We start from the raw sequence: 56,169 nt of genomic DNA on the forward strand, positions 1-56,169 counted from the left end.
TAGCAACGCACTTGGCAACGGGTAACATTAAAAAATATTACATGCGCGAAAATTATGCGCGTACGGTTCGCTGTAGAATTCACGTTATTCCTATATAAAAGCAGTAAAATTTTCTTAAAAATTTTAAAAAAAGACATTCAGTATAACAAAATAAATAGTGCCTGTTTGGGAGGATAACAGTTGAAATTGACACCCCTCGAAAACCATTGTCAACCTCCGCTTCGCGTCGGTTGACAATGGTTTTCTCGGGGTGTCAATTTCAACTGTTACCCTCCCAAACAGGCACTATTTATATAATGTCACATTTACATGCTTCATTAAAGACTAATATCAACATCAAACTTTGCAAAAACTGAATTAGCACAAAACAAAACATGATGCAGTCAATGCTGCCATTAGAATTTATGTTTTCTTTTTTAAATATTTGTTAACTTGAAAGAAAGTTATAGCCGCTGTCCCGATTCCGATTCCGATACCAGTGCCTACTGATTTTAGCTTTGAAAGTGAACTGTTTGCTTCTTGCTCGGCTGCAGCAGCTCTTCTTGCTTTCTGTTGTAATACCAAGTTTTGTATTTGCTCTATCAATATTTTCCTCCATTTTGTGTACTCTTCTTCGATTAGGATATCAAGGTTCCGCACGCATTCGCATTCATGCTCCAATATAAGCAATTTAGAGGTCCTTTTCAATTTGTCTCTCGCTGCGATTCTGCATCTTTTGTGATAAGTTTCAAAATCGTTCATGGATATATGTTCTCCAGAATAAAGAAACTGCAAAATTGAATTGCAAACCTCAAAAACAAATTGCACAGAAATAATTATAGTTTTTAAGACTATGTCATAAGCAATTTTAATCAACTGAAAATCTTAACTTGAGAACATTATCAGAGTAACGAAAAAAAGTTTACCCTACCTCATCCATTTGGTCTTTATAGAATTCAAAGGCTCTCTTGATTGCTTCGCCTCTTCCAACTTCCGCTGTCGCCTTAATATACATTAAACAATTAAAACCGTATGAAGAATACTATTGTGTTCCGATTGTAAAAGTGTAATTATAGCGTATTAAGAACAACGCGCTAAAGTGAAGTGACAAATGCGGTAGTGCGAAGTGTCAAACGCGCTAGTGTAAAATGATAACAACACACTAGCGTGATTACAAGATTTTACAACACAACTTTACACAACACAACTTTGGCCCAACACACAATCTGTCGTTGCGCTAACATTATAAACGCCGTTGCGTCCACACAATTTTACACAAGATGCCGTCAAGCTAACACCGAACACGACGTCATGTTAGTGCAACTTTACACTATACTGTTATGTAAAGTTGTGTTGGCCCAAATCTGTTTTAATTGTTAGTGTGAATTGTTAATAACACTTTAGAGCGTTGTAATCATCGCAGATGCGCGTTGTCACTTCGCACTAGCACTGTCAATAACAGGCTTGCTTACAACACTTATAAAATGTTTTATTAAAGTGATAGAAGTTGTAGATTTGTAATCATTTACATATTTTCAACATAAATACAATATAAAGCAACCACCCATTCTATCGAGCCTTAACGTCTCTTTTCTATAAAACAACACAGTTGATAATGTTTTCACTCTCTTATGATAATGTCAATTTTCTCCACATATTTGAACATACATTTGATGCCAATATATATATATATATATATATATATATATATATATATATATATATATATAATTTTTTATTAATCAGGTAAATTTAGATAAGAAGAAGTTGTAAGTAATTAGATTCATGGTAATGATAGTTATCTAACTAAAGTAACTTCAATATAAACATTTCAAGGAGTTTGGTTTAAAAGACCTCAATCAGCTTTGGTATTACCATTTTTTTTGCTCACAATACAAAACGTTCCATAAACCGATGAATAAAAAATAAAACTTATTTAGATAATTTTCATTGATATAGAAATATATTATGTTTATTATTCAATATTGATTAAGACTATCAATAATTTTCTTATTATCATTTTTTGGGGCAATAATTATTATTTACACGTTTATAATTTTATATTTTATTTTTCAGATAACAAAATAATAAAACAAAATTTATAACGTAATACTATGTGATATAAAGAAATGCAAAGTGATATGTAGAAATGCAAAACAAAAGTGTTCAACGCGAAAGCTTTTAAATTTCATTAAAAATAAAAAAAAGTTTAAATTACTAGCAAAACTAGGTGCATTTCTTGAACTGATTAAACAGTAACCAATTAAAACATTTGATTTCTTTGTCAAGTTTATCTTAAAAGAGACTGGACTCAACAAATTATTCACAAGATCTGTCGTTTACTTTCAAGTATAAATATTTACATTTAGTGAAAATAATAACATCGTGTCTATCCATACCCCACTTATTGATATGGTTCATTGTTTTAGTTCTGCACATGGATGAAAATATAATTCCATCAAATTTACGATAAGAATTTAAAGCTGAATTGGTTTGCCTAAAATTACAATTTATATGTTAAAGAACTCTTAATGTTTCATGTTGATCCATTACATTGTACAAATGTGATACATAAGTCGGACGATTATCTTAAGGGAAAAGCCGCTTAAATATGAATAAGAAACGGGATATAATACGGTGATTGAGTGTAGAGTAAACTAAAGTTTGGAGCCATTTAGATTTGTATGCACATATAGTGATGCTATCCTGAAAGGTGACAAGGATAGGATAGAGGATGCAGGATACATGATAGGAATACTGAAGTCAAACTCTATCCTATTCTATCCTATTCTGCATCCAATAGCCAATCAGATTCGAATATAAATTTCAGAATGGTTTTGCGAAATGAAAATTAATTTAGAAATACAAGGTAAAACATTAAAAAAAAAATTATGTTATATATTTACAAAGCGGTAAAGAAAATTGATGCGTGCTATATATTTGTCAATTCTGAAACGGCGTAAGGATAGAGTTACTGTAAACTTACTACATAAATAACGTTTATTGATTTATCTAAAGACTTCAACAGAATGATAATAAACGTATTCAGTCTAGGAACAGTTTGACATACAAGAAGACAAATATCTTAACAAGAAACGAACGTTGTTCGTGTGTAATTATCACGTTTCATTTAATTTCTTCGATTTTCGATCACAACGACGTATAAGGTTCGGTAATATACTGAACATATCAAATTAAGAAATATTCGCAATAATTCATATTTTAACAATAAATTTAAATAATATAGCAACAAATGCGATATTTTTTTTATTTATTCATAAAGTAAAGCTTTCCCGATTCGTGTTTTCATTTATTGGCGACCGAACCAGCCGATTACCGATATTCTCCGTGCATAATATCATATTACATGTATAAGGAAATAAATTAGTTTAAACTGTTTGTTTCAGCTAAATTAAAGATCTTTATCATTATTATACATATATACGTAATAAAAACAAATCGCTTACCTGTTTGTTTACGTAAATAAGTACTCTCCGTGTACGATTTAATACCACCGATGTACAGGTAAATACGTTACCTCGTTCTTAAGATTTTCTAAGATTTCATTTTATTTACATGTAACTCTTATTCCTAAATTTGGATGGTATTGGATAGGATAGGATAGGGTACGATAGAGCCATTTTGCAGAATAGGATGCAGGATGCAGGATAGGATAGGATTGTTTTGTCAGCTTAGCAACGATAGCAGCATTGTACATATCGTATTTGCACGTAATACTGCTCAAATATCATTCTAACATACATTCACAATATATATTCATTTCTCATCTTGTCATGAACACAACAGAAAAATCAAATATGTGATAAAAATCGTAGGATAAAACGAAAAACAAATATAATAGCCAATACAAAGACTGCGAGGTATGAGTAAATCGTATCATTTACAAAAGAACAAAACAGTTTTTTAACTGGTACCTTTTAATGAATGGTTTACATACCTGAAAAGCTGTCTGTGGGCTAGGGTACTCTCCTTTTTTCAGCAAATCGACATAAGCCTTGAATAAAAAGAACGAGAGGCATTAACTATCACCTGAGTACCATAGCCCTTAGTTGGACATGTCATAATCTCATGTTTGCATTAAAAGCTTTATATTGAAGTCTAAACCCAAATCTGAGAATCCTCTGAATGTTACCCAATTTTTGTTATTTGATGTTTAAAAAACAGTCATGAAAATGTGGTCGGGGGTAGAAGGAATCTCGGATTAACTTACTCTTAGCTTAAGGGGTCAGAAATTTCAAACTTTTGGTAATGAACTAATGACCTTGTTTTTACAAGTACGCACAGCATATTGAAGAGATTTCTTAAGAATAGAACGCATTCTTAATTCAATATTGCTGAGTGACAATTTGCTATGTTGTTTTCAAGATGGATTTAAAATTGTTATGGATGAAAAACAGCCTTAAGTAAACAAACATAATCACAGATTTTAAAGCATACCGAGACAAGGCACCACCTTAATGAGACAACCTTTATCATATTATATGAAAATCATAGTTAACGATCTTTAAAATTCATGGTCACTGTAGTGTGGTTTAACACAATATCGTATATAATATTGTATCATGTTATATAAAAATTGTTTGATAAGCATATGTTAATTTTATATGGTATTTTAAAATACAATATTAATCAATACTAACAGTAATATAACATACGATACTGAATCCTATAATACTTTACAATATTCTGTCATATGAAATACCATGTCATACAATATAATACTGTATAACATGATGAAACAATATGATATTGTTTCATAAGACAATATATTAAGATTTGATATTGTATCTTAAACTATGATGCGGTAAACTATTGTTGTATGAATCATGTATTTGATCACATACACACGTAATACATTACATAACATAATAAAGTATTATATAATACAACCCAATAATAAAATAATACATCACATTATTGTAACATATGATATTATATTGTATGATGGATGTTTGATATCAGGTATAAATAATGATATTATTTAATATGATATTGTTTCACATACATTGTATGTTACATAATATGATTTTGTATCGTGCAACACAATATAATTGATACAACGTTGTATTATATCAAATGATACAATTATTATCATGTGATAAATTATAAATTATATAATAAAATATTACATTATACAATATTATAACATATGATACAATATTATATTTTACATTACTATAAAATAAAATTTCATCTGATACAATATTATATTTTATAATTCTATATCATATTATACCATAATCCATCATATTATTTGATACAATAGTACATATAATACAATATTAAGCCATATGATATATTGTATTTTTTTTGAATATCAAGTGTCACAGCACTACATTATATCATAAAATATCGTATTATGATATACAATATTATATATAACACTAATATATGATACAATATCATATCATACATGTTATATACAAAAAGTTTGATGCAATATCATATTGTATCATATAATTTTTTTTTATCAAAATTATAGTATATGATAATACATAGTATCATATAAAACAAAAGTGTATCATATCATACAACATGCTTCATTATTTAAAATTTAATAAAGACTGGACAAAAAAAACCCTTAAATTTGTCTTTCAAAGAGTACTTGCTCTAAAAACTTAAACCAGCTAAAAGAAAACATTAACCTCGTTCAGCATCCAAAACCTACGGTTCAGATTCATCATCCGAGCCTGTCAAATGAATACTATTATAAGACGCACCATTCATGCAAGTTTCGTGAAGTTAGAACTACACGTGTAGTAATAACTAAGATATAATCATCAGAAGACACCTGCTCCAAAAACTTTAACCAGCTCAAGAAACCTTCACCTCATTCAGCATCCGAAACCTATAGCTCAGATTCAGCATTTGAGCCCGTCAAATGAATATCATAGGATGCACCATCCATGCAAATTTAGCACCAGTAGTACATTACAAAAGGTTATAGAAGGCACCTACAACAAAACTTTTAACTGCTACAAAAACCTTAACCTCATTCAGCATCTACAATTCATGGCCCAGATTCAGCATCCAAGTTTTTTAAAGTCTATAAGTAGGTCCAGATGCATCATCATGTAAGTTTGGTGAAGAAAGGACAAGTAATAACTTAGATAGAGGACCTGCAACAAAAACATTAACGAGGCCCGGACGCCTACGCCGGGGGTATAGCATAAGCTCCTACCGTCTTCGTCTCGGTGAGCTAAAAATACAAGTTAAATTTAGTCATTCCCCCCTATGGCGCCCTGGCCATGGTGTGGTAGATCTAGCCATGAATTTCACAATTTAGATTCCTCTTACTAAAGAAATTCTTCACAACGAAAATAGTAACGATTGGCATATTTAGCCAAAATGAAGTTAAAAATGTAAAATTGATAACACATTACGGACAACGGACGACGCACGACGACGGACGAAGACCACACTATAACACGTCAGCTGAGTGACTCGGGTGACCTAAAAACGAAAATATATTTTAACTTACTTTAATGTATTTTACTATGTCCTCCCCGGTCAGAGTTTTATTGTGTATCCGTTTTGCTATTAGCATTTCCTTGGATAGTAAATGAACGACGAACGACTTTACATTTTCCACAAAATCATCATCCATATCTTTTAAAATATAAAAACCATAGGAAACCATTATAAGAATTCATAATCAATATAGATATTCGCCCTTCTGACTTTGCCGATAAATTTGATATATAAAAATTTAAAAACAAAATCAAACTTGAGCAATATCATAAAAAACACAAAAAGGCAAACAATTTGAACGAAAATGATGTAGCCTATGTTCTTTTCTACTAAAAGCACAAACACTGTTTTCGTCTAAAACATTAAATAAATTCACTCACTACACGTATCAAGATATTTCCCAAATATCGCCATTTAACTCCCTATCTTATGGCCTTCCCCCTTTCAATGCACAACAAATGATTTTTTTTTAACTTATTTCATTTTTAAAAGTATTTACTGTTTATATGCCTATCTGGTGTGTTTGATGTCCACGGTTTCTACCATTATGTGCTACAGTGCCAGTATTGTTAAATCTGTCCATTGACGTCGTTTGCGTCACGTTTTTAAGTCTTGTTTAATGATTGTTTTGTCTTTTTGTGAATGTGTCAGATCAAATATAAATATGTAATGTCATAATTTGGGCTAAATAATTTCAAATCAAAAAAATTCTACGATTTATGCTAATAAATGCATGTATCAATTGAGTGGTTTAAGATCCATTTTATCTATAGTTACATTATTTAGCACATGCATATTGTTATTTAGAGATGCATGGTCACGATTTTGGTCAAAAATTATTTTTCCAATTTAATGTGAGGCATTCTGAATAGGCAACCAAAATTTGAGTGTCATTTGTTGAGATATAAGGGAGTTACAGAGTTTACAATTCCTTGCCATGTAAACAAAGCTTTTGTTTACATTTTGAATGTTGAAGTCAATATTCCAATTCTAGACCTAAAAATGAATGTGTTAAACGTGAGGAACTGTTTCATCTACACTTAAAATGAATAAGAATATAGAAAAAAGAGTTTGAAAAAGATTTATTATTGGTATATTGAACCTATGTAAACAAAGACAGGGCACGAGCCTTGTTTACATGACACAGATTTGTGAGCTCCGTATCTTGCAAAAAACTTATAGACTGACTCTCAAATTTTATTTCATCATTAGAAATGCATTTTTAAAGCATTGTAAATAACAAAAACAGAAAAATAGAATTTGACCAAAATCGAGACCATGTCCCTTTAACATAACATGCTCATTAAAAAGGGGAAACACTAAAATATTAAAAAACTAATAAGAATTCACTATCAAAATGACATCAATTTGCAAAAAATTCAAATTTAACGTAAAGCAGTTGATGTGTTGACGTCAATCTTATTGCATGAGAGTGTAACATAGGAAGTTTATTTGAGTTTTCAAATTGAATTTTGAATTAAAAAATGATTCGATTAATATTTTACCCATCAAAGTTGGTGATAAAACTGTAATTATATAACACAACGTTGAAAAACTATGGCAAAAACATCATAGAAAAATAAAAATATATATAAACTGAAAAAAAAATGTTTGATTACCGTTATATGTCTACCTAAGTTGTAGACATACGAACAAAATAGTACATGTATATCGAAAATAGTTACATCATAGTTGTGAAATAAATATTTTTACCATGTAAATCTATGAAATATCCCCCCAAAAATGTAGACATGCATTTGTATATGTTATACAAAGGGACGAATGATAACAAAATCTTCAAAAATTGATTGTAAAAAACGTTCTCATTATTTATAAAATCAAAAATATGATTTATGATGATTTGGTCAGTTTATGCTTTGTCTAAATTGGTTTTGATGCTTTTTCTACGTATTAAAATCATGGTTTTAAATTGTACAGCATCATACTTGTAGAAGACGACATACTGCCAATTTTTTACCTTTCACTTTTCCATCAAATGCTTTTTTCGTCACAACGGCCTTACCAGGGTGAGGTAAGAGAAACCCTCCGATGTTTGGAAAATATTTACCAAGCTTTTTTCGAAGTTCCCTCAATTCCTCGTGTTGATTTAAGTTTATCTTTAAAGAATATTTTAAAAAAAAATATTATATACTTTATTTTGATTCTTCTGAATAATAACTATTACAGTATGTATATACACTCAATTCATACTTTCATGATAAATGAAATCTACCTCTAGTTGCTTTTTAATGTAACGGTTTCCACCATCTTTTCCGTAGGAATACTCGTAAGGATATCCCCAGTCTCGTATCAAATAGATGAATTTCTTTAAAAAAAAATTAGGCAACTTTAAAATGGCTAAGTAGGACCTATTGTCAATTTGTGTCAAATATATTCTCATCCAATGCACATCTACATGTATATACTTATCCATGTCTACTAATTACTTGTTTTTATAGTTCATTATATATAAAAACAAATTTAGTGCATAACCTTGTTAAAGGCGAGCATACATACTGCATTGTTGATATCGGTTTCGTCGGATTCCCCTGCGACAAGTTTGCCAAATGCAGTGAAAAACTAAATGGATGGTAAAGATAAAATAAGTTTTCGTATAAACAAAATATGGTAAGTCAGAAAAAAATTCCAAAACAGAAGAAACACACCATTTATTGTAATTGAATCAGGCTTATGCAGACTTTACTTTTTCAATTACCTTTCAAAATTTAGTCTGTCAAGTTTTTTATTTTGAATTTTAATATCTTTTCTTAGATTATGAAGGACATTTTATTCGTTGACATGGTGTTTAACGGATATTGTATTTTTTTTTAATTTTTAAACTTGCATATATATTAATTGTTTAAATATCAATTTTAACTCTCCTGTCACCATCTTCTTCCAGAATATATATATATATATATATATATATATATATATATATATATATATATATATATATATATAGTGTTGTCTTTTTTACTTATCTTCACTACTTCTTAAAATATATTTATTAATTTCCTAAACATAAAAATGCATGCAAGAGCATTCTCTACATAATTGTTTTGTGAACAATCGCCACAAGTAATGATTTTATTGTCTTCAAATATGAAGTACTTTAGGATATTAAAATTGTTGCAATATATGTACATGTATAAATATATCTTAAGGACGTTGTTTACTCAGGGTTGGAGTTCTCAAATTCGGATTGTTATAAAGTTCAATGGCATGAGTAAAATTTGTTTTAAACACTAAAAGTATTCATGAAATGAATTATTATTGACAAACCATTCAATATTTTTACTATATTATGGAATTAGGTTCAAACAAAGTTAGACTTTTAGCAAAACAGAGGAAATTCGGACTAAAATTTTCAGATTTTGTTTTTCACTGAAATACTTTGGGTGGTAATGTAATATTCAAAGTTAAGATTTTATTTGTTAGTCAGCATAATTTTGCATATTTTCTGCTGGTTTTATCTCACTTTTTCGTTTAGATATTCGAATGGCACACACTACAAAAATATTGAAAAATGCTTAAAAACGATAAAAGAGATCATATCTCAAAATTTTGATCATTTACCTCATATAACTTTTATGCCTGCTGAGTCAGGTCAATAGACCTAGTTTAATGCTATAAATGTTTTAGTATTATCGTCATTTAGTTTTTTGTAAAATTAAATCAAAAAAGGGTAGGAATTTGAAAACTGATAGAGGAAATTCGGACTGGAATATTCATAAAAATTGTGAATGAAAACTTGATGCTTTGTGTCTGTTTAGTGTCACTGCCATTCATAAACTGTATTTCATTTTTAAAACAGTTAAGCAATTTGTTTTTTTTTTCACAATTAAGAAAATGTCAATCATACTGTAAAATTTTTAGGGACTTTTCTTAAATTTTCGGGAAATATTCAATGGCCATTATCTCAAAAAGTAGGTCATTGACCTACTTTTTTGAAAGTGAAAAATAGCACTTCCATGATAGGTCTTTAACACACAAAAAATGGTTTTCCATTATCATCAGTGGAATTTTTTTTCATTCTGAGTAAATGTATACCTTAATCTATGTAACACCAAAAACATTTTTCAGTACTGAGTAAAGGGTAAATGTTACTGAATAAATGTATCAAAAAGAAAAATCAAACAGCCAAATATATTGCATCTTCGCTAGTTTTCTGTCCACTCCGCTCTCCATAAACCCTTGGCAGATCTCATTACGAGAATTCGGTGATGCTGTGGCGCTATCTATCAAGCAACGTGAGTATTCCCTTGCATATTTACATTTTAATAGAATAATACAACGGGTAATAAACACACAACATATTTGGCATAAAATGTCATCAATCACACATTCTTTCCAAAGAACAAATTGCATCTACTTTGCAGTACTTCTCTCACAATTGTACCATTCCTATTATAATAGATATTCTGGAAAATCACACGCAACAGTTTTTGCTTGGCAGGATTTTTACGTGGCCCGGTTAATTGCTTTTACATGTAGTAAGTTTATACTTTTTCCATCTATATCTTGAATTCAAAGAGCAACTGTGCATTTATGAAAGAAAATTGAATATACAATGTACAAAATGCACAGTTCTGCTTAAAAAAGAGAAGGTGCCAGGGCCAAAAAAAATTTACATTTTACATTGCTAGCGGTTTGACCTACTCAGCTATCCAGAACTATTCTCTTCGGTGTAAATATAGACCACTATGATAGACAATACCATTTTACTAAGAAATTGCTGCTTTTGCCAACTTTGAGGATTAATAATAAGATAGCAAGATCAATATGATAGGTTCAATCTGCATATTCGAAAAATTTAGAAATATGGACGATAGAAACTAACAAAAAATCTTTTATTTTCAATAGTGATTTTTTTTCCGGAAAATCCATCTTATCTATATGTCAATTCATTTGTTATTCGTTAAAGATCCTTTAGAATAAAAAATTTCAAAATTTGAAGTGTTGATTTAGCAATATTACCGTTCAACTATAATACTGCTATTTCAAAAAATACACTGCAACGTCTTGATCCCCCTAAAATCCAAACAGGGGATCAGATCAGATATGCTGGATCTGAATATTTTCAAAAGACTGGCGTATAATCTATCCCAAGTAACCGTTTTCATAACATTTGAACGAATTTAAACAAAAGGACGCAAAAGTACCCGTCAAAGAAGTACAATTGAATTTAATGTAAATGAAAAAATACAAGAAATTTTAAATGACAAGTTATCTCTTTTTTACCTAAAGAAGTTGACAGCTTTCTTACAAATGACAAAATCAGACATCGTTTTGATCCAGGTATTTTAAGTCGCTTGCAATGCAAACTAGAGGTACTGTGAGCAAGCTCACAATTGATACCCCCCGCTAAGAAAAAAATCATAACGCGTGTATTTTTGCTATTATAGAAAATATTGGATGAATCTATTTCACTGTCCATTTTCTATAAAAAACAACTGCTTTATTTTTGAAAACTGTTAATTTTTAGCTTCTAATATTTCCATTAATACAAGACATGACACAGACAGAATTTAGCTTTTTTGAAACAATGACCTTGAACTTTCTCAATTGACCTTGGGTCAAGGTCATGACACACCCTTTAATCATAAGCAATCTTTGTGTAAAGTAAGAACTTCCAATGTTTCCCCATAAGAAAGATATGGACCGGACACAAATTTTGCATTTTTTCTACCAGTGACCTTGACCTTGCCCAAATGACCTTGGGTCAAGGTCATGACACACCCATAGGTCATAAGCAATATTTGTGTGAAGTAAGAACTTCCAATGTTTCCCCATAAGAAAGATATGGACCGGACACGAATTTTGCACTTTTTCTGCCAGTGACCTTGACCTTGCCCAAATGACCTTGGATTAACGTCATGACACACCCTTAGGTCATAAGCAATCTTTGTGTGAAGTAAGAACTTCCAATGTTTCTCCATAAGAAAGATATGGACCGGACACGAATTTTGCACTTTTTCTGCCAGTGACCTTGACCTTGCCCGAATGACCTTGGGTCAAGGTCATGACACACCCTTAGGTCATAGGCAATCTTTGTGTGAAGTAAGAACTTCCAATGTTTCTCCATAAGAAAGATATGGACCGGACACGAATTTTGCACTTTTTCTGCCAGTGACCTTGACCTTGCCCAAATGACCTTGGGTCAAGGTCATGACACACCCTTAGGTCATAAGCAATCTTTATGTGAAGTAAGAACTTCCAATGTTTCTCCATAAGAAAGATATAGACCGGACACGATTGCACAGACAGACGGACAGACAGACAGACGGACAGACGGACGGACGGACAAGGTGATTCCTATATACCCCCCCAAACTTTGTTTGCGGGGGGTATAATAACCTGTGAAGCCTTAAGTTTAATCTGTGTATTAAAATGTGACCAGCTAGAGGGTGTTGGGGTCAAATTAAAATCTTGGAATTCTTTCACAGTATTGATTGGCTATTGTATCGCCTCTAAGGTATTGATTTATAATTAATGCATCAAATAGTTGTATAAACTGTGTTGAAAAAATAATATTATGACAAATATCATAGGCAATGGAAACAATTATAAAAGACAAAACACATTTTTAATAATATAAAACTTTTGTTTAAATTAATTAAACCAAGCCTATACTCAATTTAAATGCTCAATAAAATTTAACAAAATAGGACAGTTAAAAACTGAAATTTTACCTCCAAATGATGCAAATCATCCTCTTGTAGCTGTTGCATCAGATTGTAGATCTAAAATGGTCTTAAAAATATCGCCTTTATTAAAAACAATGGTATTTTTTCAATATATTATCGAGGATTCAAATACTTGTAGTATATTCACCAAAATACCAAAAAAATACTGTTTCAACAAACCTGAACCGAGCTTATCAAATTGGTAAGAGCAAATAGGCTAACATTATCTTTTACAGTAGATTTATTGTCAAAGACTCCTTGTGTGTCCATTAGAAGCACAGCAACCTGGTGAAAGATGAAAACACTAACTTGACAACAAATTCTTGAGTATTCTGAATATTATTTTGTTTAAGAACTAGTTTATTGCTTATTAGCAAAAGAAACTTACCTTATAAGGTGTAGTTTTATTTTACAAGCATTAAATGGGGATTACCAAGATTTTAGGTAAAGAAAAAATTTCCCTTTTTAAATGTACATGCTTCAATATAACAATTATTAAAGTCAACTAAACTTTGAGTGTCAGTCGTCGAGTTTTAAGGGAGATGCAGAAATGCAGTTTTCACAATTTCAAAGTTCAAAAGAAAATTCTAGGTTTAGACTTAAAATTAATGTGAGGATCTGTTTATTTATGTTCAAAACGAATAGCAGATGAAAATAAATTCAGCTTCAAAAAGAACTTTTACAGGTATTATGAACCAATATTAATGTAAACAAAAACATGACACGGGCCTTGTTTACATAATGCTCAAAGAATAATATTGTAAGCTCTCTATCTTATTTTAAAATCTACGACTGACACTTAAATTCTGATTGATCATAGGATATGCATTAATAAAGTATCGTAACAGTAAAAATAGATAAAAATTGATCAAAACCATGGAAATGCCTTTTTAAGAGGGATGTATGATCGTGGCCATTTTAATGCAATATTAATCTCATAAAGAAGAAGAAGAAAAAGAAGAAGAAGAGGTTACTTTAAAAAGTTTGTTAATTGCCCCGACTTCTCAAATTCTAACTAACCTTTTCTCCATCTTTATTTTTACATATGAATGGTTTGCTCCAGATGTGTATTCCAGACGTGACTCTTTCGGTTCCTCCGCGCCATTCAAATCCTTTTATTTTATCATCTTTCCTCAACCAATCGCCCTTCATTTTATGACATTAAACAACGTTACAGAAAGAGGTCATAACATACAGAAATGAGACATAATAAATTGATCAATGATTACCTGTGTCTGTGATTCCAAGTATTTCAAAAAAAATCCTAGGAGAAACGATTTGCCTTTCCTAAAGGATCCAGCAATCGATATTATCACAACAGGATATGCTTTGACATCTGGATGAAACATGATCTTTTCCAAGTTTTCAATTTTCAGTTCTAATCCATGGGAATTTTTGCCATCCTTGACCTCATGTGTAATACGAATTATCTGCAGAGGTTCACCATTATCTGTAATTGTTATAATACTACTTACTGTAATAACAGTGGGTGTGATTAAAGTAAGAAATAAAGGAAAAGGAATCGACTGTTATTAACATGATCCTATTTGGTTTTTATATAAATTAAACCTAACACTTAAAGATACGAAATTACAAAGCCCTCTTCACGTTTTCAAACTGACTCTACAAATAATATGTTTAAGATAGTAATCGGCGTCAATACAAAATAAGCAAGTTTCTCCCCCATTGAGCACAATTAACTATAGGTTATAAAAACAATAAATGCCAATTCAGTCCATAATTCTTCATCCTATTGATTGAATAAATGGAGTTTAATGAATTCTCTTATGCACCTACTCTGACCAAACATTGTTTGGAATTAAGGTACCTCACTACACCTAGACTTATTCTTTTTAAGACACTACGTCCAAGATGGCGATTTAAATGTTTTCTTAAAGCTGCTTGTTCCGATTTTATATCAAATTTTATGCACGCTTTTAAACGATGGTTATGCTGAGTAAATGTATATAATAGACATTGCAGTAGTTTTTTTCTGTTAATTAAGACAAATTTCAACAAGTGAAAAGCTGTCAATGTGACAGCAAACCGGGTTTTCTTTTATGTAAACTGTATCCATAATCCATGTCAACCCTTATCCAGTGAAATGGAGTACCCTACATGTATATGCAACATTTTGCCAAAAAATGACTAAGTTCAAAAGCTGGTATGTTTTTGATAAATTATCGGAAATCAAAATCCTAGCAATATGCACACCTCTGATATATGTACAATTGATCTGCAAAAGACCAACTTACTATCTTGAGAACTGTAGGAGGAGTTATCCGTACAATGAGGGTTCTCTATATGCAATATTTTGCCAAAAAATGACTAAGTTCAAAAGCTGGTATTTTTTCGATAAATTATTGGAAATCAAAATCCTAGCAATATGCATACCTCTAATATATGTACAATTGATCTGCAAAAGAACAACTTCCTATCTTGAAAACTGTAGGAGGAGTTGTCCGTACAATGAGGGTACCCTTTTGGCAGCCGCCCGCCCGCCATTTTCACCATTTTAATAACCGGATTTTTCCGTTGGAAAACCCGGTTAATAAAGAAAAATATATAATTATATATAATTTGCTAACATACAAACAAAGGACATAAAAGGGTACCGCGTTATTTCGCCTCATGTTAAATTTTACCCCTGACGACGAGACGGGTATGGTTGTATTAAGACTTTGTTTTCGCATTAAATAAAGGACAAAATAATCAGACAAATTATAAATAAACATGTGTTCGTTTTTTTCGCTAATATTTCTTAAGTTTGCTTTCTTTACAAACGATTTATAGCATGCGGGTTGAATAATCCCAATCATTCGGGGGACGGAACCAAACGGTTTCCTTTTCTAAGAATTCCCGTGATGCACGTTGGTTTGTTTCTCGTTTGCCCCCCCCCCCCCCCCCCCCCCCCCAAATTTTTTTTCATTCCCATTGAATATTTCTAACTTTGAAAGGAGACTGATTCTGCTCGTGTAAATAGGAGAAAAACCATAACTTTCTAAAATAAATGGTTTGTATGGAAAAATTGTTGATACTGTAATAACAAAAAAATCGGACCAAGCAGGTTTAAACTGTTTATATCGTTTGATTGGGTTATTTATCGTCGTAGGTCAGTGGTTTAAGTATTGGGCTTCAAAAAGCTGATCATAAGTTCGAATCCGCCTTGAGCTTTTGTTTATGTTTACTGAATCAAATTTTCGAAAATTTAATTTGTCATCCAAAATTGCACATTCTTTTGCCTACTTGTCTTAAATACTTCTTATCCATTATGATATCTATCACAATCAAGTAATTTTCTACTGATTTGAGAAAATATTTCAAGGTCTAGTGAGCCACCTTAAGCAACAATCATGTATGGAAAACCATCACTGCTGACAACACACATACATAGTACTTGAAAATAACCTATAAATTGGAAGTAATATAATCAGAACTATTTTTTTTAAAGGACACTTAATTATCAATATCCTGAAAATAATAAGATTTTAAATGATACAAATAATTTAGACACTTTTTGTAGTCAAATAATTCGATATTGAGTTCGATAAGCTGGTCACCGCATAGGTCTTGCCAAGCTTCGATTACACCTTTCAGCGCCTCATGTTCAAGATGCTCGTACAAACTGAAACGATTGGCAAATGTAATAAGCTTGATATTCAAAATTAACTAGATGCTGTCATTAGACAGTAATACCCGCACCATGTGTTTGCCCCTAAATAACACTGTTTTGTACCAGTTTAATTAAAAATGAAGACTATATGCAAGCTCTGGTAATACAATTAAAATTTATAATTTTCATAACTAAAGGATGAGATCCCTTCCCATATGATAATACACATCGTGACATGAGCAGCACTTTATGTGCAATTTGGGGTAGAACTGTTTGCAGTGAATTTTCAGTTAATCAATAATCTTAACATTTTATGTCATAGAAAGTATAATGGTCTATATAATTATTACAAACAAAATTAAAAATTAAATTATGCCCCCTCCCCGTGGGGGTTTCCGGTTTTAGATTTGCTTCTGTGTGCCTACATGAACATCATCGTGTGCACAGATTTAGAGAAGGGGTGGGAGTGAGGGGTCCAGACCCCCCCCCCCCCCTCCACATGAAAATTCATTTATATCAATTGTAAAATTACCAAAATACACCTTGGATCCCAATGCTCTCACAGACATGTAAACGCTACCCATTGCGCTTCAATGTTAGGTAACATTATTTGGGGGGTAAATAATTAATCAATATTTAATATACTTTATTGTTTATCTCAATAGAAAGTATACACGTACACCACAATATGCAGGTGTTCTGCACCACCTTAAAGCTGTTATTTACCTAATAAAATAGTGCAAGTGGATTTGAAGAATAGGTCATAAAAATACGTGCATGTTACAAATGAATGATCTTTGTCTGAAGTTACGTAGACAACACAGGTCTGCATGTCTCATTAGCGGGTACTAGTTTTACCCAGCTATTCGATTAGATGGGTTCACGTGTATACATACATGGGTGTTGCTAAAACGCGGAACGGAAAACGGAACGGAAAGCGGAACGGAAGGGAAAACGGAAAATCTTATCTAATGTTATTTACCTCATAGATTTGTTAATCATGCTAAAACGATATACTTTATGTACCTTTTTAATTTGTTTTGAAAGATTAGCAATATCAGATTATTTATTCAAGAATATTTATTTCCTCAAAATTAACAGTACATGCATTGACCACTATATTCTGTCCCAAAATATCCTCGAATCACTTTTTGCTGTATATTTATATATACCTCAGGGTTCACGCGATTCTCTTTTAGAAGTATTAAACATACTCATTATTCTTTCTTTAAAACGTCCTCTCTATCTTACCAGCTGGTATAAATACACGGCTAAAAATAAAGAAGTCTACGGGGTTTTGCATTTCAACAGACCCGGATGATAGTGTTGAAAAATTGTGCAAGGTCTTCTGAGTGACTTCCAAATGGAGAAAAGATGTCATCATTTTCGATTATAAATCGTCCAAATGTGCTGCAGGAATATTTTGGAATCGACAGACTATAGGCCAAATATATAATCGGAAAATCAAACCAGGCAACGTCGGATCATATGTATATAGCTGCTGGAATAAACATCTGCTCAGTAATGCAAACGTAAACAAAATTGCATTGCTAAAAATACTAGTTTCACAAATTACTAGTTTCACAAATTACCGGGTATTTTAATGTTTACTGTATTTTAATTTTTAATGTCGTCAGTCCTACGGTTTTTTTTCTTCCATCTCAATGATACTGTATCGTCTGTATGATAAAAGATCGTCTAGAACACCGAAAATTCAATTTTGATGTAAGTATATACATGTACATCATATTTGAAATATAAAAATACTCAAAACACGTATAAAACGCTTTCACTAACTGCGTACGTTACGCTGATATGCTAGCAATACCATATAAGAAAAATAAGTAAGAAGTTATAGCTAATTTGCTAATCATGATAATGTTTCACAATTCGTATATATACATTTGATTTTTCCGTTTCGTACTCAACTAAAGCCGAATGAATACAATGCTATAATTGATAGACATTCATATGAATATTATTAAGATAACAACATGTTGTTAATCATTCATTAGATATAAATAAAAGATACAAAGTAAATCGTTTCTGGCCAGTCTATACCCTTTTTAAGCGATAAACGTGATGATATTTTCCATTCCGTTCCGCTTTCCGTTCCGTTTTCCGTGCCGCGTTTTAGCAACACCCATACAAACATGTCTGTGTTTTCCGTATGCAGAAAAGGATTAATATATTAGTTAAGATCAGCTTAAGGAATTCATTATTGTGTTTTAATTGGATTATCATTATGATGCTGACCAATATAGGTAAGCATAATACATGTAGTAGCAGTAGCACAATATAATGAGATGCCAGCATACATAAGTTCTACTTTCACTTTCTAAATGTGATCTCCCTTTGACAGCATACTGTATCATCATCTTTTAATATTTAAGCTTATCATCGTTACCTATCCTATCGCATTTGTAAAGTTTCTGTCATTTTAGTTGCAAAAGTTATTTTTTTCATTTGTCAGACTGCATGTATACGTACTATTGAGTTGACCTCATATTGACCCTGTATAAACAATTTCTTATTAAATTTGTGTATTACATGTAGGTAGGTGTAGACACTTATCATTTTTATATGAGTTATAATGGGAAATAAGGAGTATTTCTTTCTTAATGCATTATAATGCATCAAATACAATGTAGGTCATGACCTTATGGGACTGTTCTAGCTGACCCCATGAAACAGGAAAATACAAAATATCTTCTAATGTCATTATGATGCATCAAATGGTGTACAGTACATTAATTAATGACCACCAGGTGTTGTTTTTAACCCCCCCCCCCCCTTTATGAAATAGGAAATGTTATGATACACTGTATAACTTCTGAGATCCTCATCCCTAAACCATATAATTTATTTTTGCTCTTTGTGTCATTGTGCGTAAAATTGTATATAGATTATGCCCCCTTGGAGACACCCTGACATTTTAGAACTAGAAATAATGATGTATTTTATCGTAATTCATATGTTATACAGTAGTGTTTGATCCATGTGCATGGGTAATTCGATCCTAGCCTAATGATGTCACTGCTTTGTTTAGGAGACTTTACAATTGCCCCATATAGGCGAATACACATGGAAGTGATGCATATAACATTTTGTTTATGAATCTTAAAAATTGAATTAAGCAATTTCCAAAATGTTAATGTGAATCACGAGAGAAAAAGCAATCAAGAAATGTCATTTAAAATTTGCTACTGTACACATGTATGAATGTATTAAGAAGACTGACTCTTTATAACCAGGTTAGATAATTTGGGGGGGGGGGGGGTGAATGTGGAGTATAAACATTTATAATTTGAATCATTTATTGTTATTAATTTTAACTTGTCAATGAATACTACTTATTGATCCCAAGGTAGAAATATGACCTCTGATCATATCTCAATAGATCATTTGTCAATTATGCAAGGTTTAATATAAATTTTTTTAAGAATAACATGTTTTACCAGTTTATAAAAGTTTTTAGACACCCAAATTATATTTTGATTTTAATAGATCATTCGACAAGGGAGGGGGGAGAGAACAGTTTATATTTGAGTTTGTTTGGGAGTGGGGGTTCCAAGTCATATATTTGACAATTTTTTAATGTAATTTAAAATAAGACTAAGCCATACTACAGTCATGAACATGAATAGTATAGAACAAAACACAAACTAATACATTTACAAGTATATATACATACTAGGAAGTATTACAAAACAGATGATTGATCTATATCAGGCCGGGTTCTTAAATTGAATCATATATCATGTACATATTATATTATTGTTTCTTTGTTCAAGGCATTTAAGATGGTATGTAGGTCAGGATCCCAAGTGCTCTTCCTGGAATTTTTAAATATCATAAAAACCATTGAGATCCCCACCTTAATCCAAAGATATTATTCCTCCTTAGGTCATGCAGGCGCATTAGATCATTATGGCATGTAAGTCATCCTGACCCCGTTAGAATCAGAAATTGTCAATTATCTTTAAATTATTGATGTTTGATGATCCTATCTATATTTAATCTTTATTATTAAGGTACCTCACTACACCTAGAGTTATACTTTTTAAGACACTACGTCACAAGATGGCGATTTGAATGTTTTGTTAAACTGTTTATATCGTTCGATTAGGTTGTATATCGTTGTAGGTCAGTGGGTAAAGTATTGGGCATCTGAACCGCAGATCATGAGTTCGAATCCGCCTGGAGCTTTTGTTAATGTTTACTGAATTAAATTTTTGAAAATGTAATTTTTTACCCAAAATTGCACATTTTTTGCCTATTTGACTTAAATTCTTCTTATCCATTATGATATCTATCACAATCAAGTAATTTTCTGCTGATTTGAGAAAATATTTCAAGGTGTAGTGAGCCACCTTAAGTCGCCCGAATGAAATTTGGAGACTTATTGTTTTTGTAAGGTTCTTAATACATGTATTATTATTCTTCATCTTCTTTTTCTTCTTTCCTGCTCTGAACTTGTTTCTCAGAGATGGCTGAACAGAATTGTACAAAACTCTAGGATATGATAGGCCTGCATAACTAGTTGTGCACCCTGGTTTGATTTTTCTCATTTTGGGTTAGACAATCACTTTTCGGGGGAGGGGGGGAGGGGGTGTCAAAAGGGTGTGGGGTCTAACATTGAACCTTGTACAGTGGTAGCAACGTTATTGTTGACAAACGACACGGACGATTCTGATACACGAACGATCACGCACGATACACGAACGATCACGCACGATACACGGACGATCACTAACTTACTGAATCTTCACGATACACGAACAAAAACGATAAAACACGCAACCGAACGATTCTACACCATTAAACACGCAAAATCAAAATTAATTTTTAAGATTTGAATTAAGGAAACGTATTACTTTAATTTGTATTGCTTTATGTTTGTGTGTTATTGAAGAGCGGCATGTACTTTAGACATGCACTGTTTTGTATTTTACGAGTTAACACTTTTACACATCCATACACAAATATAAAGGATTCACACACAAATTAATTTTTTGTCTCCATAACGAATATTAACTTCTATCATAAGTTAAAGAAAATCACGTGTAATAGAAATGAAGATAATGCGTAAACCACACGAAATTATTGACATATATGTACGAGTTGAGTGTTTATGTAATTTAATTCTCTTACGTACGATTTAATTATGTGGGATACAAGTAAATTTGTTACCTTGTTCCATAGAATTTCGATATTTCACATCCAATATTGTCATATTTTACTGTACATAATTGATTTATTTCTATTTATTCTAAATTCTGAAGCGTTTAAACAAATTTGTATACAATTTACTAAATAATAATGCGTATTGTATTCTCATTTGAAAAAAAAACACGATGGGAATAATCGTTTAGTTTAAAACGGAGAATGGGTAAGCTTGGCCGCTTTCATTCAACGTGTCGCTTTTGCTAATATGATTGAAATTATTTGTCAAGACACAATTGATGCTTGATATAGGCTGATTATAAAATTAAGCAAAACTAACTCGACCGAACAAAGGATTGAATGAGCTATGGAAACAAAAAATGTATTTAACGAAGAAAAAGAGAATGAATGTTAACAACTGTCAATGTACTTATATAAAAAAGTTTTAAATTCACATTGTCTTTGAATTAAGAATAAATCCTGGCATTCCGTAAAGAAAGTTACAAAACGAAAAAAACGCACGATCACGCACGAACACGCACGGTAAAAAACGCAAACCATTTTTCCTGATACACGCACGATCCCGCACGTTACACGAACGATCACCCACGTTACACGAACGATTTAACACGATTGGCTTGTCAACAATAACGTTGTTACCACTGTAGGAAGAATCGTAGACTCTATTGTAAATGGTAACTTGAAAACGGACAAAGATAATAATATAGCGTTTTCATAATCATATATTGGCTGTTACTGGCAATATATAGGGTTTATTAATTCTGACCCCTGGGGTCATCCCCACCCCCAAGGAATTTGAAATTACCATATATCTCAGAAACTGTTATAATCACGACCCCTAAACCTTATATATTCATGTTTCTGATGTCAAGGGGCATCAAATGTTATGTAGGTCAGGGGCCCTGTGGGTGGTCCTGACCCCCTCAAATAGCAATTCCCTTAATATCTTCAAAACAGTTGAGATCCCCACCCTTAAACCATATATATTCTTGTTCCTTGTGTCAAGGGGCATCAAACGGTATGTAGGTCATGGGCCCCGGGGGTGGTCATGACCCCCCTTGAACAGGAAGTGCACGAATATCTCGAAAATGGTTGAGATCCCCACCCCTTAACCATATATATTCTTGATCCTTAAAGGGCATCAAAAGGTATGTACCAGTAGGTAGTGGGCCTCAGGGTTAAATTTAATTTTTCAAAACCGTAATGCACATCTATGGAACAGTTCCTATCATATCCCAAGATATGATGTGTCTATCCATTAAATCATAAAAGGAGTTCTAGGATCTATGTTTTTTTGAAGTGATAAAACGTCAATTTTCTGCTACTTTTTGACTCCCTGGATGAAATTTAAATTTTTAAAACCTTACTGCACATCTATAGAACAGTCCCTATCATATCCCAGGATATGATTGTCTATCCTTTAAATCATAAGAGGAGCTCTTGGATCAATGTTTTTTTTTTAGTGATAAACGTCAATTTTCTGCTACTATTTGACTCCCTGGATGAAATTTAAATTTTTAAAACCTTATTGCACATCTATAGGACAGCCCCAATTATATCCCAAGAGATGACGTAGCTACTCCAAAAGTTGTAAGAGGAGTTCTGGGAACCATATTTTTTTTGCAAGAAAACGTCATTCTTTGTTGCCCACTGATCCCTTTAATAAAAAAAAAAAATTCTGGAACCTGATCACGCCTCAATATGACACCCCCAATCATATTCTAGAAGATCATTTGGCTACTGCCAAAAAAAAAAATGACGTTTTTGAAACCAGTTTTTTATGTAGAAAAACGTCATTTTTCAGCCATTAAATCTGTAGTATACATTTTCATTTTAAAGCTACTTTGACAACTGTATTGCAGAGTTACAAGATTAAAATCTGATCGCCTGATCTAGTTTTACAGATGTTTGAAAGTGTTGAAATAGCAGTTTTTGCACGCTCCCCATCTATCGTTGATTTTATGCAAATCAGCACCAATGCTATCTCCTAATGATATTTTTAAACTTTCCCACAAAGTAACTGCACGTTAATATTCTCCTTTCTTTCAGGCTGATTGTGCAAGCAAATTAAACCAACAATACAAAGTGCTTGCCCTGTTTGTTTTGATCATATAACAGACTAATTTTTCCGGCGTTGACATAGCTTGAGTAGCACGACATCTCGGGAGAAAATGTATGCTGGTTCTTCGACAATGATTTCAACCCTAATCTAATATCAACAAGCTTATTTTTTAATAAGATTGGCGAGCTAGCGCCGTAGCCATCATAAAACAAAGACGCAGATTTATAAAACATTGGTTTAAATTTCTGAATCGATTAATTATCAATAGGAAGGCACAGTCACAGTGATGTACTGGAATTGTGCTGGAGTGGGGTCTCGATTTAGAATTGTGAATCTAGAGTGGGCTTCACGTCGGCAATGACATAGCTCGTGGAATGTTCCTTAATCGTTGCTCTCGAGCTCTAGCAACTACGTTAGTCTTTTTTACTGGAGTTCGAACTCCATAGTAGGGGATTCTGGGAATACTGTACTACTGTAGATAAAATGTACCATTTAAACTTTGTTTTATCATCTTCACATGAAGTTTTGTATCTTATTGTAAATGTCAAAGGTAACAGTAGCTTAGGTCTTATAATGCAAGTGAATATAAATATTATAAAAATAGCTAGCTCTACCTTCAAGCTCGGAAAACAACTTCAGATATGTTTTCTGAGTTTGTCGGAAAGACCCGAGAAGATACGATTGCTACAAAAACAGTACCAATTATTCTTGAAAATGCTTAACTCGAAATTGAAATTGCAGTAGATACATAATGATTAAGGTACAGTCAATGAGCTATGCCATTGCCAATATGTGAAGACTATTCTAGATTCACAGTTCTAAATTCAGATTTAAAAAGATAAGCTTGTTATATATCTACTGTTATCTAATTTTTCAAGAACCAATGGTACTGTTTTGTAGCTATCGTATCTTCTCGGGCCTTTCCGGCAAGCTCGGAAAACATATCCGATCTTGAAGGAATTTAAAATAAAGCTAGCTATTAATTATAATATTTAGAATAACTTTGCATTATATAAGACCTAAGCTTATACTGTTACTTTTTGACATTTACAATAAAACCCAACCTTATGTGAAATTCAAATGGTACAGTTTATCTACAGTAGTACAATATTCCCAGAATCCCCTACTATGGAGTAGAGCATGCGTATTCCAGTGAAAAAGACTAACGAAGCTGGTTCGCTGTCATTAATTATTAAGGGACCCCTTATACAGCGGAAGCTTTTGGCATCAAGGGCAAACTATCAAATCTAAAGATAGAACTAGTAGTGGCCTAGATCGACTTGAATAAATCAATTATCTGCATATATGTAACCATTTTTTTTTTACTTTAGGTAAAATTGCTTACAGAAGAATTTAATCTTTTAACATGCAATGATTTTATTTTCAATCCAACCAAAAAAAAATTTGATTACTGATACAAAATGCATCGTACGATAGAGTTTGATGACGTTTGTTTTTATTTTTAAAGTCGTTTAGGACATTTCCGTCTATTATTTGGGATTCTTTCAGAAAAGCCCGAGAAATCAAGAAGGCTATTAATTTTTAAACAAACACTTAACTTCCTGGCTAATTCCCCCATCATTTTAATCTTCGAATTAAATGTCATTGCCATAAAAAACACATGCAGTTAATAGAAGATATATGTACATTACAGCCATTTCACATCTTTTACAATTTAATGCTATGCTATGGTATGCGATTTTAATGATATGCTATGAGATTTGTATGCTATGCTATGAGATTTGTATGCTATGCTCGGCTGCGAGAGATAGAAATGAAGGGCTTCATGATATGGTATGCTATGCTTTGCTATGGTATGCTATGAGATTGGAACAAAAACGCCTCCATACACAGAAGAGTTCCACACATTTCGAAGTAAAATAATAAGAAGCCTAAGTTTACCAAAAATCTATCATGTAAACATTTATTTTTTCAAATAAAAACATTTAAAACAGAGTTAAAATAATGTTGTATATGCTATGCTATGGTATGCTATGGTATGATATGATGAATGCGATTCTATGAGATTGTATGCTATGGTATGAGCTAGATTCCAATGCTATGCTATGAGATTTCAATGCTATGCTATGAGATTTCAATGCTATATGCTATGCTATGGTGTATGTTGTAAAAGATATGCTTGAACTGACTGTATAAGAAAAAATATTACGATTTTGATCTAAAAACAGATTTTGAAACATTTCTTCCGAGTGAACCTTTGATGAATGATATTGCAATTTTGCCAGTTTACATTAAAGAGAAAAATCCAAATTGGCATGAAACTGTGTTACTGGTATATCACCATTGTGCATAACAAAACGCTTTTATTATTTTCCTAGCTTTTTTAAGGACCTAGTTTAGATAACATTGCACTGTAAAACTGAGACGATAAATAGACATTTGATAATGTTTTATAACGTGTAAAAAGTTCTTCGATGATGGGGTCAGATATTAGTACAATCATGCAATAGAATAATTCTTGAAAAATGTAAAATATTAAAAAAAAAAAAAAAAACTACAAGGAAGTGTTAAGTTTACCTTTTCCTCTTCCTGGTATTTTTAAAAGGGTATCCCCTGCTGTTTTTGTCATTATTTTGATGATTAGAAAGGCAAGAACTATAATTACAACGCCCACAATAAATGATTGTGTGTTTGTTTCGTCCATGGTATAACTAACTCCAGGATTAGAAATGTTGGCAGTCTGTAAAAAATAAAGATAGTTTACGCAATATGGTATAAAGAATCAACGTTTTTGTATTTATAATGATATATTTTCATTTGCTTCCTTTTAAGAACGTTTAATTCTGTATATTTACATTCCACGTATTGTCTGCATGCAAAGTGTGCTAAAAAACAACGACAGTCAAACACTGCAACACATGATACTGAAAGGTTGAATAATGAGTTTTATAATGACGTCACAAAAGCTGAACACTGTTAATTAAAGTATATGTAACATCACAAGCAAATGTCGAGGTTCACGCTTGTGATGTTACAATGGCTCTTCCTTTAATTTGAACTTATCCTTAAGATTACACTGTATTATTGGGGTAAAAATAACAAAGAAAAGACAAATTGAATACTGCACATTTAAGCACATGGTCATGTTAATAGTTCTGAACAATTCCATGTTGTTTTCAAGATGAAATTAAAGGTTAATGAATGATAAACAGGAATAACCTTATCAAGTAAAACTACATGTTCAATATATGGTCATTATATGGTCATATGGTCATTTATCAACCAACAACCCCCTCCTCCCCCATCACCCCCAAAAACCCAACTTCTGTCCATTGGCCTAGGGGCCATGAATTTCACAATTTAACATCACGACATTATGAACATGATAACAATGCATGACTTTATGAAGTTTATCTCCAGTAACTGGTAGTAAAGAAAAATTATTAATACATTTTTACTACTTCTGTCCCATTGACAAGTGACCATGAATATCACAATTCAACATCAGGACATTATGAACATAATATGAATGCATCGCTTTATGAAGTGTGTCTCCCACAACTGTTATAGTAAGGAAAAAAAATTTTAATACACTTTCACTATGTGGTAATATTTCCCCCGCCTTAAAGCCTGAACCCCTGACCAAGGGGTCATGAATTCCAAAACTCATGTAGAAGACTTCATGAATATCATAATAATGCATTCAGTTTTTCCCAAATACATACAGGGGTTGAGAAGATTTTAAGATTTAATATATTTTCCATATATGTCTATATTGATATAGGCTAGACAAAATTTTGTTCAAGACTGCAATATTTGGAAAAAAAAGCCTACAAGCTTAGAAGATGAAGGGCACACATATACATGTAGATATACCATTAACACAGCGACTTGAATGTTCGCATTAGTTTATACAGTGGGTTATCATCTCTTTACAGGAACGCGAATTCATGGCGTCATCATTGACGTCGTTTTAATAGTCAAAGTAATATTATTATAAATCAATAATATACAGTTGTTGACTGGGGTCGAGGACAACAGTTGATCTGTCGGACCGGCTCGCAAACTGCTCGCAAACTGTTGCCCAAGGCCGAAGGCCGCGGGCAACAGTTTGGGAGCCGGTCCGACAGATCAACTGTTGACCGAGACACAGTCAACAACTGTTTTGTTATACCCCTTCTAATCAATAACACGTTTACGCGGAATGTGACGTCACCGGTCAACAGTCTTTTTTAACAGTCGATTTTACAGTTCCAATCTAACAGTTCCAGTCCAACTGTCAAAATGCTGGACTTTTTTTTCGTATAGAGTTATATAGTAACTGTTTTACAGGGGTATAACAACATGTTATAGCAAACATCTAGTTTTTACATGTGTAACTGTTTTGAAATTAGTGATATCTTTTTGAGCCAACGATTTCATATAAACTCCAAGTGAAAACAAATTGTAAGATCATAGACAACAAAAGGTACAAAATTGGTCATAGGAAATTCGAACTAGCCTTTTATAAATATTTCTATGTATTTAAATTCTGTGATAAATATGTTTGTAATTTTACGATGTGTAAATAAATTAAACTTCTATCAAAGTTGGATATCTGAAAACCCCATGCCTTATCTTGTGATTCTAACTACAACACGATCGTCTGCAAGTCGTCACTACCTTAAAGAAACGAGGGAGTGGGATATGATGAAAAATATGACGATGACAGGGAAATATGAAGTTTTATTGCCCTGGCACATGATTGTTTAAAACCAATGACAGATGTCGCGTTTTACAGAATATTCATACTGAGGTATAATATATGTATTACATGTTAGTGCGTCGTTTATCTTGTAATTCGATCCTAAGTAAATATGATTTGATCAAGATAAATCAAGAAGATAAACTATTATAATAAAGCTGATATGTTGCTCTTGATCGATGTGAGTAAGCTGTATTCTTTGTTTACGTGGTCAAACTTTAAAACTGAACACCACTCGTAAATAGGCACTGTCCGCCATATTCTGTTTAATATTGCACTTTCATAAATAAAAAAAAAGACGGGGTATTATTTCTTAATGTCTTTTTTGCCTTGAACATGGTACAATCATTTACTTTTCCTACATGCACATTTCTAAGACCTTGTTTTCAAATTCTGTAATGTAGCTTACCTTATGTACACAGTCTAGGTCACACAGCCGCTTGACTGAAACGCCTTATCCTGTTTTTTAAAAACGAAAATTATCTAGCCTACCGTGAGGTGGCGCCGTTAGATAACGACAGTCAACCTAAATTTAAATTGCTGTAAGAAATAAAAACAAGTAAAAGTTCAGGTATTTTAGAAAAAAAAGATTTATAGAACTCGCCAGACACAACATAAATAGAATGGGCAGTGTGAGTTTTGATATACCCTATTTCATTAAATATCTTATATAGGTGCTGTGCATTTGTTATGTGTATACATCACCCAGTGTTGCCCTAGCCAATGTGTTTTACTCGAAAGTATCCTCTTTAAAACGGAGAGTATCCTGTGTCGCAATTGGTATAAAAAGAAAAGGCAGAAACATATATTCCAATTTCCTACTGTTTACATGTATATACAATATAACATTTTAATAAGTGTTATTATCGATTTCAAAGAACAAACATGAATATTTATTACAAAAATCTCTAAAATTAATATATTAGTTGAACACCCTGAGTCAATCAATTTTCACTTTGAGAAGCACGCAAGTGCAATTCATATCATATTACATATATAAAAAGGATATCTCGCATTCGTTGCATATGTTGTAGTTGTCACATCAAGTCTCCTCAAAATAGAGAACTTTCACACCATTCAGACGCAACCAATTACGATTTAAATTGTAACAGTGCAACGCACAAACATTTGTACGAACGTCTTACAGCGTTTTGCACGATTTACAAAGGCCCTAAGATGAATCGCAGCTGGCTATTTGTGTGTTTTGCAACATTGAGACTGTTGCAATGTTTTACATGTACAATCTTTGCACTACTTGTCAGCTTCAATTTGTCATGCTTTGCCACTATTTTAATTATACTCTCTATATTAAGTATCTCTCTTTCCGACCACAATCGACCATGGATGCTGCTCATCGTTTCTTGCGTTCAACTATGTCCACAGAAGAGCGTCGGAAACTGTCGGTATGAATACCCCCTTTGACTCTCCCGATCGCTTGTAACATGGAACACATGATTGCATGAGCGCCCCACATCCATTCGCATGGACACACGTTTAATCGTCCAATCACCTAATCTCTCGAGATCTTATCGAATTATTTGACAAAACTTGCTTTCATTGTACAACAGTCGAATGCAGACACAAGATATATCGCAAGATCTAATGTGTTTGCATCGCACATCGTTCGCTTTCGAGCGCGCAAATTTCATAGTAAGAATACTTTTTTCACAAGCGATTATTTCGGTAACAGTTTACGAAAGAAATCTAAATTTTTCGATGGCACGGATATTTTTTCGCTTCTGCTTGTGCACCGATTGTGAAAGGGCCTTTAACAATCACACTCTATATGTATAACATATACTAATTTCCTTAAATGATATTACTGTACACTTCATTGTGTGCATAAGATACCTAGACCATGTTATCAGGTCATAAAGGTATGTTGTTTCTCATTACGGACATATATAAACATGTACCGATCACATAGATTGTTTTATTTTGTGGTAAGATACATGTAATTGTTCACAAGGCTTTGCTATGGCTACAGAGACAAATCTAAATGAAGCTGAAATAAAGAGTGGGTGCTTTGAAACTTTTAAATATCAGTATTATAAAGTAACCCCTGTTCCAGATTTTAGTATTAATATTTGAATAGTCTAACCTAAAAGTACAAACCATATTAATCCAAAAGAAAATATCTCAATTTTCTTCTTGTGAGATAATTGAATCGATACTGTACACATAGTTATTTCGCCAAATGTATTTTTTGCCATTCTACAGCTGCAAATAGCTTTGCCCCGTCTTGAATTCGCCGCCAAGTCAGTGTTGTGTCCAAAGAGAGATAATTTGAGACATTGGAATTTGCCCAGTCTTAAATTCGGTTGTTGATAACTAGGGCGAAAGAGGCGAAAATACAACATAGGGCGAATAATTCACTGTATACAGTAATTAGGCTGCCGGCCGAAGACTTGTTTATCATCCACACAATAACTCGGCTTTTATTTTTGTCTTTATCAAATGAACTGTCTTGCATATATTTGGTTACAATTGACGATTTATTCCTATCATGATGAATTAAGAAAAATAAAATCTATCAACTCTGAAATAAGCGAATGGTGATTTCGGGCAGTAAAAAAAATCATACATTAAAATAATCTCCAATAATAATGTATAGAATGCACACTATCTCACAATTTGAAGATATATTACATGAAAAGAAGATAAAACAGCAGAATATGTATATAAAATTATTTCATGGATACGAAATAGGTTATTATTAAAAAAAAAGGGGGGGGGGGCGTTTGTAAAGATAAGGAATTGTTTATAACATTTTACATATGGCATATCGGCTTGTGTACATACTGTTACTAAGAGTAATATGCCTGGAAAGGAAAGTTAAGGACTTGGGGACCTTCTTTGAATGTTGCAAAGATAATTGACATTTCTGGTTGCCCCCTACCCGTTTCCGAAGACGGTAAATTATATTCGTTAGTGTTTATACTTGAATCTCTATTTGGTCAGTATCAGCTTATTAAAAAGGAGGTATAGCGCCTTTTCCCATTATTTCGTCTACACCTGTGTTTGGATGGAAGGTACCTATTACTAAAAATAGCTTCAGGTACGTAGCTGTTGCAATGTGATTTTCGAAACCTGGAAACACTGTTCAGTACTGATTTTATAATGGTGTGTGTAACAACTGATTTGTCATAAATTTGGGAAACTCTGTGTATAACAGTAGTTGATATTCTGAACCGTGATAAGTTCAAGCAAAATGCAATGGATCTAAGTGTAAATAGAGTACATGCATAGTGTTAATGAAGAGATCTGTTTATATTGAGTATGCTCATACTCAGACTGAATTAAACAAGATAATTAAAACAAAATCCAGAAGAATATATATATGTACCTTAGCCTCTCTATTCTGTTTATGTTTCAATTTAAGTGAAAAAATACTACTTAGAGGATTCGATCCAGCGACCACAAAATCAAAAAGACCTCTGCGTTACCACTAGGCCACGCATCTAACATTTTCAGCAAATGCATTTTCAATATATTTGGCTATATACATGCTTGTATTAGAAAAGACACTAACTGAAATATTTATCTAATTTTCAGTACGAAGACAACGTTAAACCAAAACTAACTCAATGTAAACGTGTACTACAATACCTGTAAAACATAATTTTAATCGGATGTCTTTGTTTTAGAGTAGTTCAAATAATCAGATATCCAAATTTTTATCGTATACAAACTTCTTTCCTATATATCCCTCACAAAACCTGAACATTTTAATGATTTCGTGTAAGATAATTAATTCTCTTAGAACATGGCGATTATGTAATTTGCGTTTCTTTGAATATATTTAAACTAAATATTGTATAATATTGAAAACGTCTGATGTTTGCAAAAGGCTATATTTGAGGCCAAATCGTAAATCAATGCGCTATACCTCTTTGTCAAGAAATTATGAAATACCCCCCCCCCCTCTCTCTCTCTCTCTCTCTCTCTCTCTCTCTCTCTCTCTCTCTCTCTCTCTCTCTCTCTCTCTCTCTCTCTCTCTCTCTTTGAATATATTACCTCGAATTAGTATCTTACAATGCAAGCAGTTTTTTTTTTCAAATAAACAATTTCATATTTACTTTATTATATTTGTAAAATTTCCTACATTGTAAAATTTGTATGATAAAATGAACATTATACTAAATCAGGTCAAAGCTACAATAATGTACAATGATAAATAAACAAGTCAATTCGTATAAAAGAAAAGACAAGGTATTATATATTACCATACATTAAAACTAAACATGTACTCTCTTTGGTTATTTTATTTTTACTCAATATTAATATTCAAAGTCATTCATTCGAGAGTAATCCTTATTGATAAACATGTATGCATATTTGGATATGAGATACAGTTACAAGTCGTAGGTAAACTCTTTCTACATCCTCGGAGTAAATGTCAGTGGTACGGCGCTTTTAGGAGCAACAAATGTCCGGTATTTGTATTCCATTGTCTGGTTTGAGCCCGGCGAAAGCGTGACTTTGAACCGACGAAAAAACTGTAAAATTAAAAATCCGTATTGAATCTTAAATTTTGAATAAAGATAAATTACCATGTCAAGAAAAAGAAACAAAACGTGTAATATAATACATGCATACTAGATAGTCCTTAAAGGAAGTTGTTAGAAGCCATTCAAGCAAAATAAGATTAAATTCCATGCGCGGATCCAGAAATAAATTCCGTATGAAAGGGATATCAATGTTTGTCGGAGAGGGGGGTCAAAGGTATATTTTCGGTTATTTACTCTGTATATTATGATACTTTATATTTTAGTTCTCTGGGGTGAGGGGGTCAAGATTCATTGTCCCTTCTAGATCTGCGCAAGGGAATTGAACTTATTGTAAGATGTGCGTGTTTTGCCATTAATTGTTGAGCTCATTCAATTACATGTATTGTTTAACCAAAATGTTTGTTTTTTAACGTGTATTTTCAAGATCCTTTTTTATAATTACAGTTATAAAATTACCTTTGCAGTAACGATATACATCTCTGTTTCTGCAAAGCGCTGCCCAACACAGTTTCTTGGACCGAAGCCAAACGGAAGTGTAGCAAAGGGGTTGGTGTTTTTGTATTCTTCCGCCAAAGTGGTGTCGTCACGCATGAACCTCTCGGGCAGAAACTTCCCAGGACTCTTAAAAAACCGAGGATCTTCACATATTTGTTGGAGACAGAGGACCAACTCGGTCTGAAATATTAGTTTAAATATGCACTACTTAAGTTGAATGTGGTGTTGAACACGAGTGTTTCTATGATATTTTGATTTTTAAGAGGGGGGGGGGGGGGGGTTATGCGCATAAAATTAATGCAAATTTTACATTTTTTAAAGTATTTCTGTACATTTTAAATACATGTACATACAACCTATATTTAAGGTAAAAGATAGTTTATTAAGGTAAAGGGAAAACAAGGCGAAGTTGAATTTGATAGAAAAATGAGTTATTTAGTTAGTTGTTCAAGATAACTGAACATTGAACTGAAAATTGATCTTTTGTAGAAGATAACACCAATAATATAAACGCATATTTGCAAAATTATGAATCGTATAACTACATAAAAACGGTCATCATCATAGAAATGATAAGCGAGAGATATGTTGAAATATATTGCTTAGAGATATGTAGCGAAAAAAGGAGAAGACTTACCCCTGCTGGAATATGGTATCCACCCACAACCACGTCTTTGTCAAAGCGGCGGTAAGACCCAGGGGACGTTGGGGAATAAATCCTTCAATTGATAAGAAAAACGATTGTTGTAAAGCAGACATTTCATTTAAGTCACAGTAGATAAAACATTTTAAAGTTGATTGATTGTAATAACAATGACTTTGAAGAACAAATGTAAAAACCAATCATTTACTTGTGCTTTTATTGTTTATGTTTGACCAGCACAACACGCATGATCATTTGTAGCAAACATGCCATCACACAATATATTAAAAATTAGACATGTAACATATTAAATTTTGCATTTATTACTTCCAACATTATACAAATTTTAATAGGAAAAAATATTTTAGCTGTGTTACTGTACTGTAGATACAGTTGAAAAAAAAACTTTTATAATTTTCTTACCTCATTGTTTCTCTCACACATGCCTTTAAATACGACATGTTGGCCAGAGCTTCTTTTGTGACGTCACCATTGCCACAAACCGACGAAATTTCCTTGTACAGTTTATCCTGCTTATCTTGATTCTTCGCCAGTTCGAACCACAAGATAGTTAATGTGTTCGAAGTCTGAAAAGAGACCGTCAGAAATTTAAGCAAACCACTAGAATACGAAATTTAAGCAACAAAAGTCCCATATTGTTAAAATGACACTCCACTTTCCTCCTTCTAAAATTAAAAAAAAAACAAACAAAATAAAAAAAAACAATCAAACGAACAAAAACAGAAAAGCAAAAACAAAAATAAATCAAAAACAAAACACCCCCCCCCCCCAAAAAAAAATTAAAAAAACGAAAAAAAGGAACAAACAAACCAATCAAAAAAGAATAACAATATCCTACATCTTTTCTGGTCGTCATTTCAAAAATGTCACAACATATATACATGTATGTAAAAGTATGTCTTCTTGTGGTATAGGCTTAGAAATATACTCACTGACTCCACGCCTGCAACAAAGAGGTCAACAATGGTTCTGTCCACATCAGCTGGAGTCATTTTGGGATGACTCAGCAACGAGTACAGTAGATTCGGCTGTTCAAGATACGCATCCAGTTTTCCTTCAGATTTCATTTTTTCCAAAGTTGACAATGCATTTTTGATCTGTGATTGGGAAATACTGTGAAATACAGATATGATGTAACATTGTATGTTTACTTACGTTTGTGATTTTTTGGCGAAGAAAAATTAAGCTTGGATTTATAATTGTTCACAGTCTCAATGCTCAATCAAGCAAGTAAAATCTAACCTAAACAGATGGTCTGCTGCTTTCTTAAATTGCCTGTACAATGGAGTTGACACGTAAATGTATGGCTTGAATACGATGCTTCTCAAATCCTTATCTATTGCGTCAAACATGTCTTCTAAAAGTGTGATGTCAATGATACTCTTCTTATCCAGGCACCCAAAACGTCGATTGAAACAAAGCATTCCTACACCTGACAGAAAATTACAAATGTCATTGAGACACAAAAAAACCTAAACCCATTTTCCACTAAAAAAATCACTTACAATTTTGAAAAAATAGAAATATTTAAATTGTATTAACTAATGCATGTATTTTTTCATAAAGGTTTAAACAATTAATTTCACTTGTTAAAAAATAAATTGAAACCAAACACGTAGACCTATTTTTGTTTCCAAAAAAATGACAATATAATTTCTTATAATTATATAAATATTTATATATTAGGTTACTTTCTGTTGCATAATTTGCAAGAACTGGTCGGAGATCATCAAAGGTTCCGCCATCTTGGTATTTCTGTACGAAGTCCTCGGCTACCTTTGACAGAATATCTACATAGGCAAACACGGCCAATGGTCTTTGAATCAGCTGCTGTGTGGGTTTTCGTAATCTAGCCCATGCCTCACCATTTCTGCAAATAAAAACGTTGGAAATTATGAAACAACTATATTTATTATACACTTGTTGGAAACATTTGATCTTGTCCGTATTCTCTCATATAAAAATATCTATGAATTGTATTAACCAAATGAAAAAAGAACACCAAACATTTACTTTAAAATCTTATATTATAATTATGACTTGTTTTTCCCTTGGACTGAAATATCACACTTTCATTGGTTTAAATGTGACACGTGACTGTCCGTCTGGTGAACATTAATATTCGACAATATGGACGACGCTTCGACTATTCATCTCGACATTTTATAATATTTGTATATACCTGGTACAAAAACAGCGTACTATAAGTTCTGAAACTATTTGGAGTAGTTGCCCTTTGAAATACTTTTAAAAATTAGAGTAGTTGACCTTTGAATTGACTTCACATTGTTTTGTCTGAAGCAGAATAAAACGGCAGCGTCGAAATTTGTTATCACTTCTGTGAAGGAAAAGGCAAACGTTTAAAATGAATCAGCAATAAAACATTTATTATATAAAACAATGGTGCAGGTAAGGTTTTAAAGGACTATTGGAAAGGTGAAAATGAAATTTTGAAAAATCAACAAAATGTAAACCACGTTCTAAAAATGCATGGATTTTTGAAGATCATATTAACTTCTTGTGATTTAAATGTCTCACTTGATATTCCTCGGAAAAACAAACACTTAATTGGATTTTTTACGGACTCACTGCAAAAATATATTGGGTTGACTAGTGTCAAAGACGGAAAGGCGAATACGTAAATATAATATTTTTAAAACCTACATGTATTAAAATTTTTTTTAAAAAAATCACACGCATCAATACAAGTTTATGATTTCTCAAAAAGGTTATTAGTGATTGTACATATACGAGACAGGTCCCCTCCCCCCAAAAAAAGTCTTTTAAATTTCAAGTTAAACAGTGACTAACAATGTTGCCAGGTTTTGGCTGAGCTTCTGTTCGTCGTTGTAAACTCTGACGATATCTATTGGAGGACGATAAGGGTATTTCACTTGTATTTCCAAAACCTCTTTGGCAAGATCGGGGTGAAAAATGAACACTGCCCATTTGTCTTTGATTCTTGTCCTGACTATATCGCCATATTTCTTTTGGAGACGAGAACAGAATGTCTGTAGTTGGAAATCAGCCCCGATATCTACAACGTTATGAAATAACCAAGGCGTGTTAGTCAGATTTCCAGATAATTATATACGTGTATTACATGCGGATGCTGTTCTGTATGGGGTAGGTTATGCAATCTCTCTCGGGTATTGTATTTTTTTTTACATGTACATGTATGTATATAGATACACATTTTACGCAAAATACATTACAGGGAATAAAAAAACCCAGATTTTTAGGAAGCAAAGTTACGATTTAAGGTAGCTAACTATACAGTTAAATAGTCTCTACAATCAGTAGAAATTAACTTGATTTTTAAAAGATAAGAATAATGCATAAGAAGTATAGCAAAACTTTAGCAATACAGGCAATGTGGGTTGACGAACCGTAAAGCTACAGTTCCATCCGTACAAGAAAAAAACAATTGAAAAAAAAACAAAAACAAAAACAAACCCCCCCCCCCCAAAAAAAAAAAACTCTGTTTATTAAAAAATGTTGCGTAGGGACTTACATCTATTAACCTGATTTAGAGATATATTCTTTGAAAATATAAATACCTTAAATTCATTTTTAAAAAAATGAAAATCAGCTCAGATTGCGACCACGCAATTTAATAATTATAGTGCATTTTAGCGCCAATTTGGTACCCGAAATCAGCATGCAGTGAAAAAAAATGAAATGGAAACATACCTAGGGATTTTGTACTACCAGACTAAATAAATTACGATGAAAGAAATACTTATAGTTTGTCTCAGGTTACCGTTTCAAACAGTTTTTCGTGAATTTCCTAATAAAAGAAATACACATACAAATAATACTTGGCAGTGAAATACGATTGAAATTGATACTGTATACAAAGAAATATTTGCTTCCGTTTTATTTTCGCACCTTTCGCCCTTCAAATCAGCGGGCGAATTTAAGACTAGGCAAATTCCAATGTCTCAAATAAAACACATCTATATCTGGGCCAAACTGTTTTGCAAGTGTTGAAAGGAGGGAATTACATGAAGCGAAAATAGGAATGTCAAAATTACATGGCAATTATTCTGAAAATTATTTTACACGTTCCCAAAAATACATTACAAAATATATTACAAGAATTTAATAGTATTCATTCCGAAGTTCCCGAGCATTCTCGTACAATTATTTTAACATTTTCATCCGAGTACTTTTCATTACGTCCCCCGTAGACCTTTGATATTTCTGGACGTGTATTGAAACCTCAAGCGGGACATGTAGATAGGACGTTTCAAATTAAAAAAAAATATATAGCTTCGTTCAACTGAATGAATTTAATTTTGACACAAAGGTCTTCTTATTTTATTATTGAAATATCAAACAAAAAGTGACCGGTAGCAGAAACTTGGGACAGAGTATAGTGAATTTGTCAGGAAGATACTACTAATGTAGAGAAGAGAAAGGGAATAGACAAATACCTAGGGATTTTGAAAGGAAGATACTGCCAACATAAGGTAATGCTGATTTCCCGGACACTCCGGGGATATCTTCCAGTGGCCTTACATCCGGGTGTTTGGTTGTCTGTGCGGGCGCGGGATTTGATGAATACAAGCTTGTCGATAATACATTCGGTAATCTAAGAAATAAGAAGTAAATAAATCATGCAATATTGATTATACATGTATGTATAAGACAAACAAATAAAAGCAATACTTAATAATCAAAAAATGATATACTGTGGTTTCATTAAAATTCAAGGGTATCGATTTTCGTGGATGAAGTGAAAAACCCAGTTTCAAGGATAGGTGAATTCATGGCCAATGACCCTATCAATACACAATGTTAATAGAACTTGCACTTTGATGAACATTTAATTTTGTGGATCTACTTAACAACGAAATCCACAAAAATTAGTATTCAACGAATATTGATGAAACCATAGTAAGTACTTTATATTCAGAGTAATGTTATCGTGATAAGTTTGGGTGAACTTAATATTCCAAAAGTCCCTTTGTTTTGTCAGATTGAGGTAGAAATTAAAAATTAAGTTGACAATATTTAATATTAATGACAACATATCACTTTCGCTCAAGAAAAGTAATGCTCTAGTTAAAATTCTTTTGAATACGTTTCAGGACATTAAAAAATTAGAAAAAAATTTACTATGAGACATGGACGACTGCTCAGAATACTACATTTATAATAATATCTAAAGCATCTGCCATGTAAATTTTGAATTTATCGGGTGGCAGTAAATACACATTTTGAATTTACTGGGCGGCAGTAAATACAAAATTAAAAATTTACAACATGACACATCGAAGAATTTTCAAATTGGTTTACCTAACAACATCAGCAAAACTAATTTGTAAACGTTAGAAGACGTTTGAGCTATCCAATATCTAGTTAGTACATGTAGTTTGATTAACCACTGCAATATCAATTTTATTGTTGACTTCACTGTGTATTAGATCGCTCGTAGTACATAAATATACGTACAAGTACATGCAAAACGTAAAAGAATCATAAATTTAAGATAAAGTTCGTTTGTTGAAGCAGTCATCGAGTAAACTGCGTGGGGAAAAATCTTTTGTTCGTTTTTGTATACAGTTTATTACTAATAAATGCTTCAACTGAAAGGAAGATTTCGTTTCCGAGTGAATACACATACTGCGCATTACGCCGTGTGATCTCCCCGATGAGTGAGTTCATCCGTTTACAATTAAAACAGAAAGTTGAAGTTTTGTGATTGAGTCGGCGGCCAGAGACCTTAAGTTGCAATAGAGCTTGTTGCACTGTAAACATTATTCTGAGAAATATAGTAAGTTAGCTTATACAGCCATTTTACTTTTTTTATCTGTCTTTAAATTTTTGAGCCGAGGCGTAACATTTGTAATTTAGATGTTGCCCTCATGCGTCACCATATTTATATAAAAGCGTGAAAATTTGGTTACTGTTCTGAGGGTTACCGTTTCATTCTCTTATCGTCATGAGCGACTGTCTCCAATTTTAATTACAAGTTTAAATGTCTTAATCATAACACGTACTGTGACATTCGACGCATGTTGTTTAAAATTCAAAAGACATGAATTGAATAGAGTCCAGTGCTTAGTGACATTGTGTATACACGTTTACTGTAAAAAAACCAAAAAAAAAACCAAAATCAAAAACCGTAATGCATAATATTTGAGGAAATAAGTGAAGGATATTTAGGCTATGAATCTGTAAAACGCAATATGGTTAAATAAAGGTACCAAACCTAAGAGGAAACTGTGATCTCCACATGAAGCACTTTATTGTCGACGACATTTTACGCCTTCATTTTTACATATAGGTCGTGCAATATAGGTCGTGCAATATATAAAGGTTGATCCAAAAGTGATGTCACACTTTTCACCGCGCGCGTTTCACATTGTTGCTGTATTGTATAAAATGATACATCAACATTTTTCTTATCAAAATTCTAATTCGAATTAAAATTTTTATTAAATTTCGTTGAACACTTTACAAGATATTGATTTTTATAGCATGATTATACGTGACATCGCCCCACCATGAATTTCCATTTTTTTATAAAGTTTGTATATATATGAATAAATTACATGCTTCAAAATAAAATAAAAAAAATCCAATATACTACTCCATCGATTACAAACAGATTAATTAGATTCTTTATTAAAAAAAATATAAAATAAACAGTTTTTTATATCTATCGAGTACTAAATTACATAATTCTACTAGCGTGCGGCGACTATCCTTACCTCACGCTCTACAAAATATATCATCTTCACAAATATTTATAATAATGCATTAAAATGTTCAAGTCTGAATTGAATTAGGTAGATATTTCAAAGCACGATTTTTTGTCACTTTACGTGGATTTTTTACGATTTTATCGCATCTGGGACATTACTTTTGGATCAACCTTCGTAGGTCGTGCACATACACTAACTTGAAAAAGAAACTACGGCATTGCATTTTGGTCATACGCAAACGCCAAACTGCCCTGACTCAAATTCTATCTGCATGTAGTTACAAAAATGTAAAGTAACACATAGTCTTATAAATATTTTTTTTTTTTAAAACATATGTTGGATGTAATAATTGATTATGCTATACTCTAGATCTAGATAGCATATTTCAATACTACTAGTAACGATCTATTCCTATAATGATTTAATTAATATGTAACTACAATGTTATTCCAATAGTTAAGAGATGGACTGCATATAATTAGAACTCTCTAGTTTAAAAATGTGCGCTTTATAACGAATTCAACTTTTGCCGTTGATTAAACGTGGATTGTCTCTCGATCGATCGAAACTAAACTGCATTTAGTAGCTATTGAGATCACGAACTCCACGAAATTACAAGGACGGACTTCAGAATATGTATGCTAAGTTACATGTACCATGGTTACTTTTACATATGAAACATTTGATGCTTCTTTTGTGTAACGTTCTTATTGACAATTAAAAATAATTTATGTACGCTAACCCACTTTTAATTGAATAAAAAAATCTAATTATAGATGTAAATATATAAGCAGTAAAATTCTATTTAATTAATAATTCGTTTAGGTTAGGAAGTTACAGAAAAACAAAGGCGGGTCATATATTTTTCTGCAATGCTAAATACATAATTAAGTACCTGCATAAAGCAGCAGAGAAAGAACTTTATTGTTTAAATAAAACACCCGAACTGCCCAGTCCATCTTAATTATGACTTAATTGCCTTTGTGATAATACATTAAGCATAGTGGGAAACATGTTAAAAAAAATCAAAAACATACAAAATCAAAAAGTTATGACAAATTTCTCTGTCGTAATTTATGACAAAAAGTTGTACAGTATTTTAACAGAACACAACATCTATTGATGTTTATACAGTGAAAATAAAATAAAGAAATTGAATTAAAAGCCGCCGTTAAATCGTTTGCGTATGATCAATTTGATAGATGTACATGTACATTTTACTGCCTATCATATTCAAAACCTTTAGACGTGACTATATTACAACATATTATCGCCAAAGTCATTAAACGTGACAGTATAAAAACAAAGTGACATAACACGGATATATCATTGTGGCCTCTACTTCCCCGATACTAAGCTCTCTATAATAGATATTCGCTGCGCTATAACACTGTTAATTAGCAATGCTGACAAAAAAATCCAAAAATATAACTTAAGGAAATTATGGAGGACATGTACATTGACTTATCATACGCCAGATGTGAAATTCCACCAAACTTTGTCGGTCTGTGAAAAGGCGAGACGTGGATTTGTTTCCGTAGACAATCAGTTTCAGACGTAATTATTTTTTGCTATTAAGGATAAAATTATTTCAAACTTGTATCTTTATTCATTTACAGTACAAAAATGCTATTTATAAAGTTTCATATGGAAACTGTTGAATTTTTGAATAGGCCACGTCAATTTTGATTTTTTGTTGTTGTTGTAAAAAACACCGTAATAAAACTAAATGAAATAGCATTGCTGAAAGATTTTTAAAAACACGCTATATATTTAACAATTAAAAATAACATCTGTTATATTAGATATTTCCATGAATAACATGATATATATTTACGTTTAGCTGTCAATTATTTTTTTAATCGAGGAAGATAACTCGCGTTTTGAGTCCGATATTTTTTCCCTCTAGAACTGATTTTTGACTTGCTGGACGACCCTACCACAGCGGTATGTGGTTTTCATGAAACACCGCGTTGCAATGTGACCGTAAGTGTGAACAGAAAATATGGGATCGGCGTTGCCTGTACTGTATTACGGGATTTTTTAAAGGTACGTTAAACCTGTGGCAAGTTTTCTTCCTTGACAAAGCTCATCATGGGCTCATACGTAAAAGAACTGATATCATATAGTATAGTGTCTGTTTCACTCGCGCGCTGTTGCGCCGCACGATCACAGTCTAGCTGTAAAAGATCGGTATAGACCTCCATGGAGACAGTTTGTAACTGACTGGGCCCGGCAATATCGCAGGAACTGTAAACGTTTGTTCTATTGTTGGTTTTTGAAGAAGCATGGTTAGGTTGTTGTGTCGTTGGTTTGGTTGTTTTCTGTTGCGCTTTTTCTGGAATATTTTGCGATGCTCTCCTGGTAGATCTATATGGACCCCTCCGTCGCCAGATGATTAAGGAGATGACAGCCGAGATTATTATGGAAGACAAGACAGATACTGAAACTATAACCCCCATTGCAGTTCTTTCTATGGTGTATTGCGTTATGGATTGTGAAATTGTGTCCGACGTCAAATTTACATCTAAGATATAGAAAAGTACATTTTTCATTCTATTTGCATATTGTCATTTGCCTATGAAAGATCATATCCATATCTGATTTGACAATATAATATAATTGGTTTTCATGAAATTCCAATTACATAACTTTTAAAATATGACTTTTGTATACTGTTGATTTTTTATTTTACACGGGTACTTAATTCCGTGAGCACCAATTTGTTGTTAAAATTATAAAAAGTTCAAAACTATATTAAAAAATAAAAGCGAGATTTTAAAATCCTCGAGGGTATTAATTTCTCTTGTTTAAAAAAGGATCTACACTAATTGAAAAGGTTTGCGTACATCCAGAGGCGTCACATCCAGTGATAAAACTGCATAAGGACTGGGTACACTGACAACGTTTTTGGCATGCTTTCCCAAAGTTTGGAAATCGGCATTTGTTGATACATCTGTCACCATAATAGCCAGCTCTACATCCATCTGCAAAAAATATTCATTTTGACATTTTAAAAGAAGTTTAAAAACTATAAGTATCATTTGTGACATGATGGCGGTGTTTTTCTTTAAAGTTTACCATTTTGTATTAGCAACACAGTATAAGACTGCTGGGGGCGGAGCTATATGCTGTACTGTATTAGCTGATACACCGTGCTCTATTAGCCAACAAACCGTTCTGTTTTGTATCTTAAATACAGAACGATCTAAATATGCTATATAAATCAATGCAACAATCAACACAACGTATTTAATTTCAATTTCCTTTTTTGCAAAATCATTACGCAAATAATATTCAAATCTATTAAAAAAACACATAGCAAGAAAAGGAATAGGGATCCTTCTTAAACATCTCAATAAAACCTCCCATATATTAGAAGAGATTTTTTTTTTACATTCAGGAACACGTACACTTAATTCCACTGTTATTTACAGTTATTTAGGTCCAAACGAAAACAAAAACTGACAGTTGTTATAAACCTAAGAATTTGAAGCCCTTCAAATACTTGATGTTCTGTCTTCTATATTTTTGCATATCTGCAACAAGGTAATATCGTCTACCTCGTCCGTCAAAAAATCAAGACAGCTCATATCCGTCTTACCTAGCTGTGGTCAAATCTAAACTGATCTTCTGAAAATGTGTAATAAATGTGTAACCCAAATACACGTATAGACCCGGTAATGAACCTGTTTTTCGATTTAAGAAGAAATGAAATTTACATGACAATTCTGATCAGTTAGATGTGTTAGATGCTTATTTTCATTTAATCGTGTCACAAATCATTTAGAGAACTCGACAGTTTTTCTTTGTTTGATACAAATTTGAGAGTAGACCAGTGCTACGCACTCGTCCACCCCCAAATTTGTATGAACCATAGAGAACCTGTCTCGTTCTCTAAACAATACCTATTGAATAGTTTTTTCCTGTAAGATTAAGGGGTATGACTTTTCGATTGTTTTACACGTTCATTTTGTTTTTCATTGTTCCCATCAAAAATCCCATTTTATCAGTCATTTTAGCTAAAATTATTTGAAAATGCACTGCATTCAAAATATTTTACTGTAACATTGTAAATCGAATGTTTACATCAAACCTTTTCGTATATCTGCTATAATATGAACGAAAATACACAATATTTATCAAATTAGAATCAGTCATTATAAATCAGCTATGCGTTTAAAAATCTGAAGTAGACGAGAATTAGGAGATACATGTAAGTGACCCTTCCCTTCCTCCTTCAAAGATTAAAAAAAAGGACAACAAACGAACATTATAAAAAACAAAAGAGCAAAAAGTATACCTTTAGGTGAAAAGCAACCAGTGGCAATATCACAGAACTCTTTACTACAATTGCACAGTCCCTGACAATCTGTTCCGTAGTTCGGATGGCGACATTGCTCCGTACAATCGCTACCCACATACCCCGGAGAACAATCTGCAATTAATAAATAAATAAGGAATTGTCTGCAGTGTGTTACATTCACGAGTATCATATATGAATGCGTAATGCGTTTATATATATATATATATATATATATATATATATATATATATATATATATATATATATATATATATATATATATATATATATAATTCTTTAACTTTAAGAAAGATTTAACATTAATAAGGATAAATGATGATAAACATTTACAAAATCTTTCTCTCTTATTTCGCTTTTCTTGCAATTTGGTTCGGTTTCAATTAGTGATTTATTTCTAATAATGAATCAAAGACGAAACTCTTTATACTCTTTTACCTTTGCAATTTTGGTGCATTTCGTCCCAAAGTTTGCAGCAATCAACCCTTTTGGAAAAGAAAACAAAAATATTTTATTAACAATGACATGAACGATACATGATTTTTGGCAGCCAAAAATATGATGCATTAGAATAGTTTTATAATAATGTACAGAAAGCACCATCTTACCACTTGAAGCTGGTATTCACAAAGAGAAGTAAAAACAGCAGACTGTTGATGTAGCCCATATTAATGAATACGAAATAACTTGTTAGGATGAATACATAACGTTGTTACTGTAAGAGGCAAAAGACAACAGGAATTAAAAATATTAATTTCCTCATATTTATAACACGATACGAAGTAACATACATTTTATGTTAAAAATATGAATCTTGGTCTCTTTGCAATTTTGGAGCACAGTTAATTCGTGATTTCCTTTTTAACCTTTACACGTCCTTCTTTTTGCATGTCCTTTAAAAACATACGGTATTTGTGGGTTCTTTTTGTAATCAGATTTTGATTTTTTATAGTATGCGTACATATTAATAGCATTTCTATGTCAGGGTTTTTCTAGTCATAGTTTTACGCTAGCATGCATATTTAAATCTATAGCTTATATTCTCATTTTTTGGCTTTGTATTTGCTTGGTCTTGGTGTAAGCACTAGACCAACGGAACCCATCCCTCTAAAGCCTTAGTCAATCGCACTGTCCAGTTGGCAATTTGTGCAAGACAGAACTGTTTCATTCGATGCGGAACATCGCATCTAAATACAATGTCTTTCACTTCACGGAACACTACAATGTCTTTGAAATATATATGAAATGCAAGTATACTGATTCACGATCATTCTGAAACATGCAGCAATACACATGACATGTGGTAATAACGAATAGTGTTCAAATCAAAAGTCCAAAGGAAAAATACAAAACAGGAGCAGAACAAACACAGACCTCTAAAAACTTAAAGGTAGGAACAGGTGCCATGGAGGAGTGAGCATTTTCTGCCGACCGGTCACACCCACCTTGTGGTCTTTGTCGTTTTCGAGAAAACGGAAAAACCTATAGACAATTGGGTGATTAATTTTAGTCTAGCAATAAGTATGAAAAACGTCAGTCAGAATGCGACCCGGTGGCAGATTGTATTTGCTGACAATGTTCATCAAAAAGATACATATTACATATATATTAAACAACAATTGGCATGTCTGTCGGATTCATAGATAATACCTTGTCCAATTTAACGAAATTGGTGAAATGTTTAAATTAGAGGAAGTTTACAATATAAGGCTTTTCATTTCACAATTTCTGGGAATGAATACTAGACCCTCGGAACCCCCATTCCTTTGAGTGATAATCTCAATTAATTTTTAGAATTGTAATTTGATTCAATGCATGACTATCGTAATATACTTGTTGCTCTTTGGTAAAAAAAAATTGCTCAATATCATTGGTCTGTTGGTCTGGATATAAATTCATCGAATGAAATTTAAATTCAGTTCGAATTTGAAGTTTGATCCAAAATACAACTACATTTACCTTGCTATTACGTCATTAGTCAGTAATCAGTACGTATCACCACCGGACGAAAACAAACAGAGAAAAACAGAGTAGGAAAACATAAAGTAGGATTCCTGAAGATTACAGGATTCAATGTTGAAGAACTTAAAAATTGATCTCAAAAAACTTAATCCAAAGTTTTTATTGTCAACCTTTTCAATATAAAAACAAGAAAATACAGTATTGTAATCAACAATGGAAGAAAAAAGAATATAACTATTTGCTCTTTTTCTCTTTATCCTCTCATGCTGCACAACCTCACCGCAGCTCCGTTTTTGTTGTCTGATAAATGAACTCAACACTTGTGCATGATGAAATATGTCATTTATTAAAAATGACGAAAGTAAAGAAAAATATAAACAACATATGCCTCAAAAATAAAATATGCCATATGCAAAATAACAATATTTTGTACATGTATGCAACTTTCGAATATTTGAGTGGAGAAACGGGGATGGTGGTGGGTGTATCAAAACATTACTCGTGCTAACACTCTCATAGATGAAGACAGAATGACCCTACTCTCACTGCTCAGATACTGACCGCATCAAACCACGTGACCGTATCGCTTAATTTGATTGGCTATTAAATTAAATTTGGGGAGAATTACACCATGGAATTTTTAGCAATTACATAATAGGTCACTGGGAGGTTTTTAGACTAGGAATTTGGGCTAAAAATAGACATGGACAGTGACCACTGCAGGGAAATTACATAATATGACCAACGACCTCTACAAGGCCTGGGAAAGAAATGCAACTTATCTAATCAAACATAAACATGAAAAATACAATAAATCAGCAAATAAAATTATAGCATTCAACACATAAATACAATTATTAACATAATTGTTGTTTTATGTTTTCTCATGCTGCACAACCTCACCGCAGCTCCGTTTTTGCTGTCTGATAAATGAACTCAACACTTGTGCATGATGAAATATGTCATTTATTAAAAATGACGAAAGTAAAGAAAACTAGAGCAAAGCTCGTTGCAAAGCAACGAGTGGGTCTTCCGTTAGTGTCTAGAGTAAAGCTGGAGGTTCCTGTAAGAAGCAGAGCTCTTAAACCAATAACAAGAGTAACTAAATTAAAAAAATGAAAAAATCGAATTATTCCTGGTACGACTTAACAAAATCCGAATGATTTTAAGTACGACTTAATAAAAACCTTTTCGATTTCAAGAACGACTTAACAAAAAAAATTCGAATGTGTTCAAGAACGACTTAACAATTATTTTTGGTACGAGTTAATTTTACTTTAAACATTACGCTATTTTTTAAACCAAGGACGCGGAATCAAAATTTCAAATTCAAAATCAATTTTTAAACCCCGATATCTCTGTAATGCATCGTCCGATTTTAAAACGGGTTTCGGTTTTAAATTAAACTTAATAAAAGCTTCTTTGCTGCTTGATGAATAATATCAAATTATTGGTCAGAAAAGAATTATTATGAAAAGACCTAGTAGCCCTTATGGCCCCTAATTTGAGGGGTCAGCTCCTTTTTCTTGATATCAAATAAAATGTCTCGCTAATATAAACATATTTTGTTCTACAATTGTTCATGAATTGTAAACTGTTCTCAAGATATATGTACAAATGCGTTTTAGGGGCCGACCCTTTAGCCCCTTACCGGGGCTACTAACAACAAAATTTTTGGTATCATATTGTTAAGAACATTATTTTGCAGAACTTTTGTTCTACATTGCTTTTCAAAATATTTCTCCTTTTTCAGATATTAATAATCAGAGTTTTGAGTTCTGGCCCCTTGAAACCCCTAATTACGTAATATATGACTTAGGTATGGTACTGTATAGATGAACAGCTGTACAATGAGCATTTTTGCTTCTATAATTAATAACAAAATATTGTTCAGTAAAGAGTTATTGTAAGAAGAAATAAGAGCCCTCTTGGCCCCTAATTTGAGGGGCCAGCCCCTTTTTCTTGATATCAAATGAAAGGTCTTGTAAATATAAACATATTTTGTATAACAAGTGTTCACAAAATGTTTGCCGTTCTTGAGATATCTGTTCAAATGTGTTTTAGGGGCCGACCCTTTAACTCCTAAATGGGGTCATAAACAAAAACATTTAAGGTACCATATTGTACAAAACATTATTTTGAGCAACTTTTGTTCTACATTGCTTTTAAAAATATTTCTCCTTTTTCAGATATTAATGATCAAAGTTTTGAACTTCTGGCCCCTTGAAACCCCTTATTACGTAACATATGATTTAATTATGGCACTGTATAGATGGACAGCTATACAATGAACATTTTTGCTTCTATAATTAATAACAAATTATTGTTCAGTAAAGAGTTATTGTAAGAAGACTTTAGAGCCCCCTTGGCCCCTAATTTGAGGGGCCAGCCCCTTTTTCTTGATGTCAAATGAAAGCCCTTGTAAATTGGAACAACTTTTGCATTACATGTCTTAACAAAATTTGTACACATCGAAAGGTATTACAGAAAGTGTGCAAAAATTTCGTGAAAAAATTTGGTGCTAATTTACAGGTTCAGGCGAGCTTCAAGGCCTTGAGCAATTTTCATAATTGGAAGCATGGGGGTACATCTACAGACATTCATCTACAATCCCTGAAAATTTTAAGCTTCTACCTTGATTCGTTTCGGAGGAGATGCGTGGACAAAATGACCCTTAAAAATTTACAAAATCGTCAATATATGAAACTGGAAGTGACGTCATCATTTGAAAATTTGATAATATGTAGCGACGATGATACTCTATCACTCCTGAAAATTTCGTGCAATTCGGTTGAATAGTTTTTGAGAAATTACACTCCAAAAAAGTCAGAAAAAGAAAAAAAAGAATAATAAGAATAAAGAAAAAGAAACCGTAGAATAACAAGAGGGTCTTCCGTTGGAAACGGAAGACCCTAAATATAAACAACATAGTAGGGGATCAGACCCAAAACTGTTCACACAAAATGTTAAATAACTTATCAATATGCTGATCCCCTTAAAATACAGAAAAACAATATTTTGTTCAAAATTATATACAATATATACAAAACCAGCAAAAAGATGGCACCTCAAAAATAAAATATGCCACCAAATGTGAATTGCATAATGACAATTGGCAATTCCATTGTGCCATCCAAGAAAAATATTGAAGACATACTGAATTGTTTTTAATTACATTCTCTCTGTTTGTTTCCTCATGCTGAGTCATGATTTTGTTAAATAAAACGACCAAAACAACCCAAACATAGATATGCAATATTCATTATGTACTTCCTTGCTATTAACTTTAATTATGACTCAGCATAACTATCAACTAGTATTTAACATAAAGCAAAATGTTTTTTTTAACTGTCATTGTTAACCATCTGTAAACAACAGTCGTGTTTTTCATTCGAGTCAGTTTGTTGTTTTGAAACACTTCTTTGAGGCTTTGGCGATTCAAAGTCACCAAACATACGGCGTGTACGTTCATTCAAAATTGCAACGTTTGTGAAAAACATTTTTTCATCTTCAGACATGTTACATTTTTCCTTGAGTTCGTCTATACCCCAGAGCATAGAAGGGCACCGAGGACACGGCAGTCCGGAATGCAAACCCCCAGGCAATTTCTCTTTTGTCCAAACAAAAAGCGTTTCTGGATCTGTGAAGAAACAAAACGATGCATTTATGTAGTATAAGTTGGATATATGCAGTGCTATTTGATGCATTATAAAAGTATATTAAAATAGTAAAAATGACTTCAGTTAAGTTATACAAAATAGTAATATACATTTATTTATTTTTTAACGAAAGCAATGGGTCGGCATCATACAACGGTTATTACGTGCCACATAAAATACTCAGTGTCCAACTATTGATTAACAACAAAATGACCAGTGAACAATTGCAGTGGGAGATTTATTACATTCCTATCTGTCAATCACAGGAACAAAGTGTAATCAAGATTTAAAAAAGTAATCGGATATTACATTATCTTGACCATTGGAACATTCTTAAAATTAAAGTCATTCATAAAACGATTCTACGTCTATATGGACGATTCAACAGTAAATCTTTTATTAGACTAGCTTGACCGTAGCTATGACAAAAATGGATTTCCCTATTTCAAATTATCAAGCTTTTATCAGAAAGTGATTGAAATGATAAAACTGAAATGAAATCAAACTTTTCAGATGTCCAACCCCATGCACATTGTTATATCAGAGAGATTTTTTTTTGGGGGGGGGGGGGGGGCAAATGTCCACTTAGCTGCTTCAATAATAGAAATAAACTATAATTGTACATTGACGTATACTTGGATTTCGTACTACTTATTATAAATGCTTCATCGGAAAAAATCAATAACCTAAGAGTACCTGTAAAATGACCGCAGCTCATTTTACATTTTCCATACGTGATGTTTTTGTTCGATATAACATTATTTTCTACAGAGCCGTCGTCCTCAATGATACTAGTTCTGTTTCGATTGCCTAGGATGAATTCAATTGGTGACTGCTTTAAAGTCTCAATTTCAATGTCATCTTGGAAAATAGTGCCGTTTTCCTGGTCGACAATCAGTATCAACTTTTGGGGAATATTGAGCTCTTTGGAGAGAGCATTACGTAGATCAAGTATTGCACTGGAAGCCTGAAAAAAATTATTGATAATATTTTGATATTCAACCAATCTTACAGAAGAAAAAAAGTAAAGTAGAAATTGAAGAATTTTATTAGTTACATGTTATTAAAATTAAAGTTTCATATATTACCTGAAGAGCGCATGTTACTTGGGTACCTCCTGACAAGTTTTTGCATTCTTTCACCATCTCCTCTGTATGAACATTTTGGTAATAATAATATTTCACTTAAGAATTTGCATTAATCTGAGAACATAAATGATAATATTTTTGCAGTTGCATTTTTCTATTTCACTTTTTAGTTAAATAAAAATGGTTGAATCGCGTTGCAATTACCCCTATCGGATCATGCCACTGAACCAGTAATATTGTAAATCATGTCTTAAACATGCAATTCATTTAATCTTTTAATATACTTTAACACGATTCACAAAAGTACAAACATGAAAATACCGGAGAAATGGGCGCTTTTTATATCAGGTGAATCGTTTTGAAATTCTTTATAAAATAAAGAAAAATCATTAAATACATTGGAAAAAATAATAAATACATTAATTTGATATGTTTTGATATTGAAGCTGTTAACTTTACCTTAAATTTTAGTTTTACCTGATGACCGTGTAAATAAATAGTTGAAAAACGTATCAAAGCCTCCAATAGGGTTTTGTCGTTAAATTAGCAATATTGAAAAGACCTACTTGTATCAAAACCTTTAGTTCTTCAAGTATGTCTAATGTGTCACAACCCCAACATAGATATGCAATATTCATTATGTACATGTACTTCCTTGCTATTAACTTAAATCATGGCTCAGCATTACTTTCAACTAATATTTAACATAAAGCAAAATGTTTTGTTTTCAGTAGATTTCCAAAACATGGAAAATAATGATTTGAACAGCAAACAAGCCTCAATTAACTGTCTTTGTTAACCATCTGTAAACAACAATCGTGTTTTTCATTCTAGTCAGTTTATTGTTTTGAAACACTTCTTTGAGGCTTTGGCGGTTCAAATTCATCAAACATACCGTCTGTACGTTTATTCAAAATTGCAACGTTCGTGAAAAACATAATTTCATCTGCAGACATGTTACATTTTTCCATGAGTTCGTCTATACCCCAGAGCATATAAGGGCACCGAGGACACAGCAGTCCGGAATGCAAACCCCAAGGCAATTTCTCTTTTGTCCAAACAAACAGCGTTTCTGGATCTGTGAAGAAACAAAACGATGCATTTATGTTGTATACGTTGGATACATGCAGTGCTATTTGATGCGTTATAAAAGTATTTTAAATTAGTAAAAATGACTTCAGTTAAATTATACAAAATAGTAATATACATTTATTATTTTTTTAACGAAAGCAATGGGTCGGCATCATAAAACGGTTATTACGTGCCACATAAAATACTCAGTGTCCAGCTATTGATTAACAACAAAATGACCAGTGAACAATTATACTGGGAGATTTATTACATTCCTATCTGTCAATCACAGGAACAAAGTGTAATCAAGATTTTAAAAAAAAAGTAATCGGATATTACATTATCTTGACCATTGGAACATTCTTAAAATTAAAGTCATTCATAAAACGATTCTACGTGTCTATGGACGAATCAACAGTAAATCTTTTATAAGACTATCTTGACCGTAGCTATGACAAAAATGGATTTCCCTATTTCAAATAACCATGCTTTTATCAGAAAGTGATTGAAATAATAAAACTGAAATGAAATCAAACTTTTCAGATGTCCAACCCCATGCACATTGTTATATTAGATATATTTTTTTTGGAGGGTGGGTGGGTGGGGCAAATATCCACTTAGCTGCTTCAGTAATAGAAATAAACTATAATTGTACATTGGCGTGTACCTGGATTTCGTATTACTTCTTATAAATGCTTCAACGGACAAAATCAATAACATAAGAGTACCTGTAAAATGACCGCAGCTCATTTTACATTTTCCATACGTGATGTTTTTGTTCGATATAACATTATTTTCCACAGAGCCGTCGTCCTCAATGATACTAGTTCTGTTTCGATTGCCTAGTATGAATTCAATTGGTGACTGCTTTAAAGTCGCAATTTCAATGTCATCTTGGAAAATAGTGCCGTTTTCCTGGTCGACAATCAGTATCAACGTTTGGGGAATATTGAGCTCTTTGGAGAGAGCATTACGTAGATCAAGTATTGCACTGGAAGCCTGAAAAAAAATTATTGATAATATTTTGATATTCAACCAATCTTACAGAAGAAAAAAAGTAAAGTAGAAATTGAAGAATTTTATTAGTTACATGTTATTAAAATTAAAGTTTCATATATTACCTGAAGAGCGCATGTTACTTGGGTACCTCCTGACAAGTTTTTGCATTCTTTCACCATCTTCTCTGTATGAACATTTTGGTAATAATAATATTTCACTTAAGAATTTGCATTAATCTGAGAGCATAAATGATAATATTATTGCAGTTGCATTTTTCTATTTCACTTTTTAGTTAAATAAAAATGGTTGAATCGCGTGAATTGTTCATTTCAAAGTTGTTTTGAAATTCTTTATAAAGTAAAGAAAAATCATTAAATACATTGAAAAAATAATAATAAAATACATTAATTTGATATTTTTTGATATTGAAGTTGTTAACTTTTTCTTAAATTTTAGTTTTACCTGATGACAGTGTAAATAAATAGTTGAAAAACGTCTCAGAGCCTCCAATAGGGTTTTGTCGTTAAATTAGCAGTATTGAAAAGACCTACTTGTATCAAAACCTTTAATTCTTCAAGTATGTTTAAAGTGTGACAGTTTGTGAAGTTATATTAATTTGATTTATTCACTTGTTTGTAGTTTGTTCCTTACAAGTAAAGATAAACAGATATTTTTTTTTTACAATCTGTTCAGCACGAAATTGATACGTAAATAGCATAGCGAGCAAGTAATGTTGTAAATTAATAATTAGATTATCTTGTCGTTTCTTGTTTCCTGTTAATTTCACTCTTTTACGTTACAAGGATTTCAATCAAAGAGAAGCTTTAAAAAATGTAATTTTATTAACATTTTGGATGTCAAAGCTTATAAAAAGATACTAGATAGTTTCTTGGGGAAAATCTTTACTTAGCTGCTTGTCTGAAAGAGGAAAATGTTATGATGCATTTTTTTCATATTTGATATGTTATATTTTAATAAAAATATCTGTGAAAAAAATGAAACTCGTTTTTTCTTCTTTTCCGTACGTTTTGTGGCGACTCCTTTAAAACTTTTATTTCAGTTTTTTCGTTAAGAATAGTGCCGGTTTCTTTGCCAGCAACCAATATCGACAGTTGGGGTAGGTCATGTTTATCGGAAAGAGTACTATGTAGATCAATAGGTACTGACCCCCTGAACAACAAACAGAAAAAGAATATTGCAAACACAAAAATACTTAACGTCGAAGTAGATGCATGAGGCACTTTTCCTTACTAGACTGTTAATTGATTACCTCTACCACTGCCATATTATCTGACATAAATAAGATTTTTCTATTTGCCATCTCTGAACTCCAAATTTCCAAAGCCAAAACAATTGAAAATTCTTTTACTGCAATTTGCAAAGGTAGAAGAGTTTGTGTCCACTCATCAGCAAACCATTTTGATCCAAACACAGCAGCAAATCCTAGCAAACCAGAAGCATCTGTAAATAGTTGCATGACATCTGCAGATTCCCGTTCCTCTAGAAGAACTTATTTTCCATTGAAATTTTGAAGAAATCTAGCCACGTGGCCAAGTCAGCTCCTGCCTTATTATTAAACTTTATCCGATAATAAGGCTTTTCCCCACCTATAGTCAGGTCAATCAGACGAAGTAAAAATACCCTACCAGAAACTACTACCAAACACGCAAAATTTAAGACACCAATTAAAGTTTGAAGCTCCTGCAAAGTAAGTTTTTTACGCCTACCAAACTGATATACAAGAGTCCTACATTTTTCTAGTTTGTCTGGTGGCAGCCGATTCATCATATCAATAGAATCAACCTCAATACCATAAATGGCGACGCATGCTACTGGCCAGAAAATTTTCTTCTCATTAATTGGAATAGTAATCATTTCACATTAAGCCAAGAAATTATCAAATCATTTTTACATTTGTCAGACTGAGGAGGCTCAATAGAAAAGAAATCATCC

The 56,169-nt window shown here is 32.4% G+C and overlaps 4 protein-coding genes across 5 annotated transcripts in view; all 4 read right to left on the reverse strand.

The window, feature by feature from the left end:
* Positions 1-301: 301 nt before the first annotated feature.
* On the reverse strand, positions 302-29,235 carry LOC117692304 (atlastin-1). Of its 2 annotated transcripts, none has more exons than XM_034479805.2 (13): positions 29,137-29,235; positions 26,561-26,723; positions 14,390-14,610; positions 14,181-14,306; positions 13,341-13,445; positions 13,167-13,217; positions 8,989-9,051; positions 8,705-8,797; positions 8,450-8,588; positions 6,482-6,609; positions 3,938-3,994; positions 911-982; positions 302-768 (listed from the first exon to the last, which is right to left on the reverse strand). In XM_034479805.2, the coding sequence occupies exons 2-13, from the start codon at positions 26,685-26,687 to the stop codon at positions 403-405; spliced, it is 1,548 nt and encodes a 515-aa protein (XP_034335696.2). In that variant the 5' UTR covers positions 26,688-26,723; positions 29,137-29,235; the 3' UTR covers positions 302-402. The 2 variants fall into 2 exon arrangements, with proteins under 2 accessions (XP_034335696.2, XP_034335695.2); XM_034479804.2 differs by having other exon boundaries at positions 302-789.
* Positions 29,236-32,976: 3,741 nt separating this feature from the next.
* LOC117692306 (probable cytochrome P450 49a1) lies at positions 32,977-40,709 on the reverse strand. Its single transcript, XM_034479808.2, has 10 exons — positions 40,618-40,709; positions 38,837-38,994; positions 37,209-37,434; positions 36,089-36,267; positions 35,640-35,829; positions 35,330-35,510; positions 34,800-34,963; positions 34,371-34,452; positions 33,695-33,913; positions 32,977-33,226 (listed from the first exon to the last, which is right to left on the reverse strand). Exons 1-10 carry the CDS (start codon positions 40,665-40,667, stop codon positions 33,107-33,109), a joined length of 1,569 nt encoding a protein of 522 aa, XP_034335699.2. The 5' UTR covers positions 40,668-40,709; the 3' UTR covers positions 32,977-33,106.
* Positions 40,710-42,663: 1,954 nt separating this feature from the next.
* Positions 42,664-47,544, reverse strand: LOC117680437 (multiple epidermal growth factor-like domains protein 11). Its single transcript, XM_066070449.1, has 5 exons — positions 46,046-47,544; positions 45,876-45,922; positions 45,417-45,551; positions 43,963-44,100; positions 42,664-43,640 (listed from the first exon to the last, which is right to left on the reverse strand). The coding sequence occupies exons 1-5, from the start codon at positions 46,102-46,104 to the stop codon at positions 43,168-43,170; spliced, it is 852 nt and encodes a 283-aa protein (XP_065926521.1). The 5' UTR covers positions 46,105-47,544; the 3' UTR covers positions 42,664-43,167.
* Positions 47,545-50,259: 2,715 nt separating this feature from the next.
* Positions 50,260-56,169, reverse strand: part of LOC105324383 (uncharacterized) — a 16,213-nt gene continuing 10,303 nt past the window's right edge. The window contains exons 8-10 of the mRNA XM_066070450.1: positions 52,147-52,208; positions 51,755-52,025; positions 50,260-51,039 (exon numbers count right to left, since the gene is read on the reverse strand). Of these exons, the coding sequence (XP_065926522.1) occupies positions 50,744-51,039; positions 51,755-52,025; positions 52,147-52,208 (629 nt within the window). The 3' untranslated portion in view covers positions 50,260-50,743. The remainder of the gene's footprint in view (positions 51,040-51,754; positions 52,026-52,146; positions 52,209-56,169) is intronic.

This window comes from Magallana gigas, chromosome 9, assembly GCF_963853765.1.
Source record: "Magallana gigas chromosome 9, xbMagGiga1.1, whole genome shotgun sequence".
NCBI lineage: Eukaryota > Metazoa > Mollusca > Bivalvia > Ostreida > Ostreidae > Magallana > Magallana gigas.

Bases quoted from the DNA above. Each gene is read 5' to 3' on its own strand.
- LOC117692304 (XM_034479804.2), bottom strand. From the start codon at position 26,687: ATGGACGAAACAAACACACAATCATTTATTGTGGGCGTTGTAATTATA. The intron at 14,611-26,560 runs GTAAACTTAACA...TAACAATTACAG, and splicing joins AATACCAGGAAGAGGAAAAG to ATAATGGTGAACCTCTGCAG. The intron at 8,589-8,704 runs GTAGATTTCATT...TATTCTTTAAAG, and splicing joins ACATTAAAAAGCAACTAGAG to ATAAACTTAAATCAACACGA.
- LOC117692306 (XM_034479808.2), bottom strand. From the start codon at position 40,667: ATGTCGTCGACAATAAAGTGCTTCATGTGGAGATCACAGTTTCCTCTT. The intron at 34,964-35,329 runs GTGAGTATATTT...GTCTCTTTTCAG, and splicing joins TTGTTGCAGGCGTGGAGTCA to ACTTCGAACACATTAACTAT. The intron at 33,227-33,694 runs GTAATTTTATAA...TTAATTTTACAG, and splicing joins TGTATATCGTTACTGCAAAG to TTTTTTCGTCGGTTCAAAGT.
- LOC117680437 (XM_066070449.1), bottom strand. From the start codon at position 46,104: ATGGGCTACATCAACAGTCTGCTGTTTTTACTTCTCTTTGTGAATACC. The intron at 45,923-46,045 runs GTAAGATGGTGC...CTTTTCCAAAAG, and splicing joins GTGAATACCAGCTTCAAGTG to GGTTGATTGCTGCAAACTTT. The intron at 43,641-43,962 runs GTACGCAAACCT...TCTATATCTTAG, and splicing joins TGGATGTGACGCCTCTGGAT to ATGTAAATTTGACGTCGGAC.